At 43.3% G+C, this 58,738-nt stretch overlaps 1 protein-coding gene across 3 annotated transcripts; it reads left to right on the forward strand.

Annotated features, from left to right (window-relative positions):
• Positions 1–15,292: 15,292 nt before the first annotated feature.
• NGF (nerve growth factor) lies at positions 15,293–44,695 on the forward strand. Of its 3 annotated transcripts, none has more exons than XM_068159500.1 (3): positions 15,293–15,608; positions 40,505–40,633; positions 43,805–44,695. In XM_068159500.1, the coding sequence occupies exon 3, from the start codon at positions 43,817–43,819 to the stop codon at positions 44,534–44,536; it is 720 nt and encodes a 239-aa protein (XP_068015601.1). In that variant the 5' UTR covers positions 15,293–15,608; positions 40,505–40,633; positions 43,805–43,816; the 3' UTR covers positions 44,537–44,695. The 3 variants fall into 3 exon arrangements, with proteins under 3 accessions (XP_068015601.1, XP_068015603.1, XP_068015602.1); XM_068159501.1 differs by lacking the exon at positions 15,293–15,608 and adding an exon at positions 15,792–15,935; XM_068159502.1 differs by lacking the exon at positions 40,505–40,633.
• The last annotated feature ends 14,043 nt before the right edge of the window (positions 44,696–58,738 follow it).

Consider the following 58,738-nt stretch of genomic DNA (forward strand, 5'->3'; position numbering starts at 1 on the left):
GGCAATTGACACTGCCAATGAGCCTTTATGTTCAATGTTATTCAATATATTCCCATCAGAAAGCTATTTTTACTATTCATTTTCAGCATCTTCTTGAAGTGTCTTGCATATAATGTCCATACTTTAATTTGCATTTTTTCCCATAGGATAAGTAAGTAAAGATCCTAACAACAATATTGAGAGAACTTAGGTTTGTTTGCAGAAAGAATTCTGTACAATGGAAAAAAAAAAAGAAACCCCACAACTTGCATTGTTTTAACCAAAAATAAAGGGGGGACAAAAAATAGCAGCTTCATGTTTCAGACAGGATAAGAGAGACAGCACCATCATAATGGGCCACTTGCATTTAATTGTATAGGTATGGTAAAATAACATACTGGGTTACCATTATCAATGATAGGATGAACAATGCTCAATGTGTCCAGAGGAAGGCCATGAGGAGGATTAGAGGGCTGGAGCATCTCTCCCATGAGGACTCCTATGAGAGTTGGGGCTGTTCAATCTAGAGAAGAGAAGGCTCTGAGGAGACTTTATTGTGGCCTTCCAGCATCTGAAGGGGACTACAAGAAAGCTGGGGAGGGACTTTTTAGGGTGTCAGTAATGATAGGACTGGTGGGGATTCAGCAAAACTAGAAGTGGGGAGATTCAGATTTGATGTTTGGAGGAAATTCTTCCCCGTGAGGGTGGTGAGACACTGGCACAGGTTGCCCAGGGAGCTGGTGGAAGCCTCATCCCTGGAGGTTTTTAAGGCCAGGCTGGATGTGGCTCTGAGCAGCCTGATCTAGTGTGAGGTGTCCCTGCCCATGGCAGAGGGGTTGGAACTGGATGATCCTTGAGGTCCCTTCCAACACTGACAATTCTATGAAGTATTGTTCCATTCGCTAGAACAATTTCTTAAACTGCTACAAGTGGCCCTTCAAGAGGCAGGCTGTGTACATCTGTGTGCATGTGCCATTGTTGCATGAAACTGGCATTTCCTAGCCTAGCATTATGTGCTCTGCCCAAGCCCATGCCACCCAGTCTTCCCTTTGTCTCAGCAGCACACTTGTGTGGAATCACACATCATAGAATAGAATAGAATAGAATAGAATAGAATAGACCAGACCAGACCAGACCAGGTTGGAAAAGACCTTTGAGATCATTGAGTCCAACCTATCACCAAACATCATCTAATCAACTAAACCATGGCACCAAGCACCCCATCCAGTCTCTTCCTAAACACCTCCAGTGATGGTGACTCCACCACTTCCCTGGGCAACACATTCCAATGGCCAATCACTGCTTGCTTCTGGAAGAACCACCTGCCTATTCTAGGGATGAGAAGGGTGCCAAGGTTATTTGACTTGTGCCAAGGGTTCAGTGTTACAATAGAATACAGAATAGAATAGAATAGAATAGAATAGAATAGAATAGAATAGAATAGAATAGAATAGACCAGGTTGGAAGAGACCTTCAAGATCATCACATCCAACCTATCATCCAACACCACCTAATCAAGGAACCATGGCACCAAGCACCCTATCAAGTCTCCTCATAAACACCTCCAATGATGACGACACCACCACCTCCCCAGGCAGCCCATTCCAATGGGCAATCACTCTCTCTGTGTAGAATTTCCTCCTAATATCCAGTCTGAACCTCCCCTGATGCAGCTTGAGACTGTGTCCTCTTGTTCTGGGGCTGGCTGCCTGGGAGAAGAGACCAACCCCCGCATGTCTACAACCTCCCTTCAGGGAGTTGTAGACAGCAAGAAGGTCTCCCCTGAGTCTCCTGTTCTGCAGGCTAAGCAACCCCAGCTCCCTCAGCCTCTCCTCACAGGGCTGTGCTTCAAACCCCTCACCAACTTTGTTGCCCTTCTCTGGACACCTTCCAGCAAGTCAACATCCTTCCTGAACTGAGGGGCCCAGAACTGGACACAGGACTCAAGGTGTGGCCTAACCAGTGCAGTGTCCAGGGGCAGAATGACCTCCCTGCTCCTGCTGGCCACACTGTTCTTAATGCAGGCCAGGATGCCATTGGCCCTCTTGGCTGCCTGGGCACACTGCAGGCTCATGTTCAGCCTGCCATCAACCAGCACCCCCAGGTCCCTCTCTGCCTGGCTGCTCTCCAGCCACTCTGACCCCAGCCTGTAGCACTGCCTGGGGTTGCTGTGGCCAATGTGCAGAACCCGGCACTTGGATGCGTTAAATCTCATACCGTTGGATTCTGCCCATCTGTCCAGCCTGTCGAAGTCCCTCTGCAAAGCCTCTCTCACAATCCTTTCTAGACTGTCATACAAACAACACTCAAAACACCTAGCAAGATAGAATCAGTTCCAGCTTAGAGGACAGCAACAGCTCACACTTCAAATATTCCTTTCATTTACACTTTCAATGTATTTTGCTCACAAAAGTTGATTAGATGGAGTTGGATGATGGGTTGGACACGATGATCTCGAAGGTGTCTTCCAACCTGGTTTATGCTATGTTATTCTATTCTATTCTATTCTATTCTATCCTATCCTATCCTATCCTATCCTATCCTATCCTATCCTATTCTATTCTATTCTATTCTATTCTGTAACTGGCATTGTGTCCACACAGCTCCCAACAGCATGGGCTGATGGACAGTGTCTGAAGAGCAGACATGATTTACGTATGTTTGCTCAGGACATATCTGCCATTGCTCTACTACTGTAAGACACAACTTTCCTTTCTGCTATAGTCCCTTCCCCTGGACTGAGAAAATTTTTATTCACACACAACCAGTATAAAAATACTGTGACCTCTTTAGCAATCTTCAAGCCAATACTTTCTGCTGAATTGGAAAAATAATCTAATGTGGCTACAGAAATAATGTTTGTGTTTTATCAGTGCTGTTCCCGCCAAAGGCTGGATTATCTGTTTCACATCCATTTAAACACAGGAAGGTTATAACAGGGCAGACAGCAATCTGGACTTTATTGGCTGGGAAAACTGACCTCATAAATCTGATTTGATACATCTGTCCTTTCGGCTGTCTGCATGTATGCCCATGCATCCATTTGGCCATGTGCCTGCTCAGTGGTAGATCAAGTTCTGTGGCTACCGCACAGAGGATTTTCCATCTCCCCCTCTCTGCTACAAAAATAAATACACTGAAAGAAGTGAGGGGACAGAACAGAAAAGACATGATTATGGTTGCTTGTAGGTGCTTAAAAGGGACAATGTACTTGTCACGATGAACTGTCAGCGAGCCATTCAAACTACCTAGGGCCTAGGGCAATGCTGATTAGTCTATCCATGACTTGTGTAAGCAAACACTGATACTACTCTCATTGGCATACTTTCTGAGTACACAGCAGTGTGTATGAATGGACTGCATCACTACACAACGTTGCAAGCCATCTCACATCCTAAATACTTTACAACTTCCACTTCAACAGCTCTGTCCAGCCTGATCTAGTGTGGGGTGTCCCTGCCCATGGCAGGGGGGGTTGGAACTAGATGATCCGTGTGGTCCCTTTCAACCCTGAATGAAACTATGAAACTATAAATACTGGTATCTACCACTTGAACCCAGGTAAAAATACCAAGCTTTCAAGGAGATGAAGTTTCAAGTAGGGAATGATCTAACAATGTATAAATAGAAAACAGGTCTGATGATGTAACACTGATGTCAGATGAATTTGCAAGTTGCATTCCCTAGAGTGAAAGGTTTCAGTTTGTTTACCACACGGACAGGCAGAGAGTCTGCTGATCTGCAGCACAGTGTTTCTGAAGGGAGTCACCAGCAATCCCTTTTTCCTCCTGTGTGTTTCCACCTAAGAAGCCTGACATCTGTACTGATTTATGCTTGTTTCACAGGCACCGTTGTTTAACTTCATAGTGGGAGAGTAGGGGATTAAAAACCAGATTAGCCTCCATAGTGTGGATGGATTTGGCAGCCCAGCTGCTCAGGAGGAAAGCAAGGAAGAATAGGCTCATGCTATTGATCCAATTTTCTGCTATGTGCTGAGAGGATGCAGCAGTTTGATCTGATTTTACAAAGACTCCACTTCCCAACAGCTCTTCTAGTTGTGCAGGGGAAGATAAGAAGATCATGGGAATGGCAGCTGATAGAATAATCCACCCATTGATTTCTTCTCCCTGCTCACTCCCTGTGTTTTAATTGAATTTTGTGGTTCAGCGTTGGTTTTAGTCTGTGCTTTCCAAGTCAACTGGAGTACAAAGTAAAGCAATGGGAAAAATCAAATTCTTGAATTTTGTCCAAATGGAATTGGACAAAAATAGACTCAAAGATTCTCATTGCAAATTTGACTCTGGAATGAAGGTTGTGTTGGTTTTTTTGGTTTGGGTGTTTTTTTTTGTTTGCTTTGGGGTGTTTTTTTGTTCTGGTTGGAGTTTTTCTCTTTTTCACTCAGCTCTTCCTCGCAAGAAGGGCAATGTGAGAAGGATAATGTTGGGAAAGAGATATTTTCTTGTTCCCAGCAAGCAGGTTAAAAAATTAAGGGAGTTGGAGGTCTTGAGGAACTCACTTTTGACACAGAAGTCACAGAAGAAACTTCGCAGACAGAGTGGGACAAGTTCCTGTCAGTCACCTCTTACATAAATACTTTCTTTTTGAGTCATGCTAGAACTTGGTTTGCAGTCTCTCATCAATCCACTATGCAAATGCAAATAATTTAAATGCTTGACATCTCAAGGCATTACATTAAATATAATCCTGAAAGAAAGGGAGGCATTTAAAAATAGAGATGAACAGCTCACTTCCACTCCAGCACTGAGCAGAACCTTTGCGTGCCCTGCCTTCAGGGCTTCAATCAAGTACTGGTGTTTTCCACCACCTTGAAAACATGGTCCTGCATCACTCCTTTCTACTTTACTTGGAGAATGCCTTTAAGGATCTTGGAATTAAAATGTAAAAGCCATGGATGAGGATCTGTTTAGAGATTTACAAACAACTAAGATTAGGGATAACAAACTCCAATTAAGCAGCTCCATATTTCCAGCATCCCATGCAAACTGAGGCCCTTCCTCCTTTAGCAGACCTTAGCATGGCTTCATTTCAGAAGGGCAATGTGTGAACAGCGCTGTCTGCTCTTTCAAAAGCTGAAGTGGCTAAGGAACTGATAGGCTGGATATAAACAGAAAATACAAAGGTCAAAAGAAAAGTCCTGAGGTGTGCACACAACTTTTCATACTGACCACAAGGTTGTACAATGACTTAGGGCCCCCTGAAGAGCTGCTCAAGTTTAGAGTTGAAGAACAAATGAGGGAGATGCTCTCTGAATATCCTGTAAGTTACCCTGGACTTTGAGAACTGTTCTTTCTAGGAAAACATTCAGCTCTCTTCACAGAGAGAGTTGTTAGCTGGTGGAATGGGCTGCCCAGGGAGGTGGTGGAGTCACCATCCCAGGAGGTGTTCAAGAGGGGATTGGATGTGGCACTTGGTGCCATGGTTTAGTAGTCATGAGGTCTTGGGTGACAGGTTGGACTTGATGATCTTTGAGGTCTTTTCCAACCTTATTGATTCTATGATTCTATATGTATTACATATGATTTCTGTGTTTGAGTTCTTTTCATAACACAGTAACACAATTCCTAGGTTAACTGCCAAGCAGAATTACTTTACCCATCTGATGGTTTGCATTTGGAATGATACACATTTGGGGAAAGCTTGTGGAATGGCAATTGCAAGGTAAAATTGTATTTGCATGTCCTGAGGAGAGTAGTGATAATAGGAAACCCCAAAATACCAGCTGTCCCTTTCTGCATAATGCAGAATAGCTTTAAGACATGATGCAGTTTGGCACTTTGAAAGAATCCCAGCAGAGCAAGGAGAATGGCACCAAGACACATAGCAGGAAGGCAAGAACACATGCAGAGCCAACACTGCACAGCTTGGATAGTCATAGTATCATAGTATCATTCAGGGTTGGAAGGGACCACAAGGATCATCCAGTTCCAACCCCCCTGCCATGGGCAGGGACACCCCACACTAGATCAGCCTGGCCAGAGCCTCATCCAGCCTGGGCTTAAACACCTCCAGGGACGGGGCCCCAACCACCTCCCTGGACAACCCATTCCAGGCCTTCACCACTCTCATGGGGAAGAACCTCCTCCTCACATCTAGCCTGAATCTCCCCACCTCCAACTTCATTCCATTCCCCCTAGTCCTATCACTACCTGAGATCCTGAGAAGACCTTCCTCAGCCTTCCTGTAGCCCCCTTCAGATACTGGAAGGCCACAATGAGGTCACCTCAGAGCCTTCTCTTCTGCAGACTGAACAGCCCCAACTCCTTCAGACTGTCCTCATAGGAGAGGTGCTCCAGCCCTCTGATCATCCTTGTGGCCCTTCTCTGGTCATGCAGAAGCCAGGCATGGTGCTATCCACAAGGCAGCTACACATCCATGTCTAGTCCTCAACTACACTGCATGCTCTTTGGGACTACAAGAACACATACAAAATGTTTGTAAAGAAGACAGGAGAGATGCATTGCACAAAGGAAAGGATAACCAGGTTAGAACCAGTAGTTGTCTCTCATTTGGTCTAAGTGGGGTTCTTCCTGCCATCCAAACAGGACTCATGAGTTTCATAACCCAGGCTGAAGATGAGCTAGCCAATACATGTGCCTTCTCCCACTGCTTCCAGATCAACAGCCCCACTGAAATACTCTGTACTTCACCAAACCTGAGGCAGTGCCAGCGAGGTAATAGACCCACTGATTCCAAGTATAAAATACTGTGCAGATCTTGCAGCGGTAATCTCTCCACTCCATCTGCAGTCTCCAATTCTTCAACAGCATGCAGATAAGTTTTTTGTTTGCTGAGCACTACATGACTGCATTACATAAAGCTGCTGCTAACAATATCAAAACATATTAGAAGTTTAACTAAGACAATGTGTTTCAGGAGAATTTGCTTTCTTTGGAGCTGGAGCCTCCCCATAAAAAGGCATGATCTGTACCAGAATGAGCTGTCCAATGATCTGCACACACTGCACATTGTGTCCTAGAGTAAACCCTTCCTTCAAACCCAAATTGGTTTGGATTCCTCCTGTGCATGCAGACAACATTTTCAAGTAATGCCACAGCTTCATGTCTTAAACTTGCAGTTTGATTTGTATGGTTGACTTCCACTTTATAGTATTGCAAGTCTACCGACAGCGTCATGGAGCCTTTTCACGGTACCCAAGAGGATATGTGTGTGAAAATGTCCCTGAAAAGCAGAGCTGTTTCCATTTTCAAGGGCTGATTCACAGCCCTGCTAGCCCACTGAAAATGCTATTAAATATCTAGATCTGTGCAGCAAACAAAACCTTAATTCAGTACCTGTACATTTTTAGTCTCTCCCCACGCCAGCACAGACTCGTGGTTTTAGTGGCCTTCTGCTTTTCCCAAGTACCTCTAATCCCATGTCACCTGGCCTCTTACCACTACTTCATCTCACCCTCTGCTGCATCTCACATCTCTACTACAGCTGTTGCACTATTCTTCCTTAAAGCTTTGTATCCCCCAGTCTCCCCTACCTGCTTGTTAATACTTGGGGTCCCACACTGGTGCACAAGGCAAGAAACTCCAGGACACAATAAAAGTGAGTCAGTTGAGAGCTTCACTTCACTGATGATAATTTTGCAGAGTCTGAGATGTACTCAGCAATACAGAAGTAAAAATCCTAGTGAAGGCAAGACAATGTCTGTACTCGTAAAAGCAAACCATGGTGCACAGGTGCTAGAGTCCTACCAGGTGCTGACTCCAGGCTTTGCTTTCCTCACAACAAAACTGAAAAGCTGCACCTACACTCAGTTTCCAACTTAGAATACTTCTCTCACACAGAACCATGTCTTTTACTGCAGAACAACTTAACATACCATAAGCACTCCCACACATAAGCCCTCCCACACTGTCTCAGTCCGAAGGTAGTTCTGGCCTGGAGTTCTGCCTCCAACAGTGTCCAGAAGATGTGTAGAAAAAACAAGTGCAAGAAATAGGGCAACAGCAGAGCAGCTCACTCTTCAATATACCCTCCCACTCTGCTGCCTTTTTTAGTAGTAAAGACAAGTTGTAACATTGGCAGGGAGGCCCAGATTTTTAAACTTTCACCAGTTCTATTGTTGTTACACAATACAGAGTTCAGGTCCTGGAAGGCAAGTATGATGTGAGATACTTTTTGAATGCTGCTTTAAAATAAATCATTTGCACTACTTTTCAGCCTTCCCACAAAGCCTCTTTAAGATTTATAACTAAAGACAAGAAGGTACTGAGCCCAGAGATGGTGAAGAGCAAGCCCATCCTTTCAGTCCTCTGCTGTCAGGGCCGGATTCCTAAAATTGAACACATTTTGAAAGCTATTTTATAGTGTCCCACCACCTTCAAGAGTCACATGGACCTCACTCCGAGTCTGATGTTAAGCCTGTGTTCCCAAATTCACAGCAGGACTTCCTCCTATGTCCTTTGAACCTTCCCGGGATAGTACTGAAGGGACTACAGCTGAGTGCAGAAGCTAGGGTCAGCCACAGCTCGACACTGAATGTTTTCCCTTGTGTGTGTACACATACACATAGTGAGAGAATACTTCAAGAAACAACCCTCATGCTTGAAGACACATATTCTGGTATCTAATAAGAGAAAGGCAGCTCAAAATATTATTAGTGACAACTGCTTTAAATAAATGGGCTCCAAAAGCGACAGAACTAGCTTCTCTTAGCAATGAGGAGTGGTGTTCAGATACTTTTGTGGGAGAATCTGGGCATAGTGCTCATGGTTACTCTATTATTTTGAAGCCACTTGCTATTCAGGACCACTGAAGCCTCCTTCAAGAACAAGTACAACATGCTGCCTCGTGGGGATTGCCTGCGGGTCAGAGGGATACACGTCGTGTTCAATGTGCCTGCGCCTCTGTTGAGACCTGCTGCTGTGTATGAAGATTCAGCAATGCAAGTCTGAAAGAAGGAAAAATTCTGCTATGATCATATGTCATTTGCCCACTAACATGGCAAAAAGGATCAGATTATAATACTCATCCTCTGTGGATATAAAATCTCTTAAGCGGCTGCCAGCTCCCAAAGGTCATGAGCAAATATGGCTGTGCTGACAAATTATTCTCATTATCTCAGCGGGCATTGTGCACATGTGATGAAGCCAGGCTTTGACAAGGAGACACAGTTTCTATTAGAGCATGGTGGAAGAGTGACAGAGAGCAAAAAAGAGAACACATGAGGCCCGGTTCATAGATGAGAGCACAGAGCAGTCATTCTGCACCAGTCAATACTCTTGTCTGGTCCCAAATCCTTTGCAGCAAGCAGAGGAGCAATGCTCCAAGCCATAGTTTCTCAGGAATCTGCTAATGATAGCCTTGTTATCATTTACCTCCAGCAACAGGTGGGATGTCCAAACCTCCTAAGAATGGTCTCATTTTATGCTGACATCGGGTGAGTGAGTCTTTAAACAGCTCCACTAGTATCCTCCACAAAAGAATACTGCCAGTAGACTCTGAGGATCATAGAAAGATTAATGCTAGCATGGTAATAGTAGCTTATAACCAGTCAACCCCCTCCAAGCCCAGAACAGGGGATGCATGCATTTTATTAGCCCTTGAAATGCTCCTGTCATGGAGATGAAGATGAAAGGTACACCAGATGATGGGTGCTCCTCATAAAACTGCATCAAAGGAGCTTTTGTAGATGGAGAGAGACCTCGTACAAAAGCCCACAACTCTGAACTCTGACTGTCAAACTCTTTCAGACTTCAGCCCAATGCAAAAAGCCACATCCTGGGAAAAACTTTGCAGCTGGCAAAGCAGAGTATCTTAAACTTGTTATCTCTCACAGCAGAACACAGAACAAATGTCTGAGTGCTGATTTCAAAAGCTCCTGTACTATTTTACATAGCACATGCATTCTCATCTGACCCTCACTTGCCAGCCAAGAGCTGAGCATTAATAAAAGCAGGTATTCCAACAGATGTGCACGCCTTGTGTACTCCAGAAATATTTGCAGTTACTATATCTTTCCAAACAGCTATCAGGCAAAATCTGTGCTGAGCCTGAAAAGTGATGAAAAGTTTTCCTCCCAGCCCTGCTGTCTGTATGTCACTCACTGCCATTAGAATTCTTTTCTTTGTCTGTAACAGCGCTTGCAAACTCAACAGACGTTTTGCTGTTAGTAAGCCCAGGCTTTCGAGATGTTTTCATTTACAGTGCAATGGTTTCTTTCCACTGTGCCCTACCAAAAGAGAAAGAGGAGCTTAGTGCAAACTGCTTCCATAATCCACCATAAATGCCTGCCCCTAGCCACCATTTGGTTTGGATTGCAGTGTATTGGGAATGCATCGTGTACAGATCGATTTGCCGCTGCACCCAATCTACAGCCCGGGTTATCGACTCAACCAAGTGGCAGAAGCAGTTAAGAAAATATTTACAGGAGACTGAGTCCAACAGTAAATCAGTAATGGACTTGTTTGTCTGACCTATTTATTCATGACCCATAAGTGAGCTTCTGCTTTATTTTCTAATAACTTCTACCATACCAACACTACTTACAGTAGTGCTACCCAAGCTAACAAGCCCCAAAGAGGCCACTTAATTCCTGTATCAACTTCCTAATGTTTTGTACTAACAAAAGCAGAGAATTCACATTGTGATCATTCCTTCCAACCTCTTGATTAATTTCTGCTTAGCCAAACATGAGTAAGCTTCCTTCAGCTGAACATTAAGGGAAAAGTTTAGTATCTCTTTGCCTTCAATTTAGAATTTAGCCTTAGGAAGAGAGTTCTCAGACAAGTTTATGCAAGATAGCTATGCTCTGGTTCATGGAAATCTGTAAAGCTGGATATGATAAATGTTCTTTTGGGTTAGCACAGGCACTCTTACACTTTGAATGCCTACTTGAGATGCTTAAAATTTTTCCTGCAATCGTATCAAAGCACCTCCAGGACAGCTAGGGGAAGTGAGTTCTTTTCAATACATCTTTTTTCCTGTACAGGCTTAGGATTACAAGGAAGTGTTAACTGTAACTGTTCAGGCACACACATAAATGTCTTTGAAGAGAATAGCATTTTGTTAAGCTCACCCCACTCTCCTGGGATCTCTGGAAACTGATGCTCTGTGGGCCCCTTTCGTAGTGACCCAACACCCCTGTGATGTGCCAAGATTTTAGGAGCAGCAACTGTACTCATGTGTGTTCCTTCCAAACTCACAAACATTTCATAAATGAATATATAATAAATGAGGACTCCCACTGTTTTGGGCAGCACTTTTCCTTGAAGAACATTGCTTCTAAACAGACAAGTCCAGCCACTTCTTCTAAAATAACCTTCTCTGAGTCTTTCAGCAGTACAAAAGACAGATTCCAGGAAGAATCCACCTACAAGCCTCATGCTCTCTTACAACGTACCATGTAAGCATAAGGTACTTTATGCATACATTGTGCCTCCTCCACCCATTAACTTTCTTGGACAGAAGTGTCAGGCAGTGATAGGACTAGGGGGAATGGAATGAAGCTGCAGGTGGGGAGATGCAGGCTGGATGTGAGGAGGAAGTTCTTCACCGTGAGAATGGTGAAGCCCTGGAATGGGTTGTCCAGGGAGGTGGTTGAGGCCCCGTCCCTGGAGGTGTTTAAGCCCAGGCTGGATGAGGCTCTGGCCAGGCTGATCTAGTGTGGGGTGTCCCTGCCCATGGCAGGAGGATTGGAACTAGATGATTCTTGTGGTGCCTTCCAATCCTGACTGATACTATGAAGTGTTGATGTGCAAGGAAGAGACTGTGATGATCCACAGTTGCTGTTGTGCAGCTTATGGTAACACCAAACTCAGCCTAGCAGTCAGAACAGGCAGCCCTACAGTCAGGAAAGCACAAAATGATTTATCTACACACATCAGCAGTGCTGCTCTTCATTTTGGTCACAGAATACTTGTTTTCCTGAAATGAAACATGTTAGTGCACTACATGCTGGCACTCAGGCACACACTGGATGTATTTACTCTTGAAGAGAACTGGAGATGCTGTTTTATGAAAGTTCATATGAGAGATCATGGGAGACTTGAAATTACTGTATTAGAGGCAGAGGAATAACTGGATGCAAATCTGTAGAGAACCAGGATTCATCAACTGTGTGGATCTTCTCTGATAGGATAGGATAGGATAGGATAGGATAGGATAGGATAGGATAGGATAGGATAGGATAGGATAGGATAGGATAGGGTAGGATAAACCAGGTTGGAAAAGACCTTTGAGATCATTGAGTCCAACCTATCATCCAACACCATCTAATCAACTAAACCATGGCACTAAGAACCCCATCCAGTCTCTTCCTAAACACCTCCAGTGATGGTGACTCCACCACCTCCTTTGGCAGCCCACTCTGTTTCTGATTCCAGGGCACATCTTTTCCTTACACAGCCTAACATTACCAGTCCCTCACACTGTATGCAGTGGCCTACCAAACCAAGAAAATCCTCAGCTCATGGAGGATGAAACCAGTGACAGAACAAGAGGGCACAGTCTCAAGCTGTACCACAGGAAGTTTAGGCTTGAGGTGTGGAGAAAGTCCTTCACAGAAACAGTAATTGGCCACTGGAATGTGCTGCCCAGGGAGGTGATGGAGTCACTGTACCTGGAGGCATTCAAAAAAAGATTGGTTGTGGCACTTGGAGCCATGGTTTAGTTGTCAGGTGGTGTTGGGTAATAGGTTGGACTTGGTGATCTCTGAGGTCTTTTCCAACCTGGCTGATTCTGTGATTAAGCAACTATGCAGGCAGTAAATCTGTGGCTCAGACCACTGCTAAAGGAGAAAGATACCTGACCACTGTGCAGTGCTTTTTGCTGCTCATTTAGAAGTCTACCTGGGCTTAGGCATTCTTCTGGTTACTGCTAGTGTGCCTATGGGGCCACATCTATCCTGGGCTGCATCAGGAGAAGTGTGGCCAGCAGGTCGAGGGAGGTGATCCTCCCCCTCTACTCAGCCCTGGTGAGACCCCACCTGGAGTACTGTGTCCAGTTCTGGAGCCCCTATTACAAGAGGGATCTGGAGGTGCTGGAAGGTGTCCAGAGCAGGGCCAGGAGGATGATCAGAGGGCTGGAGCACCTCTCCTATGAGGACAGACTGAAGGAGTTGGGGCTGTTCAGTCTGCAGAAGAGAAGGCTCCGAGGTGACCTAATTGTGGCCTTCCAGTATCTGAAGGGGGCCTACAGGAAGGCTGGGGAAGGACTTCTCAGGATCTCAGGCAGTGATAGGACTAGGGGGAATGGAATGAAGCTGGAGGTGGGGAGATTCAGACTAGCTGTGAGGAGGAGGTTCTTCACCATGAGAGTGGTGAGACCCTGGAATGGGTTGTCCAGGGAGGTGGTTGGGGCCCCGTCCCTGGGGGTGTTTAAGAGCAGGCTGGATGAGGCTCTGGCCAGGCTGATCTAGTGTGGGGTGTCCCTGCCCATGGCAGGGGGGTTGGAACTAGATGATCCTTGTGGTCCCTTCCAACCCTGAATGATACTATGATACTATGATCTACTCCAAAAGCGACAAACAGTGTTTGGGTTACACTGGGAACACAATAAAAGAGGACCCAAGCCAGTGCTTTTTCTCAGCGATTGTTGCAGCTTCCTTGTTTGTATCAGCCTGCTGGTGTAAACTCAAGTGCAAGAATATGGTACAAGGAGAGAATTTATTCATGACAAAAGTGTGTCCTTGTGCTATAGATTTACAAACACAGCATATTATTGACTATTGTGTCCAGGTGAGCATTTGTGACCACAGTTTTGGGGTAAAACCAAGCAGCTCTTGCCAATAAGTCAAATTTAAAGATGACAAACACAAGTGTGCAATAACTTTTAAATAAAGAAACAAACCCACACTTTTTCTATCTGTTTTGAAGCTGTTTGCTACAGTCACAATGGGCTAGAATGCTCCTTCAAGTTTTCCAGCTCAAAGTCCTAATCTGAGGATATTCTAATGAAGCCAGACAGCTCGCCAGAAGAATAGCTTCACATTTCTGCAATGAAATACGAAGCAAAGGCTAAATCCTGAGGTCAAGTTCTACAGGCAAAACCTTCAGAAACTCTGATAGCTGGCTGTGTGACATCATACTTTGGCATGTGACCACTATCATGTGTGGAAAGCACATTTCTTTCAGAAAAACAAAGCAATCTGCACAATCCTGGCAAATTGGGAAGGTAAGTTTAGCTCTTGCACCAATCTTTTTGCACTGCAGTTTTCTTAAGGATGCTTCAGGCAATTTTAAATGCACACCACCTTCAAGAAAGAGGTCAGCACTGAAGCTGCTTTGATGATGGACACTGTGGGAAAGCATTTGAAGGGTTGACTAGGAGTTTTAATAAAAGATGCAGATGCTCTTGCTTCAGGTTCGGCAAGCAGCATAAAGTGGCCATCAAGAAACATTCTGATCTCAAAGCTACTTTGCCTTCTTGCTCTACAAGTTTACATAGCACCTTCCACACATCTTCCCTTTTGCCTATAGGATTTTAAGGACGAGGCTTTCCAGCTGGCTGCCCTCTTCTGGATGGAATCACAAAGTGTTCGGTTAGTGCCACGGACATAAAACGCGGTGGTCTGCTTTGCAGCGTAGGACAATTTCAATGTTTTCCCTGTGTCTGTGTGATCACAAAGGTTACACTGTGCCAGAATGAGAAGTGGAAAACTCTAAGGAGCTGCTTCATAATTCCCTAGACTGTCAGCCAAGTCTTTTTTCAGAGTAGTTAGCCAACTCTTCATTTTTTTTTGTTCTTTCTTTTGGTATCTTATGAAATTTTTCTCTGCTGTATTTCTTTCCTATATTTATCAGTGCTTAAAACGCACTATTGTAAAGTGCTTAATCCTCCTCCACAAACATAATGGAAAACATTTCCATATCTCTTTGTTGCTCAAGGCAAGCACGTTAAACAGAGTATTACGGCTGGAAGGGCTCTTATATAATCCTTTCCTCTGCTCCAAGTCAGGGTCAAATATTTCTTTGCTACTCTAGATCAGTGTTTGGCTGACCCCTGTGTTAAAGGGAGCTGATAATGGGGACTGCACGATTTTTACAGGGAACCCAGTCCACCACTTCTACTAGTTAACTATTAGTGTTCCTCTAGGTTTGTTTACAGACCCATGACATGAGTAAAAAGGGTCTAGAAATGATTTTCAAAAAGACCCATTCGTCACGTCCCTTGGATTTTCTTCCTCCGAGCTCTCATCTTTAAACTAAGTGCGAGGATTAAGATGCAAAGTAGCAGGCTGAAGACAAAACGTCCCTTAAAGAGGGTTTCAGCTCTTGACAGTGTAACCAGGAAGTTGGGAGGCTTTTCTCGGTGTTATGTATGCACAGTCATACAACCAGTGCACGCTTTGAAACTTTCACTGCACATCTGTGCATCACTGCATGGACTAGGCACCAAGCCAGAGGCTGAATTCCTACGAGTCCGTGCAGCTCCCACACGTTTACAGCACTAGGACCCAGAGGGAGCTTAATTTCTGTGAGTCAGTGCAGCTAGCTGAGCCCTGAGAGCAGTGAATGAGGCTGGAAAGGCAGAGGGAATGTGAATGGCTCTTCTGGCTTGGGAAAGTGTCGACGGTCTGGGGTGCTACAGACTACAAAACAGCTTGGACAACCCTCCGGATTCCCTGTACCCCCCGCATCCAGTGATACTGCTTTGAGGTGAGTGACCCTGCAACAGCCAGTTTTCACAAAGCAAGCAATGCGGCTCTTGTACCAGTTGTGGAAGTTTACTACCCTTGAAATTATTGCTGTAGAATGATTTTCACCCTCTTGAGAGGAACAGAGCAGATGTCTTTGAAATACAGAGTGCTCGTTGCTTAAAAATAGCCTTTGCAAGAAAAGCCTGGTCTAGTGCAACTGAAAATCTCATCTACTAACACAGGTTAAACCGCACGCACATCTGGAAGGTGTTCACAAACCATTTGTGCTTAAGCTTAAAGCCTGAAAAACCATCTTTAGCAAAGAACAGCTTAATCTTAGAGAAACGTGAGTATTCTTCTTTCTTCTTTTTTATCCAGGTATATGACAACTCACTTTTATTTGCATCCTACAGTAGTTCCACCTATATGAAAATTCTTTACTGTCTTTGTCCTGCGTATTAAGGCTTCCTTAGCACCTTTTTATTATTATTATTATTATTATTATTATTATTATTATTATTATTATTATTATTATTATTATTATTATTATTATATTTTGTTTTATTTTTTCTGTGATAGTTCTGCTCCAAATAAGAGTTCTTTTCTTTATTAATGCAACTAAATAGGGATTCTGCTCAATCAAAGCCTGTCTGGCCCAAGGCAGGAACGTTTAGCTATAGGCAGAGCAGTAGCTCTCTAGAAACTCTCTATCCTCTAGGATGTCCACTTGGAAAAGCTTACAGACTCCCTGCTGCCCGCCTGTAGTGACAGGATGACTCTGACCACACTTATTGATTTCTATCTGGTGCTAAGGCTGTTTGATCTGATAGCACTAGTCAGAGACAGAAACGTGGAGCCCAGTCAGGGAGACAGAAGGAATTTGTGTGCCGAGAACAAAAGTGTTTGTGCTGCAGTTGCTTTCTTCACTTTAAAAAATTCTCCTTATATGCTCAAGAAGTTTGAGAAAAACAGCAAAAGTGAGCGTGCTTGTCAGGCTGGTTTTTCCAAGTTGTCACAACTTTTGAGGCTGCACTGTAACTGTTAGGCAGATAATTTATGGGTGCTTTCCTGCCTTCCAGTATCACAGCAAAGTCTTTTGGACATCTTTTTACGTTTTTTTTCTGCTAAGCCAAAACAAAATGTGACTGTTGTCTTAAAAAAGAATAAAACAACACAAAAAGACAAGAGAGGAAGCTGACCTGCCTGGACATTCACAGCCTTTGCATTTTGGAGCTGTTTGGATTATTATGGGGAATAGGATTTATTTCTTTTTTTTTAACATAACCTGACAAGGACTATTTCAGACATCCGTCTGAAGCTCAGAAGGTTGCAATAGTTTCTGCACTTTGTCATAAGGAGGTCCTAGTGATGGACAACAAACCAAATGAACTGGAGTGTTCAGATGAGTATGGTAAGAAAAAAAAAAAAGCCTTTAAATATATTAATCATGATGCATTAATAACTTGTTAAAAACAATCTCATCAAGGTCTGAAGAGGAAGCCCTCTGACCGAGCTGTACACTAGAGCAATAACGATTTCACATCTTAATCAATCCCAGCCACTCACCCCAAAGGGATATGTCAGTCTCACAATAAGGTAGCAAAGACAGTAACTGGCTTCCTTTTCCTCATCCTCTTAGCTAAGCAATGTGCATTTTCTTATCCAAACCCTCAAACCCATGGTCTAGTCATGGGGTCTGTGTTGATAGGTTGGACTAGATGATCCTCGAGGTCCTTTCCAACCTAAGTGATACTGTGAGACTGTGAATTCTTTTTTTCAGATAATCTTCCTTTAAACTCAGTAAGGAATTACAATGAGTACAAAGGATTATTCAAACCCATGTGCTAAGTAGATGATTGCTACACAGAGTAACTAAACAGTCTCTGTAATCACCCTAGGATGGGCAACCTGACCTAGTGGAAGGTGTTCCTGCCAAAGGCAGGGTGGGGTGGATCGTTGGGGTCGCTTCCAATCTTGACAATTCCGTGATTCATTTTAAGAATCAGGTTAGAAAAATAGCTAAACTCTCTATTCAGATTAGCATTTTCAAGTGCAAGCTGCCTCTCTTTGATAGGACACCTCGAACAAGGGGCACACAGAAGACATTTGAAAACTAGAGTGTTTCGATCAATAGAGTAAGTGCCACAAACTCCTCTACTGCTCCATGGCTTTGAGCATATAAAATCTTCCTTAAAGCACAAATTCTACCAATTGGTTTTCCACTTCTTTGCAGAATGCTTTTAGGGCTAACAAAATATCTAATACATAATGGTTAGCATTAATTGAATTAAATTAAAGGCAGGTGGGGGAGACAAAAGTAATTTTAAGAAGTTAAAATGGTTCTGTCATTTTTTTAAGGCTCTATTTTAAGAACAAACTGCTGATAAAAAAACAACAACCACCAAAAGGGTTAATAAAATTAATGTTTTCATTCCAAAAGATTCCATATTTAACACCAAACGTTAATGCTGGATTGGTAGGTTTAGAAATATTTGTCTGTCCTTCAAATCTCAGTCCAATAGAAGCTGGTGAGGCTCAACTCCTTTCAAACCGGCTGCAGAAATGGTGACCTCTGCTGGCTACCACCCTCTCAGGAAACGAACTTTTAAAGAGCCTTCAGAAAGTGACCATGAACTAAAACATTTATTCGATCCACTGATGCACTTAGACATGTGAGATAAACACCTCTCAACTTGCCTCAGGGTAAAGGAAATGAAAGGCACGTGTAACCATGCCTCTACAACTGCATTTCTTTCACAGTGAGAAGAAAATTCTCCCTGTGCTGAATTTGACTTGAGCCCAGTCACAGAGGCCAATGGCTCCAAGAGCATTTCTGCAAGAGAAGTGCCTCCCACTCTGGGATAGACAGCCTGTGGGATGCATGTGGCTTGTTCTGACACAATGGCCTTTGTGCAGCTCTGCTGAATTCATTAAATATTGGCACATGTGTGCATTTCTACCAAAAATGATGTGGCCAAGCCACGCAGGATCATTTTGGCTGGTGCCAAGAGATCGTAGTATCTGTTAATTTATGTGTGCTCTTATCTGCTCAGTTCCACTAATAAGAAAGCTATGTAACTTGGTGGGGAAAAAAGAAATCTCAGACCTTTGATATAAACTTTTACTGTCCTCACATCCTGCTTGTAGTTCAGGTCATCATTCACATCTCAGAAGAAGAATAAAGCAGAACAATAAAAGGTGCAGGAGGATGAAAGGCCTGGAACATTTTCCATATTTAGAGAAACTACACAGGGCTACAATTTCTAAGTCTGGAAAAGAGATGGCTGAGGAGGGGTGTCAGGAAGATATCTACAGCCGTAATTGCCCTTAAGATGCTTCAAAGGGAATGACTGTTGTCTTGTCTCCAAGTTAAATATCAAGGAGTAGGAACTGGAACTAGCAGGTGACAAGTTCAAGGCAAACAGAAGAAGGTGGCTCCTCTCTCCATGCACAATTGAACTATGGAGCTCCTTTCCACAGGATATTATAGTTTGAAGAGTTTCAGAAAGTAATCATATTAAAAGCAAAGACACTACCTGTGGGTCAGGAAATCCATGAGTCAAAAATGACTGCTGAGTGGAGGAGTACACCAAGGAGATGATCTTGCTTGTTAGCAACTGAACATTATTAGCAACTGCAGGAGACAGAATATTGACCTGGGTGAACATCCCAACCTTCTCCTCAGTGTTTTAACTTGTCAAATACTTGACCTATCCTGGCAAGAAAAAGGTGACTCTACTGTTTGCTGTGCGGTGTTAGCTCACTGCTGAGAGAATGGTGACTCTAGGAAAACAGGGACAGGTGGCATTCTTTAGGTTTACTTTTGTCCAAGAGTTTGCTGTAGGCATGTGTTCATGTAAGTTTCCATAGCTGAGATTTACAACTCCTCATGCTAAGCAGCTATGACTGAAATACTGGAGGAAGGCCTAGGAAAGTACCTAACTGGTCAGTACACTGCAAATGGGAAAACACAACTTGATCTCAACCTGATCTACCTCTGATGCTTGATCATTTGTGGGGCTGGCACCTTACGTAAAACACTGGCAATAAACCTTTCACTTTGAGAGCTGCATCACCCTGCAAAACTCAGGGTCAGGAGGATGGTAATGCAGACTCTGAAACCCGAATGCCAAGCACATTCCAAGGCTGAAAGGTGGAGATGCACAATGTCAGCCCAACTTTGCCAACCCGTTCCCAAGTGCAGCTACCTGTGTTTATCAGTCCCTAGCATGCATACAGAAACACCACAATTCTACAGAGCATCCTGTGTGTGGAAGTGGGGATTTGGGGCCTCACATTTTGTTTCTTTGAGACTATTAAGTACTTCAAAATGAGTTACAGTGTACTGAAACATTAACACCTGGCACTTGTAAACACAGAGGGGATGAAATCCAATTTAATGGATACACAAATGAAGACATAAGATGCTGACTGCAGTGGCAGAGAGTTGGGAAATCACTAAGCATAGAGAGACTTGGTTACAGCAATTCACTAGTCAGCACATCTCTGAATGCATTAGCTCCAAGTGAAGCACACTCAAGCACACCACACTGCACAGTTGCTTTCATGTGTTTAGAGGAATGAGAAAGATATACTACTTGCCTAGCTTCAGGCATAGTGTCTGGGTGACTATATTCATGTGAAAGACATTTAGATTACATCATTACTGCACAGCAGGAGAAAATATATAAAGCACTGCTCAATATTTGGAGCCTATATGCAGCTAGTAAGAAGAAACCAGGCCCTATATACAAATGTTATCTAAATCCAGAATTAAAAGGATTGTATGAGATAGTATGAAATGTCATGCTTTTGATATTTCAGAAGCCAGGCTTCTGAAGCATCACTTTGAATTTCCTGTGCCATTGTTCAATGAATGAAACACCTTCAACTTTTCCATATCTTGAAGGCAAAGTTTATTTCCCAGTACAGGGCCTTTCTTTCCCCCCCCACTTAGCTCTTTCATTATGGCATAATAGTTGGCACTACCAGATGACTCAAATCAGAATCTATCAAACTCACACTCTCTGTCGCTAGGATCAATTTTATCACATGAATGTGGCTTCCACACTTCACAGTGGCATTGCCTGGAAGGAAATGTGAGGTGATGACAACGCACAGCAAAAAATCCAGAGGAATTGCCTAGGCTGGACTTTACAACTCAAAACCCTAAGACAGACTGCCCTCAGTTTTGATAGTCCCTATAAATCTTCCCTGAACACAGCTCTGATCACTGTCAGAAATCCTACCTGCAGCAACCAGAACACCTGATGTAGTTCAAGACCATTTTTTTTTTGCACAGGGATTTGAACATCAAACACAGACTGTTAAACTGATCTTATAAAAAAAAACAAAAACTAAAATAATCTTTGCCTAATTTAAGTTCCTGGCTCCAAAATTTAATTTCCTGTTCCTGTAGAGTCCATAATAATGCGCTAATAAAACATCAGGTTCTGCTCCCATTGGCGTGTTACATATCAAACTCCCGGTGAGTTGAGTGGAAAGAAGATTCAAGTACAAATACAGGGAAAAAAATTAAAATCAGACAGAGGGTAAGACAGACAGAGGGTAAGACAATTTATTTTCTCCTTCCAGGAATAAAATGAATGAATAATTGAGGCTGAGGGAGCTGGGATTGTTTAGCCCGGAGAAGAGGAGGCTCAGGGGTGACCTCATTGCCCTCTACAACTATCTTCTCTTCAACATATTCATCGATGATCTGGATGAAGGGGTAGAGTCAGTCATCAGCAAGTTTGCAGATGACACAAAGTTGGGGGCAGATGTTAGTCAGTTAGAGGGTAGAAAGGCTCTGCAGAGGGACCTCGACCGACTGGACAGATGGGCAGAGTCCAGTGGGATGGCATTCAACAAGTCCAAGTGCCGAGTGCTGCACTTTGGCTATGGCAATCCCATGCAGAGCTACAGGCTGGGGTCGGAGTGGCTGGAGAGCTCCCAAACAGAGAGGGACCTGGGGGTGCTGATCGACAGCCACCTGAATATGAGCCAGCAGTGTGCCCAGGTGGCCAGGAGGGCCAATAGCATCCTGGCCTGCATTAGGAATAGTGTGGCCAGCAGGAGCAGGGAGGTCATAGTGCCCCTGTACTCTGCTTTGGTTAGGCCACACCTTGAGTACTGTGTCCAGTTCTGGGCCCCTCAGTTTAAGAAGGACATCGAAACACTTGAGCGTGTCCAGAGAAGGGCAACAAGGCTGGTGAGAGGCCTTGAACACAAGCCCTATGAGGAGAGGCTGAGGGAGCTGGGATTGTTTAGCCTAGAGAAGAGGAGGCTCAGGGGTGACCTGATTGCCCTCTACAACTACCTGAAAGGTGGTTGTAGCCAGGAAGGGGTTGGTCTCTTCTCCCAGGCAACCAGCACCAGAACAAGGGGACATAGCCTCAAGCTGTGCCAGGGGAGGTTTAGACTTGAGGTGAGGAGGAAGTTCTTCACCGAGCGAGTCATTCGTCATTGGGATGTGCTGCCCACAGAGGCGGTGGAGTCACCATCCCTGGAGGTGTTCAGGAGGAGATTGGATGTGGCACTTGGTGCCATGGTCTAGTCATGAGGTCTGTGGTGATAGGTTGGACTCAATTATCCTCGAGGTCTCTTCCAACCTTAGTGATGCTGTGATATTGTGATAAAATGAATCTGCTTCTTACACTCAAGCTTGGTTAATTGTTTTGAACTGCCACTATTTGCAGGAAATGCTGCTGTGTTAAAGACTATGGGACAACAACAACAACAAATCCTTTAGCCCAGTTTGTTGTCAGCTGCTCAGAAAAAGAATAAAAGATTATATTTCCTGACAGCTCTGACTTATAATGAGTAAATTGTTCCAATATAAATACTGCTGGGAAGCAGATTGTTTTCTAAGTATGGCTTTGCAAGTCTAAAAACTCCTATGTTGATTTTTTTTCCCTATTCCAAACTGGTTCATCATTTCCCTTTGCATTGTATGGATGTAAAGGTGACATAGATTGTTTTCATTTGTTATTTTTTGTGGTCTGGTTCACTGATTTACTTTGGTTTAATTTTGTTCTTCACACCATCATCTGCCCCATTGATGAAGGATGGTTTCCATGTGGTAACAGCCTCTATTTGTTACTGTTTTCGACACCTACAAAGTTTTCCATATGAGAAGCCACCCATCCTTCCTCTCAGCACTCAGTTTGGAGGTTTTAATTTTAGGGGGTTCTTTTTTCTTGCTTTTCCTTTCCAGCTGGCTGCAGTTCATTGTCACCAGCTTTGGTAGTTTCTTTTTTATCATATACTGCCTTTGACCAAGAGTTTGGGTTCAATGCTTCCATCACTTATTAAAAAATGACATCCTTTCACAGGCTAAATTCTTTCCTCACTGTTTGGCTGGGGACTAGGCCCAACTCCTCAGCTCTCCCCACTACCATTGTTTTAGACTTGAGCAAAACAGTAAAAGTCCAAAAGGCTTAAAATCATTGGCATACTCAGAAGGCTCAGGTGCTTGGTGTCTCTTTCACTACAAAAGCCAAGTGCATCAAAAGGAACCATCTGGTGACACCATCAATAAACAACAAAAAGCAGCTGTTCACATCCCATGTAGTTAGGCTGCAAAACTCTTAGCACAAGGTATTTTGCTGCTAAAATGGCAAATAGATTCAAGGAATAACTGGACAGGTACATGGAAGGGAAATACACTGAACATTTCATACACCCCTCTGGCTCATCTGGCCACTGCAGAAGGATAGGGGAGTGGTTGGAAAAGTACCACTGTATGCTTATCTTGTCCTTAGGCACTTGCCTAAGGATCTTCTGTTTGCCTCTGTCAGAGAGAGTAACAACAAGATGAAGCTTTTAATCTGATCCAGTACAGTCATTCTTACATATTTATAGGATGTTAAAAGGTTGGAGAACAAGCTGATTATTCTTTCTTCTCATTATGGTGTTAGCAATTTTATTCATTGCCCTCAGCAAAACTGATCACACTAACTGCACCTCCTAAGTGGAAGGAAAAAGCACACCAACTGTGCCAAGAGAAATAGGTACCAAGAAAAAAGCCTACCTTTTTATCCTGTTCTAACTCTTTTTACAGTGGGTACAGCATGAAGCTAGTTATTTTCAATCAATTATCTAACATTCATTCAAGGTTGTTTTACACTCACTTCTTCCCATAATAAACATGCCAGTCCTGTATATAAGGCTAGTAGTATTCTTTGCTCATCTGTGGATGACATTCCTCTATTTTCCTACCAACTACTGGCTGTTTCATAACCTGTTGTTTGCCAAGCAATCCATAATGCTTTATGAAAAGAACTGTAGTCAGTTGGGCACTGCAGGTGTGTGGCTCATGTTTCACTTCCAGAAATGTCAAGCCACAGAAACTACTGCTTTTCCATTCAAACCCCCTTCCCACTGCTCTCCTGGTTATTGGTGTTTCTTATCAACGTTATAAACATTAAACATCTATGGTTTTGTTCCAAATCCTCCCTGCCTCAGTCATTCTTGCCAAACCTTCCTCCCAACATTTTCTAAGGCACACGCTGTAAACAGAAAGAGTGCAAAGGTTCACTGCTCAGCTTCACATTCCAGGACATTTGATATATGCCAAAAGTGTGAGTTTCTGGCTTTGCCAAAGCATGCACAATCACATGCATTAGATCTAGCGACTTCTGATCCATGAGCTCTGCCTAGATGTGCTTTCTTGTACTGTAAACTGCCTTTGGGAAACAGGTTAATATTGTGAAGGGCTGCACTAAAGACCATTTTTTCCTTCTGTGTGTTTGCAGAGGGAGAAGCATGTGGCCCTTTCACTTCTCCCACTCCTCCTTTTCTAGTTGAAAGCAAGGAAATTAGAAAGCTATTTAATGAAGTGCAGGATTTCTTGCCTTTATTCAATATTTCAACTTTTTAAAAAGAATTCAAGTAATGTCACTTCATCCTTCAGCACTTGGCCCACGATCCTGCCATCCCTTCAAAGTGAAAGCAAATACTTTCTCAGGAGATAACACATTTTCCATTTCAGTTTAAGAAGGACATCGAAACACTTGAGCGTGTCCAGAGAAGGGCAACAAGGCTGGTGAGAGGCCTTGAACACAAGCCCTATGAGGAGAGGCTGAGGGAGCTGGGATTGTTTAGCCTGGAGAAGAGGAGGCTCAGGGGTGACTTCATTGCCCTCTACAACTACCTGAAGGGTGGTTATAGCCAGGAAGGGGTTGCCCTCTTCTCCCAGGCAACCAGCACCAGAACAAGGGGACACGGTCTCAAGCTGCGCCAGGGGAGGTTTAGACTCGAGGTGAGGAGGAAGTTCTTCACCGAGCGAGTCATTCGGCATTGGGATGTGCTGCCCAGGGAGGTGGTTGAGTCATCGACCCTGGGGGTGTTCAAGGGGAGACTGGACATGGCACTTGGTGCCATGGTCTAGTCATGGGGTCTGTGTTGATAGGTTGGACTTGATGATCCTCGAGGTCCTTTCCAACCTAAGTGATACTGTGATACTGTGAATTCATCTTTCTAAAAGCTACTAACAACTTGTTCTAATTCCTAGAGGCTATGTTACACTATCTGTCTCAGGAACAAGGCAGCACTGCAGCATCATTCAGAAATTAGCCTGTGAGAGAGGGCAAGTGCCACGCTCCATTCTACTAATCTGTACCTCCCAGTGTAGCCTCATGCAAATCTATCCAATGGAAACAAAGTTCTTCTGCATGGAGGGAACCCTAGTGAAAAATCTTCAAATCATTGCAAAGAAGATTGTCAGTTTTTAGTAAGCAGCTGCTTGACTGGGACTATCCCTGCTTTTTATTTGATCTAAAACTTGTGGGTAATATTTTGAAACCTTGTCTGAACTCAGTCAGTCATGATTCTGGTTTGGCATTTCCCTGTGTAGGCTGATCCATAGGGAATGCCTTTCATACCAACAGTGAAGTAAGCAGGATGACTCAGCTAATTAATCAGATTTCTTTTTTCTTACTAAGAAGAAAGCAATTGGCTTCCCCAACTGCTGAAGTGATCATTGTCAAGCTCATGTTATAACTCACAGTTTTGGTCACCGCTGACTCACATTCTAAGAGAAGGAAAGCAGCTTGCAACCTGCCATCTGTTACACAGCTACATGACTGATGAACTCAAAGAGCAACCCTGCACCCAGTCACTTCTGTTCATCTAGGGGGAGAAATGTTTCCAATCCTGTTGCTTTCTGATCAAGATTTGTCCCTAGCTTGGAATCAACCATAAGCCCAGGGTTTATAGATTCTGACAGTGGCATCTGGAGAAACAGCCACTGAAACCACAGTGCTTGTGTTTAGCTAAATAAACCTCCTTAGCCAGAGCACAGCAGAGGATCTGCAGATGAGCCATGTCTTTAATTTCCAATAAAAATCTGCTGAATTTATTAACTTAGTTAATGGAAGGGGATAAAAAGGCTATTTGTAAAAATCTTAAGTAAATATGGAGCTTTATTTTTTTCCCCCCTTCCATTAAGAGGTAAATCTGAAGAGAAACTCAGCCAGTGTGTGAGTGAAGTATATGATCACTGTCATGAAATGCCTACAATGTAAATGGACCTAATGACAAAGTTAAACTTCGATTAAAGGCACAATGATTCTAGGCAGACAAAAAAGGCTTTCCCAGCTTCCCACTAAGTAGGTCTCCAAGTATAGAAAGGTTGACAGCTATGGGGAACAGTTTAGAAAGTTAATGACAGTAAAAATGGGATTCACTAGAGACTGTAATTCAAATTCCAGTAAGCACTGCCAGAGGCCTGACATGAAGAAAGAAGTACTATTTCAAGCAGACTGCAAAGCCAACAGAAAGATAAGTATCTGTCAGAATCAGCTACAGATGAAATTATTATTGATCCCCGAGTGGCACAAGAAATTGGGAGGGCTAAAGGGAAATGAAAACAAACAAACAAAGAAAAAAAAACCCAACTGTGGATTTGTACATTTGGAATACATTTCCCTACACTTCAGCTATACATTTTCCAATGGCTGTGTGTGATGTAGCTCGATGTTACAGGACAGAAGAGGTGTTTATTTCAGGTTAATCTCTGTCAAGCTTAGTCTTGCATGAAAACCAGGGGCAAGGAAGCAGTTTTGTTGCCCTAGCTAGCACTGCTGTTACTAGTCTCTGAGCCATTGATTTTCATGTTTAGATTGTGTTGCTGTGGATTTTGTTTCTGCCTTATCCATGTCTAAGCCTATTAACAAGATTAAGACTTTGCTCACAGTCTTCTAATTAAAAAGCTGTAATTCTGGGAAGAGATTCAAAGTCTTCTTTTAGCAGGGTAATCAGTGTGTCTGTGAGTTCAAGTTATCATTCACATCAGTTTGCACAAAGATAGCATTCTTCCATGCAGGCTGTAACTCTTTATCTGCTTTGGTTTGAGTAACACATTTCATTCTGTGGTACTGGTATCAACAGCATCTGCATACCATAGCTGCAGTGCGGCCTCAAGCTGATGAGTTTACAGGTTTTGGAATTGTCATCCTTCTCAGCAGTTTAAGCAACTGAAAGCTCCTCACACCTTGGCATGCTAGCAACATATATGCACTTGTCTGCAACATTTTCCCCTTATTAAACCAGAAGCAGCATGATCTGAATTTCAAGTTGTATTGCATTTAGCAGCTGTAGACTTCAAATATTATTCACAAGTTATTATTTCTATAGCTTCTCATTCCTACACCCAGTTTCCAACCCACAACTTTCAGAAGCACCTCCTCCCACTCGGGCTCCTTCCCCCTCGTATCTTCTATAAGCTGTATGAGACTACAAGAAGTTTTTGTCTAATCAGTCTCTGCAAGATTGTTTAATGAATGTAGAGAAAACTTGCTAGAGTAGTTTAGTCATCCCAGTTCCAAGAGTCTACACATTCAATCTACCAATTGTTCTCACCATGAAAATGGAAAAGGCTCATACTTAATCGAATAAAAGATGGCAAGGAAAATAATACTCTGGTAAACACAGTAACAGAAGTGTTCTAAGCCTGGCTTACCTCTATTAGAATTCCCACATGTCAAACTCTGCATGCCGGGGAAGTCAGCAAACCCACAGAAAGTTGAAGCATGAACAGCGTAAAGACACGCAACGACATCACTGATTGGCATAGCTCTGCAATTTAGGCCTTCCCATTTATTCACTTAGAACATGGCCAAAGAGAGTCCTCAAATAAGTGGTAGAAACATGCAAATGAACAATTAAAAGGGAAGAGATGCATTCTGCCCATTATCATAGTATCATAGTATCATTCAGGGTTGGAAGGGACCACAAGGATCATCTAGTTCCAACCCCCCTGCCATGGGCAGGGACACCCCACACTAGATCAGCCTGGCCAGAGCCTCATCCAGCCTGGGCTTAAACACCTCCAGGGACGGGACCTCAACCACCTCCCTGGACAACCCATTCCAGGGCTTCACCACTCTCATGGTGAAGAACCTCCTTCTCACATCTAGCCTGAATCTCCCCACCTCCAGATTCACTCCATTCCCCCTAGTCCTATCACTACCTGAGATCCTGAGAAGTCCTTCCCCAGCCTTCCTGTAGCCCCCTTCAGATACTGGAAGGCCACAATTAGGTCACCTGGGAGTCTTCTCTTCTGCAGACTGAACAGCCCCAACTCCCTCAGTCTGTCCTCATAGGAGATTATAATTTTCATTGGAGCAAAAAATGCATTCAGCCATCAGATGACACCACGAAACTGAAAATGAACATGGGAAGAGCCCTGCAGCTGTTCCTAACACACGTATTGCCCAATGCAGATTTATGGACCTGTTGAGGCTGACAGGTTAGACCATCTCTCTGTTTCCTGTTAAGCAGAGATTGCTGAGGCCTGAACTTCAATTAAACTTCTTTCTTTTTAAACTTTGTTGTTTGCTTGCAGGACTCCTGTGTATAAGGGAGTGAAAAGTACAAGGCTCAGATCTTTGCTTTACAAACACTTCTCTGTTTAATTGCCCTTTACATAGAATAACTGTGTGACCAGGAGAAGTGTTCAGAGACATTTATTTCAGAGACATTTAGAGACCCCCAGCAAAGAAGATCTTGCACTCTGTATCATCATTCACTTCTCTGCATATTACACTGATCATTACTCAAGCTTTATGTGAGGTCAGGATTTTGCAGAGAGGTCTGCCTCCAGATACAGACAAATCCCTTCCTACCTTTAAATTTCTCCTAATACTCCATTTCACCTTAAATATCTGTGTGGGTAAAGAAAACCCCAAACCCTCCTATCTTAAAACATTCCCAGCAGCTGCCTCCCATCAAGCTCCGACATAACACAAAGACAACAGAAAACTCCTACTCACCCACTGCTCACTGGGTCTGTGCCCAGAAGCCCACACCATACAGCTAAAACATGGATTCATTTCAAGCTATCTTTGCTCTCTGGGAGCATCAGTCAGATCTTTTGTGCAGCAGCTGCCTGTCAGGGTCTCAACTAAAGCAGAGGATTCTCAGAACATAGGAATGAAGCAACCTTCTAAATCAAGTCAGTGTGCTCACTTACTCAGCACAAGGAAATGCAGTTTGAATTAGCTTTTCTGAATATATTTTTGTTGCTAACGTATGGAATCCACTATACTTTGTTGCTACCTTTCTTCATGGTTGCCAGCAGCTGTCTAGCATTGCAACAGTGTGAGTCACTGTGCAATGGGTTAATACAGTAATGAGTAAATATTTTCCACAGAAGATGAAACCCAACATGCTTAAGGCAAGAGGTCCAACGTGCACTGCAGCAAGGATTGGGTAGGGCAGTAACGCTGAGACAGCTGGTCTCAATGAAAGGAGAAGGCAGGGAGACTTGCAAATAAAGGAGAGGACACAGTCAGAGAGCATGTAGAGCAGACAGCACTTAGAGCTGGAAAGGGAGTTTAAAAAAGGAGTATGTCAAGACACAGGCATGACCAGGGGCTGGACTGAGTTCCAGACAATATGAGGTTTTCCCAGCAGGAATAGATTGCTTACTCCTTGAGTGTGCCGCCCAGTAAAACATTATTGTATCAGCACAACTGCTGCACAGAAAAGCTGCGCTGTTGAGACAGGGAATGGTCCTGATGGAATGATTTGGTGCAAGTGCATAAGGCATGTTTGCTGCTGTACCACTTAGTCACAGTGGCACAGTGTACCACTTAGTAGCAGTGACAGGATGGACCTGGTGATGGAAATCCCATTTCCCTATTGCTTTTCAAGCCATTTGTTCCATAAAGAAAGGTGCAAAAAGGATTATGGTAAAGGGAGAATGAATTGATATTGATATGGATTACAAATATTGACAAAAACACACTTCTTTTTCGACTCCTTGAGGCACACATGCACACACACACACACAAGGAACAAATAAGGGCAATGCAAATAAAAGAGTGCCAAGAAATAGGATCTGTATGCCAATCATCCTGAACATAGATTGGTTTTGCAATGGTTACTCTGCTGCAAATTAACCAAAGCTAACTTCTAGGCTCAGATCAGAAAACGTAAAAGAAACAAAAATGTAGGTATGGAGTGGTTTGCATAATGGCAACACATTTACCATACTTTAACCCTAAGCATCAAGCACAAATATATGAAGTGTGAAAGCACACAGACGTGGAGTCCAGCAGCAGCAGCACAGGTCACAAAACCGCTGGCTCTTCATAGACAATTATTTAGCATCATTATCTCCTAGCACCTCAGAAGCCACTACAAAATCCTATCTGCTTGTCTCCTTTCTCTGATCACGTCTAGATAAGCCAAGGTATTAGAGAAAAATTGCTTAAATGTCTAAGCAAGACTTAGATCTTTGTGTTTTTCTTGGTAAACTACCCTAGATGCCAGGAGACTCTTTCTCCTGTAAGAACTACTTGTGCTTCCGCAGAACATGACGACAGTTACACAAATGATACTGAAATCGGAAAGCTCTGTCAGTGTCTCTTTGATTTACTTTGTTTTATTTGGCAGTGCTTCCAGATTGTTATTTTTTTTTTATGGTCAGCTCTACTATGGAACCTGTTCTTAGTGAGGAGATTTTACCCTCTCATTTCAAAGTGGCACCACATTTAAAAGGGTCTTGGTATGCATGAGAAAGAAAGTCCTTTTTTTCCAGCTCTGGAGTACAAAACTTTCAGTTTTTAAGCCATCAGAACACTAAACAGCCTTTACATTTGAAAGTTTTTCTTGCACCCAACTAAATTGTTTGCTTAGTTTAGATGGCAACCCCATTGTATTTCACATTGCTGTAGTGAAGTACTTAGGAACTACAGGATCACAGGATGTTAGGGGTTGGAAGGGACCTCCAGAGATCACCGAGTCCAACCTCCCTGCAAGAGCAGGAGCATAGAATCTAGCACAGGTTGCACAGGAATGTGTCAAGATGGGTCTTGAATGTCTCCAGAGAAGGAGACTAAGAAAATAGTTCTGAACACCAATTACCAGAACAAGGGGACACAGTCTCAAGCTGCGCCAGGGGAGGTTTAGACTCGAGGTGAGGAGGAAGTTCTTCACCGAGCGAGTCATTTGTCATTGGAATGGGTTGCCCAGGGAGGTGGTTGAGTCGTCGTCCCTGGAGGTGTTCCAGAGGAGATTGGACATGGCACTTGGTGCCGTGGTCTAGTCATGGGGTCTGTGTTGATAGGTTGGACTCAATGATCCTCGAGGTCCTTTCCAACCTAAGTTATACTGTGATACTGTGATACATGGGAAAGGAAGGCAGAATATGGCAATCTCTGAGCATCAGCACATCTTTACAACCTTCAGAACAAGCTCATGCTTTGCAATGAGAAGACATAGAAGTACCTACCCAAACCTTTGCATGCTGCCTCACGTACGGCAGGACACAGCTAACTGTTCTCCATTGTTTATGTCCAGTCATCATCTAGAAATTATACACCTCTCAAATTTTCTGCCTACATCAAAGAATAGAGAAGTTAAGCTGCTAATGAGCAACAGGCCCATTAATTAGGAGGTTTTTTTTATGCATTCCATTTAACTTGGGGCATGATGATTTAAAGAAAAGTATTAACATCTTAAGTTAATTAAATGTATTTATTCCTACTCCTTATGTGGACTGTTAGCAAAATGAGCTACATGCAGTTACAGTGAGGTAGGCACAGAATGAATGATCGAGACCCATTTTCAACTGCAATGAAACCAAGGAATTCAATTTTTAAAGCTCTCACTTGAGTCTTCTTGTCACAATTTCCATATTGTGATATTTACAATATGGAGAGGTAGGTGCTGGTCTCTTCTCACACGTATTTAGTGGTAGAACACGAGGGAACAGCCTCAAGCTGCACCAGGGGAGGTTTAGGCTAGACATTAGGAAAATATTTTCACTGAAAAAGTGGTCAGGGATTGGGACAGGCTGCCCAGGGAGGTGGTTGAGTCACCATCCCTGGAGGTGTTTAAAGGTCGTTTAGATGTGGCACTTAGCTGTATGGTTTAGCGGTAAACTTGGTGGAGTAAGTTTAATGGTTGGAGCCGATGATCAAAAGGGTCTTTTCCAACCTCAACGATTCTGTGGTTGTCATGTAAAGTAAATCCTTCACAATGAAGCCACAATGAAGCGACAATGAAGCTAATTGAATTCCATAGGTCTCATGAAAGTAAAATAGATTTAGAAACAGGAAAGAATATCCTAGAAATTAAGGGGTTGTTGTGTTTGCTTTAAAAGAAAAATAAAGGGGGGAAAAAAAGAGCAAGGGAGGAAAGAAACATAGCTACTGCTTGGCAAGAATCCTGTGTTATTCTTCAGGTTTTTCACTTGCTGCAGAACGAACTTCTACTGATAGACCACAAACTAGTGGCTAGGTCCATCTGATTCAAATGACTTGCTATTTTTGGATGGAAAAATCTTGCATATGCAAAGTAGAATTCTTGGTTCAGTTATGGACTCTTTTCTACTATTTCAGAAATCTCTGAATGATCACAGCAGCATCTCCCTTTTGTAAGGTGGTGGTTTTACTTTACAATCTTTTGTCTATGTTATTATGAGGGTTTTTTTTTTAATGGAGAAAATCAAAAGAATCACAGAATGTTAGGGGCTGGAAGGGACTTTGAAAGATCATCCAGTCCAACCCCCCCCTGCCAGAGCAGGATATATCTAACACATCATTTTGAACTGCTTCAGCTACAGAATATTTTTATCAAGTGCAGCCAGATCCTCAATTTCACCAGCACTCACACTTTCAATTTCTCTCAACTCAAGCCTTCTCTGCTGCATCCTTCCTGTGTTTTGTTTTGCCAAGTATAGACATGCTTCCACCTCCCTTTTGTATTTTCAGAATTACTGTCCCATTAAAATATCATTGAGGCTTTCAAAGCAGTTATAAACACCCTGGAAGATTTCTAGAAGATAAAGTTCCTTTTTTTTTTTGACATAAAGAATGAACAGAGCAGGAAAGCCTGAAACACAGAGACATCGAGTATTAGAAGTTATGTGAATCTTGGCCCTATTTTCTCTTTGTACTTGCATAATGTTCTTTTCCAAAGTCAAGATCTAGAGAAACATTACAGATGATGGAATCTATCTTTGGGAATTTGATTACAGCATACCAATTCATTTGGAGTTTCTAGCTCACTTTTGGAGTCGCTACACTGAATGCGTTACACTGAAATACAACACAAAACATACCCAGTTGCTAAAAAACTCATTGGTTTGAAATGCCTTTGTATAGTATAAAAGGTAAAAAGGATAATGAAATGAAAATGATGAGCTTGAATAAAAATTAAATGCTGGAATTGCTGTCAGGATTCAGATGGTTCTTATTAATCAAGTTTTGGACAAGAATCAAGACTTATATTCCCTTCTGAATAGCTGGAATAAGATCAGTAGTTGGATAAGTTTCCTGGCCCTTAAAGATAATCTATTTTTCTGCCTTAACTACTTTTGGCTGCAAGATGGGATACAAACATTGTAGTCTGATTGCCCTCATACTCTCTCCCCCTCCCTCCCCCTCCCCCCCAGATGAATTCCAGTTTGATTTTTGTAGTTTCAGAAAGTCTGAGATTTCAACGCGTACATTTCTGATAATTTTACATTCGAAACCTCAGGACCAAATATAGCAAACGAGACACTTGGCAGAACCAGTTCAAGATGCATTTAGGAGAGATGTGGATGAGAAGGACAGGCCATGCATCCACCTTCATGCAGCTTTTTTGGACTCCTCCTTTTAAGCAGTAACTAGGGAACAAGTCCTCCTCTTATGTTTGGACAGCAGCTGAAGGTAAGCAGCAATCTTCCATGCAGGCTGGTAGATGTGTAGGATGGAGGCATCTGTTTCCACAGACCTCAAAGGCATCCAACTTTATATGGGTGGGATGGATTTATCCCATTTATGCTCCAGTAGTTTTCCTGTCAGTTCCTGAGATCTTTAGTCACTCCTTTGTGCCAATGAATTAGGATTTATGGAACCCTAGAGCCCTAAAAAATGTGTATAAAGTCTGAGGCCTATATTGAAAGTTCCAAAGCAATCATCATATGTCCATCATTAATTTTAGGGTTTGCTTTATAGGTGATAACACAGGGCTGGTAAATAAATGTGGCATGCTCAGATATCTTGTTTCTAACCAGCATTTTCATTTCTAGCTCACTTAATTTTATCACTGAGGCCATGAACTTGAGGAGATTCAGATTCACATGCTCCTTCTAAGGCTGCTTTCTGTCATTTATTTTCAGTGAGCTTTCTCACTAGTTTTTATAAGTGGCCATTAACTCATTTTCCCTTCACTGTATTTAAAGTGATTTTTACCCTGACAGAGACAAATTCTCTTTTATTTAATGATTGTCAGTTTGTTATCTTAAATAGGACTACATTTTCTCTCCTGTCAGAGTGGCTCAATGCATTTTAACACTACATAGATCTGCATCCCACTGCAAGTTTTTACTGGTATGGCCATCAGGACCTGAAAATCATGTATTGTCGTTCAAAGGATTTTAGATGGATGAGATTTCAGACCATTTAGATGACTGCTGATAACTCTAAATTCCCATAAGTGCACTCTACACTGTCACAATGCCAAACATTATGTTCTTTGAAATGGAAGCCTCAATTATGTTTTACAACTCAGGAGTTAAAAAGCGAGCCTTTTAAAGTTGGGCTCTGTCTGTCCTCCATCACCTGCTGCAAGAAACACTAAATGTTTCTGCAGCCTGGATCTCTCCCTTCAGGTAGCTTCACTTGGCACAGGTTCTGAGGGAATGGATTGTCAGTGAAGGTGATGGCCAATGGACTGTGTTCCTCTCTCGGGGCTTCTCTGCAGAGGCACTACTAGCAATTGAAATGTTTATGTACTGGTTCAGAAGGACAGAGCCGATACAATTAGACTTCTCCAAATGAGCCATTCTCATTGCTTATGCCCCAGTAAACATACAATAATCCCTAGGAAATGTTTTCTAAAGCCTTAGTCATTTCTGATCTGGTGAATCCCCAGCCTACAGGCAAAGACTCATAGTGCTACTTTCCCTCGGGTACCCAAAATGACAGATGCATCACGGGCTATCAAGCATTCCTGTTATTACCCTTGCCTAGACTAAACTTGAGCCAGAAATTCAGAGGTAGGCATTTGTTGCACATCCTGTGCTGACGATGATAAGGTGACATGATGCATGCTAATTGCTGCAGGGCAGTATTTTTCTCAGTCATCAACACTCTCCCTAGAAATACTCAAAGGAACATTTGAGTACTGGAGGCATTTGGAACAAAAGGAAGTGTATGAGACACAGGTAGCTTCCAGCTGGCTCTTTTAGCCTACAGAAGGCTCTTATTTACAGGATGAGTCACCGTAGATGTAATAAAGGAATGAAATCTTAAGTCCATCAGAAATTCCTGTTTTCCCGTTCATCAGTTAAGAACAAGGGAAAGCTGAAATGCAGTGTCTGTGACACCGCTCTTAGTCATAATGGCTTAAGGATTCCCTTCAAGGCCTCCCAGGTTACAGAACTTTTTTCCCTGAACTGCCACTGCTAAATTTTAATTCACATACCAGTTCTAATGTTTCAATGAGGAAGATGTGCCAGTAGACACCATCACTTTAACAGCAATCTCAGCAGCAAATGCCTCCCTCCTTTCTCTCTCACAACCAGAGATAAAGCTAATACACTACTCACTGCTTATTTTGGTGCCCTCCAAGATCCCATCTGCTGCATACTCAGACAAGCATATCCATCATTCTGCAGGAAAAACCATCTCTTTTTCACTTGTAATGTTTAGTAGCCTCATCTAAGTCATAGGCAATTTAAAACTAAAGGCTTTACCTGTTTAAGTGAGCTGTGATTGAAAATTATCACTCCCATTTTTCTCAAGAGAATGTGTATTAAATTCTGCCACAGTGCAGCCTGACTATTGATGAATGAGTCTTTTTTTTTCCAGCTTAGAGCATTTAAGGATCAATAATACAATGCTAAGAAAGGGTAAATCATCTCTGTAGAACTTTAAGAGGCACTGTAGGGATTTGCCCTAAAGGAAAAGCTGTGATTTGATAGTAGGAGTCCTTCACTCCATTAGTGCAGTATTTGTAAACCAAACCTTAGAGGTTATCACTATATTAAAGTGCTGGCTGCCAGTCAGCTGGCCCAGCAGGGAAGCTTTATCCTCAGTTGTGGCTAAAATCTCTGTTGTTTTAGGTCATGACAAAATATACCTGGTTTCATCTGACCATGATTGTTCTAGGGATACCATGATGGACAAAAGAACAGCATTCTTTTTGATCCAGGAAAAAACCTATACGTGACTGAGTTCCAAGTACTGTTTCTGGTTGAAACAAAGCAGTACAGTGAGACCACAACCTCTGATGGAAACTGAAATACTAGAATTCATGTTTCCTTTCAGATTAAATGTATCTTAACTGCATGACATTGGCAGCAAAGCAGAACGTAGCTGTTCCTCCTCATAGGGCTGGAGCACCTCTGCTATGAGGACAGACTGAGGGGGTTGGGGCTACTCAGTCTGGAGAAGAGAAGGCTCTGAGGGGACCTTATTGTGGCCTTCCAGTATCTGAAGAAAGCTACTGAGGGACAAGAAAGTGTTGAGGAACAGGTAATGATAGGACTGGGGGGAACAGAACAAAACTAGAAATAGGTAGATTCAGATTGGATGTCAGGAAAAAAACCTTCCCTATGAGGGTGGTTAAACACTGGCACAGGTTACCCAGGGAGGTGTTGGAAGCCTCATCCCCTGGAGGTTTTGAAGGCCAGCCTGGATGTGGCTCTGAGCAGCCTGATCTAGTGTGAGGTGTCCCTGCCCATGGCAGGTGGGTTGGAATTGGCTGATCCTTGAGGTCCCTTCCAACCCTAACAATTCTATGATTCTACAGGTATAAGAAATGACAGAAGTGTTCTTAATCTCAAGGATGATTCTTCTCAGTGTGACCTGAATGTCCTGGGACTGATGGATACTAGGAACTTCTTATAAGCTCCAGAGTAAATTTCCATGGTGGAAAACTGTCCCTTGTTCATGATATCACAATCAAATGTAACCAGAAATAAGGAATGTTAGAAGTTCATGGAGTTTCTGAAATGTAATTAGAGGGTTTTCAAGTAGCACCTTGTCTTGTGTGAGTCAATGAAAAGGCAAAATTGATCCACTTCAAACACAAATGTAAAAATATCCCTGAAATGTAGCAAAAGATGGTGTTGATGTGTTGCCAGTTACCATCAAATATATATAATATTATTCTCTGAAGACAGCTTATTTCAGAGCATATGACTGGAAAGGACTCTCCTGAGCTGGTTATGTTTAGTCACTTCTGTTTAAAATATAGCTTTTCAGGGGGGTATTTAAAACAGTTGGATTCATGGAATTATAGAACAGGAATCACTGAATGGCTTAGGTTGGAAGGGACCTCAGAGATCATCTACTCCAACACCCCTGCCACAGGCAGAGATGTCTCAACTAGACTTGGCTGCTCAAGGCATCATCCAGTGTGGCCTCGAGCACCCCCAGGGAGGAGGAATCCTCAGCCTCCCTGGGCAACCTGTTCCAGAGTCTCACTACCCTTGCACTGAAAAACTTCTTCCTAGGATGTGGTCTAACTCTGCTCTCCCTCAGCTTCAAACCATTTCCCCCTTATCTTGCCTCTACACACCCTTCAGAAAAGTCCTTCTGCAACCTTCCTGTAGGATCCCTTCAGGTACTGCAAGGCATCTCTAAGGCCCCCTGGAGTCTTCTCTTCTCCAGGCTGAACACCCCTATCTCCCCCAGCCTGTCCTCATAGCAGAGGTGCCCCAGCCATTGGATCATCCTTGTGGCCTCCTCTGGACTCGCTCCAAGAGCTCTGACACAAGAACCATGTATCTGTAACAAAATATGACCTAAAATATGGCTAAACTAATACTTCTTTAATCTCCTAAAACTGTAGGTAGAGAGAAATAGTTTCTAGATGTTGTCTGCAGCATCATTTGAATAACACTGCATGATTTACTGGATTCTGCCACAACCAGGAATACGGGAAGAAGATAGGAAAAGAACTTTTTAAAAAAGAAAGCCCTGCTGAAAATAAACTCTTTTGTGGTTAAAAACCAGCCAGCTTGAACTGAAGCAGTGTTTTCTTAGGATGGCAGAACAGTTGGAAAAGCTGTTGGATTATTTTTGGCAGTGGCCAGCATATTACAGCTCTATCATTACTGTTACTAAACTGTCAAGAGTCCACTGAAAGGTACATTCTTGTGAAAACACAGCACACTCGGTCTGGAGGCATGAAGCTTGGGATTTCAGAACTCTGTTTGACCTTTCTGACACATTCCTATCACTGCTTAATGCCTAAATGCTTCAGCCACCGAGGTAGAACATAAGCCACGACCTACAGACAGCAGCAAATCCAGAGAAAGGCCAAGTCATCGCAGGAGCACTGCACAACACGATGCAACAAGCACGTAGCAGACCCACTCCTGAGCTCTGCACTGCTTGAAAAAGTTACATTTTAAAGAATTAAGTAGCTTGTATTTGGATCTTGGTAAGAGCCAAACCCACTGGCTACAGTTACTGGCAGCCAGCTCTCCTGTGGACAGAAAATGTGCAGGTACAAAGTGAATCCAGATCATGCTCGGCAGCATATTCTCCTTAGCAAATGTGCTTGACTCTCCACACTGAATCCAGTAGAGTCTTCTGCAGTACCTCACACAATCCTCATTTACCTGATTAAATGGAACAGATAAGCTAAACATTTACAAGTTATAAAATACTATTTCTATCACTGTCAATAGCACTGATGAATTTACTATCAGAAATGTACTCCCTGGAGAAGATGTCAGCATGCTGGATTTAACTGGAGAGGGAACTGAAGGGTTTCCTTTGATCTGGGGTCTGGATGACCATTCACACTGAAGTAATTAAGGCTGGAGTTATTTCTGCCTTTACAGTAGCCAGAGGACAACCATCTAAGTCTGTGCCTTCACAGGACTGCATGTTTTGTAACTTCAGTTCTTTCAGGGATCAGCCACAACCAGGTAACTCTGACAACAAATTGCAATCTGTGATTCTCCTTCTGATTAGCTACTGAAGTGAGCAGGAGGTTTCCCTGCTCTTGTAGCCCACTGCTTTCCTCTTCTTCACTGGGCTTCAGCAGCTACATTTACTTTCTGGCCAACTTCTCCTAGAAAAGAGTATCCCAGAGGAACAGTTCTTCTGAACCCACTCTGAATCCCATACCAAAAAACCTCCTAAGGTTTAAAGTCTTTATCCTGTGTAAGGTCTTCATAGCCTCTCCTAAGACAGGAAGACTCAGGTATGTCTCTGGCCCTCCCCTGACTCCTGTCTGAATACCAGTGAAAAAAATGAAACCTTCCTAGAACAGAAAGAGGGTAACTCCTTTTTCTACATCACCAGTGTTAGTTCACCAAAAGTCTTGATTAAGAGATTCCACCAGGTAAGGACACACTTGGTGCACCTCCTAAAATGCCATCCCAAGCTTGCGGACAAGTTTCACTTCATACAGCACACCATTTTTCTGGCTTTCTTTTTTTTTTCTCCTCCTAAACCTGCAGACATGCTGAGACTGAGCAGTTTGCTGGCTTTCAGCACACAGCATCTTGCTGCAAAGGCAAAGTAGCCCAGGCAGCTTTTAGCACGAAGAGTGATGGGGGAGTGGGGGAGGCTAGAAGTCTCCTGTAGGATGCTGGTATTTCATGTGGAATATTAAAATCACTGACAATGTGTGTGGACAAAAACTCCAAGGAGCAACAGAAGGTACTTCCCACTGGTAGTTCCAAATGTGCAGTAGCACACGTGTTGGCAACCCTTCTTCAGGGTCTCCAAAAGACTTCCAGTGTTTGCAGCATAGCAAGGCAGGAAAGCATGGGGCACAAACTGTGTAACTAAGACTTGTGAATAGCAGATCTGTGGCTAGGGCATAGATAACTTCATGTCCTGCAGGTACTATAAATGTCTCTGAGTTTGAGTGTATCAGCACCAACAATAGGAGTACAGCATCTTGAAGCACTGTGACAAAGACACAAGGCTGGTAATAGTGCTGTTCAGACCAACCTGGACAACCAAGCAGAGCAGCTGCTTAGTTTTACATCAGCTGCATTTATTTGCTGGCACACAACTTGTGGTGCCTTGCAACCAGGCTTGTTTCCCAGACAAAGATGATGTGGGTGGTCTGAGCCTGCATTTGTCTACCTCTACCGTGTAAACTGAGCTCACATCGTGACATCCTCAGGTACTGCTTCACTGTGCTGCATCACTTCTGGTTTTGGTGAGCCTGGAAGATGTCTGAGAGGGATGTGGAGCAGTGGATTGTTAGCCATGGTCGGGTCAAGGTGCTGCATAAAGGTAGCTCTGTACACTGTACAAATGTGCTGCTCTTTAAAGTTGAAAGCTGTGCTTTAAACAACCTCTGCACTGTAACAGTGAAAAACACACAGTTCAGAGAGCCAAGCAAGTGGATTTGTCCCTCTGCTCCAGACACCAAGTGCAGAATGGTACTGAGAACACCTCTTTTCTGGCTAATTACTGAAATAAATACTTCTGCTTCTAGCGGAACAGAGAATAAGCAACTGCCAGACTCAGCTCCACAGTCAGACTGGCCTGATGGCACGCTGCAGCCAACCCCAGCTCAGCATCTGGATGAAATAAAGACCTTGTTTTTTATGCAGTACGCTCGGAGGTAAGCACAACCTACGCACACAGTGTCTGAGATTGTCACAAAGTAGCCTGGACGGAATACCAGCAGAAGTGTTTCAATGCAACCTGACTGGTGTACCAGTGGGGCAGAGAAGTGGCATTGTGAACTTCAAAAAAATAATAGTAATTGGTTTGTCTTCTAAAGAATGAAGCCAGTAGGGATGCATTTAACACTCATTTGCTAGAAAACCTTACTTCTCTGACTTATGAAGCAGATTGCCTCACTGATACCTGCTAGCTAGCTATTGTCTGGCTAAAATGGGAGCTTCCACTTACTCTGCCTTCCTTTATTCTGTCTCCAGATGCTGTCTCTTTCGTGGGGAATGTTTGTTTATAATGAGAGAAGCTGCACTTAGATGTCATAGTTCTCATTAGACATCCGCAGGGTCAGTATAAGTTTTGTACTTCTGACATTGAAATGCCTGGGATAACCTTTGTGGCCAATGTCACAAACAGATCCCCATATCCCCCCCTGGATGTGAGGAGGAGGCTCTTCACCATGAGAGTGGTGAAGCCCTGGAATGGGTTGTCCAGGGAGGTGGTTGAGGGTCCATCCCTGGAGGTGTTTAAGCCCAGGCTGGATGAGGCTCTGGCCAGGCTGATCTAGTGTGGGGGGTCCCTGCCCATGTCAGGGGGGTTGGAACTAGCTGATCCTTGTGGTCCCTTCCAACCCTGCCTGATACTATGATACTACTATGTACTACCAGGACTAGAATTGGCAGCTGCGCATCTTCCTGGAAGTTCAGGTGGCTGCACTTGGCATGCACTGTGAACACTTCTAGAAAGCAGCACAAAAGGGGGTTTTACCAGAAGGAAGGAAAACACAAGGCAAGTTTAAGAACAAAAAGCAAGGTGAGATTGTTCTGATTTTGTGCTATTGGCCTTAAAGCAACAATGCAACACAAGAAACACAGAGAAGAGAGACAAACGTGGCTGCATTTTAGGGCAGTGACTCTTGTGCAGCACAAAACCAGACCCAGCTCTCTGCTGACATTGCAACGTCTCTTTTCTATAGAAGGAAATCATAAAAAAAAGGGTTTATGTATAAACACAATAGGTTGAGGCTGCTATTGGCATGTCTAAATTGTGCCTGGATTTTGTTCTGCAAACCTTTTCCATTAACATTTCTGTCGGGAAAGCTAAGATGTAATGAACCATCTGATTTTAATTTTGCTGTAAAATAAGGGGTTACTCTCTAAATCGTGCATAGCCAAGCTCTTGAGCTACACCCAGCTCTGTTTCCTTATACAGATGATGATGACTGCTCAAGCACGAGCAGCATGTGGGAAAGCAGCAACCCTCAGCCTTGTTTTAAGCAAATTAAAGCAATGTTGAAACAGTAAGGATTTTGTGAGAGAGATCTGACCCCTCTCATCATCGTTTTGTCCCAGATTCTTCCACCCAACTGTTGCACAGAAAGCTGCTCATGTGGCTTTTGGCATTTCTCTTCTTTTTCCCCCCTTGACTGTAGCATCTTGGTGCTCTCCAGTCACTACCTTCACTTGGCATCTCCTAATGATTCCTTAAATGCTTGTCCAGCCATGCACAAACACTGCTGTTTATTTCATTTCCACTTTTGCCTGAGATAAGCCTATCCACACAAGATCCTAAGGGGCACCTTGGGGTTCTGCATTTGCTACAAGATTGTGCTCTGGAAAGAGCTAAGGCTCTGGATGAGTTCTATAGTGCTGCTTGGGATTGTAGTCTGCGAAAGCTAGAGAAAAATTGAAAGGGGTAACTTCAACAATAATTGACCCACACCCAGAAAAAACATTGAGACATGCTGGGAAATCACAGTAAAGTGCAGAGCCTGATCCCTCTTTCACAAAACCCTGTTTGTCCAGTCCATGTGCGGCTGGCTGCTGGCTGGACACAGCCTCATTCAGGGCCAGCTGAGACATGTCAGGCAAAACAAGGCAGAGACAGGGGAGGAGCCTCTCTTGGTAGGGTTTTTGCTGTTTATACCCTGCCTCTGCTCATTAAGTCTTCACAGAGGAAATACAATGTCTGCCCTTAACTGCAATTTCAGATAATTTTGAATGTCTCTTATTCCCAGGATGCCTGCTGCTGATTTGTTAACCCAACATGTGGCTGAATTAGTCAGCACATGGTAGTTACCTAACAAGGTCCTACTGCTGCTGGTCTTCTAGCAAAAGTTTCTTCTTAGCAAAGTTTCCACCGCTTACTTCACACTTTTCCACATCCAAATAGATGTGCATATTCTACAGGTCAAAGGATGACTGGCACTGGATCTGCTGTGCAGTGGCATTTGTGGAGCTTCTTGTTCAAGGCAGCCTGAATAAAGGAAGGTTTTTCCCTCTGCATAACTCCCACTACTATTGCCACAACAGTTTTAGCTATGCTACACTTAAGATGCCAACCCAGAAGCAGCCTGTCACCCTCAGTGCTCCCATACTTGTCCTAATAGGCAGCTTGGACACAGAAAAACCCCATCTGCCCTTGTGACGTGTGATGTCTGAGCTCTTCTGGGAAGGAGCCTGGGCTTTATCTGCCCAAAATCAGCAATGTGGTGCATCCAGAAAGAGCAGATGGGATACAGGGAGGCTGCTGAGCCAGCCAGAGTGGTGGGCCTGTCCACATGGCAGATGAGCATGGCTGTTGAGTGCGTGATAATGGCACAATTCACTGGGGCTCCCTCCCTTCCACAAGTACTGGCTTGGTGGTCTCCACCCTAGCCCCAGGAACACTTCTGCAGACAAATTAACTGAATGAACAGTTACTTTAGCTAGGGGACTGTTTCTACTCTCTCTGCTCTGGGGTATTTGCAGCCAAGAGATCAGCCCTGGCCAGAAAGGTTGCTGCAAAAATTCACTGGAGATTTTACTCCTGGGAACATGCTGTCACCATATGGTCTCCACATTAATAACATCACAAAAGTGCTTCATAAACAGTGTTCTAATAACAAATACCAGAGGAATTAATAATAATCTAGCTATTATTTTCTAATGTTCTCGCTTTATTAAGAACATTTATGCCGTCTGAATGAGCCCTTCCGGAAGAAAAACATCTGGCACCCAGACGAATACCTGATGAAATCTGTAGGATCCTGGTATCTTATAAATGTACTGTCAGTAATGGCATCCATTTGTGCCAGCATGGCTTCCAGTAACGCTGCGTTTCTCTTTTGTTCTAGGTGCATAGCGTAATGTCCATGCTCTACTACACTCTGATCATAGCTTTTCTGATCGGCACACAGGCAGCTCCAAAGTCAGAGGACAATGCTCCACTGGAGTATCCTGCAGAACACTCCCTGCTCGATAGCCACCCAAGTACAGGACACCACATTCCCGAGGCAGCTCCACAGTCATCCCACAGCCACTCGACTTGGACGATAGGTAGAAGAGAAGCTGTAAATATCACCATGGACCCGAATTATTTCAAGAAGAGGCGTTTCAGGTCTCCTCGGGTGCTGCTCAGCACACTGCCCCCGCCGGTGGCAGGGCAAGGACAGCACATGGGATTCCTCAGCAGCGCAGGTTCTCTCAACAGGACTGCCAGGACCAAGAGGACTGCGCATCCCATCTTACACCGGGGCGAGTTCTCAGTGTGCGACAGCGTCAGCATGTGGGTTGGGGACAAAACCACAGCTACCGACATTAAAGGCAAAGAGGTGACAGTGTTGGGAGAGGTCAACATTAACAACAATGTTTTTAAGCAGTACTTTTTCGAGACCAAGTGCAGGGACCCTAAGCCAGTGTCCAGCGGGTGCCGCGGGATCGACGCAAAGCACTGGAACTCCTACTGCACCACGACTCACACCTTTGTCAAAGCACTGACGATGGAGGGCAAGCAAGCAGCCTGGAGGTTCATTCGAATTGACACAGCCTGCGTCTGTGTGCTCAGCAGGAAGTCAGGGAGACCCTGAGACGGATCTAAATCCCATGACAACATCCTCCTATCCCCCTACCTCAGTCTGTAAATTATTTTAAGTTATAAAGGACTGCATGGTATATTTATAGTTTATACAGTACAGGAAAAACAACCAACCAACCACCCAAACGACAAACTCATTATTTATTAAACTCTTTTGGAAACCTTTTGTGTTTTGCAATTTATTTCCCAGCAGAGCCCTTCAGAAGATGTTCACCTTAGTCTCATTCAGCCCTGCAGCTCTGAAACGTTCACTAAGTATCTTTGCTCAGCATTCCACAAAAAGAAAACACTTTTGATAGCTTTCACACACAGTCCTCTCTTCCACAACAAAATAATTCTCCTCCAAAAACCTGCCAGCTGACTCTGAAAATCTTGCAGGTTTATTTTAAATTGCAATGTTTGGTCCAACTACCAAGAGACAGAAAAAGCCCTTCCAAAACTTGTTTCCAGTTTAGCTAATATCATCCATAAATTATTCATCTTCTATAATGAATCCCCTTAGTGAACTCCTTGCTCAGGACATTTCTTGCCTGCTTGTAACAAAACTCTCCAAAGGGAGGGTGGAGTTAAAAGGACACTTCCATGCACTCCCTCTTGATCCTCATCCCACTGCTAACTGCAGAATCTGAAACTCCAATCTTAGAGCTACAAACCCAAGCCTGCAACTTCAATTTTAAGGCTATGCATAATGGCTCTCCCTACATACTACACATCAATGTAACCAATGATCTAGTGAAAAGTGGTGAAGTGTTTAATGAAATGAATGAAAATGGGGGAGTTTATGATTACAGAATAAGATGGAGAAGTGTAGGGAATTCTTGCCATATTTCAGTGTTTGTATTAACTGTGTGCTTAAGTGTCAAGCCTTCATCTCTGACCTACACAAACCCAACCTGTAAGATTCCCCCTGCAGCACTAAATCCTCATTCTGCTTGCAGATGTCAGCTTCTTTCCTTTTGAAACAAATGCTACACACTGTTTGCTGGATTCTCTTCTGTTTAAGAATTCTACCAAGTTTTCATTAGTTATAGAAGCTTGACAACCAACTGCTTCCCTCCAAACTGGTGACACATGGGTTTGATGGGTGGACCACTAGATGGATACAGAACTGGCTTGATGGTTGCACCCAGAGAGTGCCTGACAATGGGTCCATGTCTGTGCAGACACGATGCAGGGAAGGGAGGCCATCCAGAATGACCTTGACAGTCCAGAGAGGTGGGCACAAGCCAACCTCATGAGGTTCAACACGACCAAGGGCAGGGTCCTGCATCTGGGTCGAGGCAATCCCAGGCACAAATCCAGGCACAAATCCAGGCTGGGCAGCCCTGAGTAAAGAGACTTGGGGGTGCTGGTGGAGGAGAAGCTCAGCAGGAGCTCTCAATGTGCACTTGCAGCCCAGAAAGCCAATCAGATCCTGGGCTGCAGCAAGAGAAGTGTGGCCAGCAGGGCAAGGGAGGTGATTCTCCCCCTCTGCTCAGCACTGGTGAGACCCCACCTGCAGTACTGTGTCCAATTCTGGAGCCCCTATTACAAGAGGGATCTGGAGGTGCTGGAAGGTGTCCAGAGAAGGGCCAGGAGGATGAGCAGAGGGCTGGAGCACCTCTCCTATGAGGACAGACTGAAGGAGTTGGGGCTGTGCAGTCTGGAGAAGAAAAGGTTCTGAGGTGACATCATTGTGGCCTTCCAGTATCTGAAGGGGGCTCCAAGAAGGCTGGGGAGGGACTGCTCAGGATATCAGATAGTGATAGGACTAAGGGGAATGGAATGTACTTGGAGGTAGGGAGATTCAGGCTGGATGTGAGGAGGAAGTTCTTCCCCATGAGAGTGGTGAAGCCCTGGAATGGGTTGTCCAGGGAGGTAGTTGAGGCCCCGTCCCTGGAGGTGTTTAAGCCCAGGCTGGCTGAGGCTCTGGCCAGGCTGATCTAGTGTGGGGTGTCCCTGCCCATGGCAGGGGGGTTGGAACTAGATGATTCTTGTGGTCCCTACCAACCCTGACTGATTCTATGATACTATGATGAAGTACCTTCATTTCTTCTTAGATTTACTTATAAATATGACAACTGAAAACAATTATGGCTAAAACCAGAGATTCATTGAAGCATTGCATTGTCACTATTAAAACAACCTGAAATTCACCTCTTTAGATTCTGAAGAAAACCAAGATCCTTATATTTAAAAAGCAAATCAGCCCAGACTTGGTTTCACCTTTAGCCAAGTGCCAGAGGCATAACACGAGTGATTTCACTACTGCTCACCTGCTCTGACTAAGGAGTGCAAGTTAAATTGCACCTGGAGGGAAACAGATCATTCTCAGGAAAGATGAAAGTGGTGTGAACCATACACTTAATATGGGACTCATCCTCTGGTCACTGCTGTTATTGCTGGTTTGGTTTGGTGGTGGTGTTTGTTGAGGGGGCACGCCACTGATGATACACTGCTAGCAGAGTTGATGCCAAAAGCCTGGAAGGCCAGGAAGCATGTTCTCATTCCTAGACCTGCACTCAGGTTATACTTCCTTGGGCCTTGCTTTAATTACTTTTACTGTAATACAGACAGAAAATTAGGACTTTGACAGAGAAAGAGCCAGGTTACGTAACAGTCCTGCTCCTCCTGTATGCTTGCTTTCATCCTTTACATGACAGTGCTGCTTCATAATCTAATCCCTTACTTCAATATGTGATTCAGGTGAAACACTCTAAAAGCCACTTCCTGGACATCTTTTCTTTTAGTAAACAACATTTTTTAATCAGAGCAATTACAACCACTGCCAGGGAACTTACTTGTAGGGCTTGGAATCACTGAACACTGTACTTTCATTTTTCTCTCTCTCTGTCTTCTAGAGGAATTCTTTGCTCTAGAAATTTGCTCTAGGAATTCTTTGCTGCTATATGCCTACAAAGGAAATATTCTGATATGCTATCTCTGGTATTATACAACACTCACTGGACCTGATATGCAGTCTTCAATTCCAGCACTTGGTCTGTATAACCACTGAAGATGGGATAGTGACACTTCAGCAGCATGCTGCAATCAAGTTGCTTAAGTGCAGAGAATCTAGCAAAACTAAGGAACACTGGATGCTGCAGCTCCAATTGGTACAAAATATGGAATAACCACTATCCATTAGTTTGATATATAAAGAAAACTATCCAGCAGAACAGCTGGGCACAGGAAGCAGGGTTGAAACTAAGACAATACAAGATAGAATTACTCAAGTTCCAGTTTGGCCAGGAGACACTGGTTTTAGACAGTAAGAGGGAATCATGACAAGACCAACATCTTGTTAGAAAAATGAGTGTCCCTTTGGTTTGCTTTGTGTAAAGAGCAAAACAGCTCCATAATGGATTAAAGAAATGGCGACATTGGCTGCACAAGCTTAGTGCTGTGCTTTCCTCAGTCCCATGAGATGACTGCTTCTGTTCTTTCCAAGATTCAAATAAGAAAAGGTAAGGCTAACACGCAGCACAGAAGACAATATCCCAAGCATGTCAAGGGCAGGTGAAAAGGGACTTCACAAGGAGGGGACTTTGCTTGAGCACTCCTAGTTTCTCCAGGCTCAAGTTCTCTGACCAAAGTATTACCTCTTCCCGATGAGCACAATTCTAGAGCACATCCCAGGCATTGGCCTCAAATAATCAGATAAAATATCTTGTCCTTATCCTCCTGGTAATAACTGTTCCTGCAATGACTATTTTTGCTTTATCAGTCTAGTTATTTCCTCAATGTTCTTGGAATTCTCCTTAAAGTCCTTCCAGACATCAAACAGCAACGAATATTTCCTAAAGGAATCATAAATTTCATAGCTTTTGGAGAGTTTCCCTAAACTCTCCAAGAAATCAAGAGGAATGATGAAGCTGCAAAGTTTTACTGGGGACCTTTTTCAGGAAAGCCATCATTTTGCTACCTGTTGTCCAAGTGATGGGGAAACTGCAATCTGACACCTCACAGAGGTGGGACTAGGAGGTTTTTCTTTTGCACTTCTGCCAGACTGCCTGGAAAACAAATTCTTCATGCTTTACACCAAGAGAAAACAAAAAATTCTCCAAATGCTTATGTCTTGAGCAGTTAAAATGGATTCCTACTTTGTACACATAAGGCTTCTTATTTTGAAGCACTGCTTTGGCACACATGGCTTTTAACTAGAATATTGTCAGTCAGCATTACAGCACAAAATCCACCCCACTTGGCTCTACAAACTGATGCTTCACTTAACATTCAAATGAAGTTACTGTGTGATGGCTCCTTGTGCCCCAACTGAATGCACTGACTCATGGATTGTCTCTTTTATATCACTTCTATTTACACAACCCAGCATACATACATAGTGGTCCCTCTTCAGGCATTTAGCAAGATCTTGCCCTTAAATCAGTGTTCCCAAGTGTGATCATTTCAGAAATGAATCATGCAGTTGCAAACCATGCAACAACACTCAACCTAGGTAATAACCTTTAGCCTCTTGTGGACACAGTGCAGATGCTCTCGGCATCTCTATGAAAAGCACATCTGCTGTTGCTACTGATCATATGCATCCTCTGGGGATGTTGTTGTTTTCCTTTTTTCCTCTGGAATCATTTGATTTGGTTGGATTCCAATTCTACTGCACAAAATCCAGCTCTGAGAACAAGTTACGCCGTGGCAGGAAGGAGGGAATGCACACAATCCAAATTCCCCTGTGAGAGATCTATAAACCAATACATAACAAGACTTTTGTTACAGGTTCTAATTAAAACAGTTAGAACTTGTCTGATTTAGGAGTTAAACTGTGTGCTAACCCCAACATTCACTTTGCTGTGCTGCAGTAACATTCAAGCTGTACTGATTTTCATAAATGTTGTTTGGCAAATAGTAAAACTAGAGGCTCAGGTTAAAAATATTCTGAATCAGAACAGCTGTAAGTAACTAGATAAGATGAAGAACTGGGGTGACCAGAATGCTAAGGGGATATGAGAAGTCCCTTGTTCTCCATGAATTTCCTAAGAGTAGAAAATCAGAATACACAAGGGCAGCAAAAAGATGATTTTGGGGCTCATATAAATAAATGTAGGTGAGTGGTAACATAGGAAAGGCAGGATCTAAAGGGAAAATGCTGTTCTAAACTGGGACTGTTTACTGGCTAATGATGCAAGCCCATTTCTCTCATTCTAAGAAGGGAAGAGTTCTTGAAGTTCTCTTTCAATGTGCACTCCCAAAGCAGATCATTGAAGCCAAACACAACAAACTTTGCAAGGGCTATTGTTAGTCTGCAGCAAACTTTTCAGATGTTTGACTGAAGCAAGCTATTAGAGAAGCTAAATTCAGAACAGCTAGGCACTAACACCAGTTCCAACAGCCATCTAACTTGCATCTCTCACAGAGTTATTTGCCAGCTCCAGCATTAGAATTAGTACACACAGCTGCACCACTGAACTGTAAACAGCAGGTATGAAACAGATAACATGCAGCTACTTTTTGCCAGAAGCCTGTTAGCTACTAGCTGGTGAAGAAAAGCCATCTACAACAGATAATATCATCTTGCTTTGCTGCTTGCCACAGAAGTACAGTGATCTACACATAATGTTGCTCACTGTGTACTGAAGGTACTGTTACAATTTATAACTAATTGCTGACATATGAAAGAAAAAAACAAAACAAAAAACCAAAGCAAGCAAACAGAAAAACAACCAATCAACAGAACAAAAAAACACCCCAAACAAGCCAGAGCTAACCAACCCTAACAAACAAACAAAAAGAAACCTACTGCAAACGTTTGATTGTCTTGCATTTGACAACCTTCTGTGGAAGTTTTTGTGCTTCCTCCTTGTTGCCTCTCTCTGAGTTCCCAAAGAGAGCAAAACGGTTGCAATGAAGTTTCTGGAAAAGCTTAAAGGCTTTCTGCTGTGTTCTGAGTTGAATCAGCTGCCCTGATTCCAATTTCCCCAACCAACAAAATTAAGGATGTAATTAAGGATATATATTGAAGGAATATAAGCTCAGCTTTACTGACAAATACACCACTTTCCACCCAGGTAAGTTACACCAAGAGATTCTTCCTCCTGAAACTGGAAGCTGGTGTTCCCAGCAACTGAGTTTATGATCAACCTAGAAAACTGCCTTCAAATTTGCATTTGAAATACTGAATTGCCCCCTGTTTCCCCAAGGTTTTAAAGACATTAGAGGTCCTAATTTTCTGCTCTGTTTAAAAATAGGGAGTCATTTCTTTGGAGGAATTAACACACAAGTTGTCTTATCTACAATGCATTTGGGACAATCAGACCCTTAATGGGAAGGTCGTGAGTGGGCAGTAGTGTCCTCCCTACTCTAGTCATGAGGTCTGTGGTGACAGGTTGGACTCGATGATCTTTGAGGTCCCTTCCAACCTTAGGAATACTGAATACTGAATACTTCAAATGGGAAAAAGAATATTATTTATCCCATCTTACCTTAACCAAGGTCATCTTCAGCTTCATCACACTGCTTAGACATCATCTAATGCACGTGAAGAGATGACTCATTCAGTGATTAATAACTTTCAACACAGCTGTCATCTGCAGCAAGGCTTAAACACTGACTTCTGAATATCAAAGCTATGCAAAGGCTCATAGGTGTAATCAGATTAATAAATGAGATTTTGCAAACTGGAAGTGCTCCTGGCTTCTGCAGCACTAGGATGGAACATGATGGCTATTCTAAGAGTCAAATCCTGCCCATGGTGGGGATGTTGGAGTAGATGATCTCTGGGGTTCCTTCCAACCTAAGCCATTCTATGGTTCATTCTATGAAGTTCTATACAGAGAGAGTGATTGCCCATTGGAATGGGCTGCCCAGGGAGGTGGTGGAGTCGCCGTCATTGGAGGTGTTCAGGAGGAGACTTGATGGGGTACTTGGTGCCATGGGTTAGCTGTTTGGGTGGGTTGGATTGGTTGATGGGTTGGATGTGATGATCTTGAAGGTCTCTTTCAACCTGGTTTGGTTTACTCTAAATAAAGAAGTTTATTCTAAATAAATGATTCCTGTCAACATGCTTCACTCTGTGTGACAGAGCCTCTGTCATCCAAGTACGTCTCAGATAGGTATCAAGCACCAGCTACAGCTGGAGCAAAACCCCACTTTAAAGTATTCTAAGTAACCCATGGGAATAGTGAACTTTCTTGGTTATCTGCCCTGTTTGTACGAGAGCTCTGCAATTCACTCCACTGGAAAAATGCTAAATATACCACTTTGTAAGGCTCAACATTTGCAGATCTCTTGCAGAGGTAAGGAAGCTACCATTTCAGAAATTAACGATTTCCCCTGAGCAGGACTGAAAATGAGCACAAATGTGTACAGCCATGACATTTATTTTATGCTTGATCTCCTCCTGGTGATCTTCATGTAGGTAGCACATCTCAAGCAATCACTGTAAAGCCCTAAAATACTTTTCCAAAGGAAATGTACATTTTTTTTTGCAGTGGTTGTTTGGGTTTGGGTGTTTGTTGGTTTTTTTTTCCTGAGTCGTTTTGTGTTTGTTTGGTTCAATAAATAAAGTGGCTACAAGGATTCAAAAAAAAACAACAAACCAACCCAACAACTTTCTGGGCTGATTCCAGTTGCTTTGCTGGCATTTTTCCAATGATGTTCAAATAAAGGGTTGTTCAAACTAGCAAACAGTAGTTTTTGTGGTTTGCTCAGGCAAAAGAAAAATGGGGAGCTTTGGTATTTTTTTAGCATATATTGCTAACAGGGTTCAAGAGTATGCTCTCCTCTGTCATGCGGTTCTGACTGTGCATAAACATTGCTTGGACCAATGGCAGCAAATTTAGATACTTCCCAGAATGATTTGTTGCATTCTCACGACAGTTGCGATCCCAGACTGGATTAGATCCAGTGGGAAAAATGTTTAGACAAAGTAGAGCAGCAAACAACACTCCTGAGAGATGTGCCTGTGGTTTGCCTGTACCAGAAAGTAAGGTTGCAGAAAAACACTAACAAATGTCACGCTGTGGCTGTGTGTTGAAGTGAATGAGCTGATCACAGGGAGCATTACTGCAAAGAGATTCTAGGCCAAAAAAAGAGAGCGCCCAGCAAACACACAGCCACCCTCATCACTCTACAACACTGCTTCTAACACCTTTGGGAACTAACATCTACTCAAGATTACTACCAAAAGTTGATCTTACTCATTCACACAAACATACTTCAGAGCTGCACAGCTGAGGCCCCAGTTTATATAACGGGAGCACCACGAGACACAAATACACTCTCTCTTCAGCTGAATGAAAAGATCTTTTTCTGAGATAAAGACATTTACTTGAAGTTAAATAACAAGCACAGAAGAAAGAAAATGAATGGAAGAAAAACTGATTTAACTGAAAGAGCCCTCCCTGAAAATCCCATGCTGCCTGTAGCTCCAATCCACATTTAAAAAGTATGGTTTAGGTCATTAAAAGAAAAAAATCTGGTGCATTCAAGACAGGCCAAAGGTTTGCTATTTCAGCACCCTGTTTCCAGCAATATCCAAAACTGGATGCTTACAGGAGAAGAAAGGCCAGGATGCATACTTGCGTAATAGCTGTAAAGATCTGGATACAATTTAAGCCCTGAAAGAACACACTAAAACACTTAAGGTTCTGAGGCCTGTGAGATCTAAAGAGCCTATCCACAGCATGTATCTTGCCACTCAAGGGAGAAATACTTGTTACTTTTTTATAGGAAAAGGAAAATGTCAATCATCAAATCTCAGAACCTATTAAAAAAAAATGATGAGGGATACAGCAGGAGAAAGAGCCTCTAGCTAGCAGCTCCATTATTAAATTACCCTCGTTGAGACAGCTTCACCGAGAGACAACTGCAAACTTGTATTCATTAAGTTACAGGCTAAAAGCCAGAGGAATAGATGTAATTAAACTCCTGAACTCAGAGACCATGGATGTGCAGGCAGATCTTTGTCTTCTTGAATAGGCTCAGAGTGAAAGCAATCTCTACGTAGCACTGTCCCTTGCACTGTGACCAAAAATGCTGTGTTTTCATAATTGAACTGGAACTTGACAATATGCTGATGTCAGCAGGAGTCTGGGAAACGTGCACCTGGGAAAGACAAATGCGCATCAACAGTGGAAAGAGTTCAGTTTAAGTCCCTTTTGAACTATACAGAAGGAAACAGCAATTGACATTCAGTTGCATCATGCAAACCTGTAGCAGGAGGAAGAATACTACAAGTAGTCAGTTCAGACACATGTAGGTATCACCCCTACATGGTTGGCTTATATGTAACATATCATTAGGAACCACGGGTACAAGCTAGAACACAAGAAGTTCCACCTCACCACGAGGAGAGGGTGACAGAGCCCTGGAGCAGGCTCTGCAGAGAGGCTGTGGAGTCTCCTTCACTATTTAGAATAAACCTTTATTTAGAATAAACCAAACCAGGTTGGAAGAGACCTTCAAGATCATTGTGTCCAACCCATCAACCAATCCAACCCACCCAAACAGCTAACCCATGGCACCAAGCACCCCATCAAGTCTCCTCCTGAACACCTCCAATGACGGCGAATCCACCACCTCCCCGGGCAGCCCATTCCAATGGGCAATCACTCTCTCTGTATAGAACTTCTTCCTAACATCCAACCTGAACCTCCCCTGGCGCAGCCTGAGACTGTGTCCTCTTGTTCTGGTACTGGCTGCCTGAGAGAAGAGACCATCATCTGCCTGTCTACAACCTCCCTTCAGGTAGCTGTAGAGAGTGATAAGGTCACCCCTGAGTCTCCTCTTCTCCAGGCTGACACATTCAAAACCCATCTGGATGCATTCCTGTGTGACCTGCCCTGGGTGATCCTGCTTTGGCAGTGGGGTTGGACTCAATGATCTCTGGAGGTCCCTTCCAAACCCTAGCATTCTGTGATCCTGTGATCCACTACCACAGGCTGCATCTATCGTAGGTTTTACATTCTGCCACACCTTTGACACCTCCGCTATTGATGACCTCGAGCTGCATCACTTGATAGGTTAGCAGTGCTAATACTCATTATGTTATCAACAAATGACAGTGTCTGTTCAACTGACAGCACAAACTTCTCCTGTTTTTAACAACAGTAGGCCCCACTCTGCTGCGTGCTGCTATGACACAAACAGGAACACAATACCAGTGTGTACAAAACTCAGAATGCTGGGTATGGATCCAGTAAAGAAACTTCCTACTGCCCACTACTGTGGCACATAAGTAGTCCAAATATTATCATTATATTGCTTTTACATTTGAAATTTGGCTCCACTTTTGCTGTCTATTCTTTTCATTCCTCTTTTCCTTCCCTTAAATGTAAATTAAAAGCTAGTGAAATGTTAAGTTTGCTGTTTGAAAGCATACTTGCCCTCAGCCTCTGAAAAAAACACCAAGGAAACACCTTTGCTTCCCACAATGCAGACCCAGAGCATCCAACAGTATATTTGCTTGTTATATTAATAGAATTCAGAAAATTGTTCTATAAAATGCCTATAAAGAGAATCAGCCAAAGTTAGACTTGGCCTCTGCACAAGTCTCAGTTGTTTTTTGGAATACTTTGACAACACTCTTCTGTTATTGTCTCTGGGTTCATTTTTCTCCTCATGTATTCCCCAAAGAAGGAAAGAATGGTATTCCTGTTCTCTGAATATGGACACATCTCGTTTGTTGGAGTGATTTAATTATTTGTTTTCCCTTCTCCTTCTCGAATTGTTGGAGTTTTGGATCATGAGGCTTCCACACGAGGGCACAGAAGTCATCCTAATGCCTCAAAGTAAAAGAAAGGAGAGCAAAAATGTTATCAGCAGAGGAGACACTTGCTTTCAGTTTTTGTCTTTTCAACTGGATACTGCAAAGAGAGCCTCCAGAGATCAGAGAAAGCCTGCTAGTTTCTGAAATCTAATTTAGTAACAAAAAAAGCCCTGAGCTATGCAAGCTGTCATGAGCTGTGTCACCATGCATGCACCCAGCTCCACAAGGCTCTACTTTGTTCCACCTGTGTGCACCTAAAGACAAAGTAAAGGTGAATATGAACAAGGTTATTCCCCTCCAAAGCTGCTTCCGGAGGAGCTCTGCAGTCAGCTGAGAAGATTTTAATTTTCTCTCTTCTATTTGATCTTCTTCACAACATATTTTTCATATTACCCCTCAAATTTTACTTCCATCTGGTTCCAGCTTTTGATTAGAAACTTGGAAGTTCAACTTTAACAGCTCAGCACAGAGACCCAAGGTGCTTCCAGCCATTTTCCTCCTCAGAGGATCTTAATGCCATCGTATGGTTCTTTTTACTGTCCCTATGCCCATGCTAGAGGCTGTATCCCTAGGGAGTGGTTTCCAACTCTGGCAAAAAGCAGAGTGCCCTAATCTCTGCAAGCATAGGAGGCTTTTGTTATCCTGAATGAAACAAAAGCTACAAACCAAATGATACTGCTTTAGAAACATTTGCTATATACAAACAAGAGAAGCTCCAAACTGTCAAGTTTATCAGACAGGATACAATACACATGCCCAGTACCTGGGAGAGCTGGATCTGTTCTGCTGCCACTGAACCGAGCTCTGTGTGCTGCCAGAGCCCAGGGTGTCCCATGGCACAGGCTGCTCTTGACACAGGAAACATTACCCATTCTGCTATGCAAGAGGAAGTGCCCTGCTTGGGAAACCTGAGAGTACTCCCTCTTGGTTTTATGTTTGCATCTTGCTTAGGAGCAGTTTGTATCAAGTCCATTTAATGCTGGGGTTGCTTAGCCTGGAGAAGGGGAGGCTCAGGGGTGACCTCATTGCCCTCTACAACTCCCTGAAGTGTGGTTGCAGCCAGGTGGGGGTTGGTCTCCTCTCCCAGGCAACCAGCACCAGAACAAGGGGACACAGTCTCAAGCTGCACCAGGGGAAGTTTAGGCTCGAGGTGAGGAGAAAGTTCTTCACCGAGCGAGTCATTCGTCATTGGAATGTGCTGCCCAGGGAGGTGGTGGAGTCCCCATCCCTGGAAGTGTTCAAGAGGAGATTGGATGTGGCACTTGGTGCCATGGTCTAGTCATGAGGTCTGTGGTGATAGGTTGGACTCGATGATCTTTGAGGTCTCTTCCAACCTTAGTTATACTGTGATACATTTAGTTGTTAGCCAACAGAGCCAAGAATACCTCAGATATTGGAACTCGGTCCAGAATTCACCACAGAATCACCAAAACCCAACACCCACACTACTGCTCAGAAAAAAAAGTTGCAAGAGCTGGGGTATGGTCCCATTTCACCACTAAAATAATCATTAAGCATTAAAACAGCACCCTGAGTGAGAACAAAGAGTGACAGGTACCTGTTCAACTATTTCCAGCAGGGTATGCCTGTTAAGTATACAGCAGGCAGGCACGTAAATAATCAACATAAATGTATGTGTAAAGACAAATTGGTGATTTGGGAACAGGGACTGTCCAGAACAGCCAGAAGTGCTTAATATTCAAGGATCTGTGAAAGCCAAGAGAGAAAAATGGATCCAAGTGTAACATCAGAAGCAAGAAAAATCCTGATTGTTTCAAACATGTTTTGAATGGCACCACAGGCAGTAATTTTCAAAGGCATTCTGAATCACCACTTTCCACAAGCATCCATGAAAAGTTACCTGCAGAGGCTAGAAACACAGAACAGACCTAGGAAAAGGGCATGCAACAGTAAAAATCAAGGAAATGGGTGTAGACTTCCCACATTTCTGAGCAACTGAAGCAAGACTGAAATCAGTATTCTGATGGCAATGCTGTGAAGAAGCAAGCTTCCACACTCACCCAGCTTTTCTTATTTGTATATGTTTTGTCTCCATTCTAAGCCTGACATTACCTCTTCTGGGCTCCACTTTATTATTCTTTGCAGTTTTTGTTTGCAGAGGTCACAGTGTTAAGATATGAAACATGTGTAGGACGCCTGCAGGAGCTATCCTGGAACTGTCTCATGTTTACAATTCAAAGAGGGATAAGAAGTGCTGAAAGTCGGTCTGGATTGTCCCCAGGTGATCTCCACCTCTCCTGGGGATCAGAACCCAGAACAGGCTGTGTGAGTGCCAATTGTCACGGCTCATCCCACAAACAGTGACTTCTCTACAAAAAGCAGCGTGTTTGTCTCCTTCCCTACAACATTTTTTTGCTCAGCTTGCAATCTGCAGCATCTCCCAAAGTCTGTGCTACAGATCTCAGCCACATACCCACGATGCTGCATTTGTGATGCTTATTCCTCCACAAATGCATGGATTTTATGTGTTATTAAGTTACAGCTACTCTCTTAGAGGTTTTTCTCCAATGTGTCACTCATTTTTAATTCTAATTCTGTCCTCCATTCTGGCAGCTGTGTGCAGATTGTTGTCATTCAAGAGTTGCTTACAGAGTTTCTGTTACATTTATCCAGGTTTTGATAGAGAAAATACTGGCCAACACAAGATTCATTGCAATTTATCCCAATACATTCTCTTGATACACCCTTGTACACACCAAGATGCATAAGTAACTGATGCAGAACACACATGGAAAGCAACAGATTAGATCAACATGCCTGCAGTAAAGAGCAGATTATGTGCCCCCATCCTTTCTATCCTACTCACATTTCTGCACTAATGTTGTTAACAATTTCCAAGCACAAGCAACAGTAATCCAAAATGCAAAACCAGCATCTGCCACAAGACTCTCTCCCTCCTTCCCCAGCCATGGGAAAACAGAACCCTCATTTCACTCTGTGCCAGGCTTGCTATTGGAGTCAGATCAAAAGAGCACACCTTGCATTTGAATGGAATGCAGAGATCTGAGCTGTTTCATAGATCCTGTGAGGGCTTGTCCAACAGCCTTCAGCCAGCTATTAGTAAAACTTTATCCTCTGCAGACAGTTTTTCCATGCTAACAGAAACATCATGCACACGTCAGACTGTCAAATAACATGTCCTCCTTCAAGCTACTCTGATCAGTAATAACACCCACTGTGCCTTGATGTTCATGAGGAAACAAGTACAGAAAGTGAGCAGTGACAGGTTAGCAAAACAGCTTTGTTTTTTTTAAAGGTTTTCCCAGCTTTGAGTTATTTAATAAGGGCAAAATGGCAGTCAACTGACTAAACCAACCAACCAAACCAATTTACCTGGCTCCCAGTATGGCACTTGCACCTCTCTGATCAGAAAGCTGCATTTCCACAGGTTCCTATGGGTTGCAACCCAACTGCAGAGGAAGGGTTCACAGGAAGGTGTTTTAGGGAGAGCCAAAGGAGTGAGCAAGG

The sequence above is a fragment of the Melanerpes formicivorus genome, unplaced genomic scaffold, assembly GCF_026170545.1.
Source record: "Melanerpes formicivorus ecotype bairdi unplaced genomic scaffold, bMelFor1.0.p_v2 SCAF_46, whole genome shotgun sequence".
Lineage (NCBI taxonomy): Eukaryota > Metazoa > Chordata > Aves > Piciformes > Picidae > Melanerpes > Melanerpes formicivorus.

What these genes read in the sequence shown, in the direction of transcription:
- NGF (XM_068159500.1), top strand. Translation starts at nt 43,817, where the DNA reads ATGTCCATGCTCTACTACACTCTGATCATAGCTTTTCTGATCGGCACA.